Source organism: Bos indicus, chromosome 4, assembly GCF_029378745.1.
Source record: "Bos indicus isolate NIAB-ARS_2022 breed Sahiwal x Tharparkar chromosome 4, NIAB-ARS_B.indTharparkar_mat_pri_1.0, whole genome shotgun sequence".
NCBI lineage: Eukaryota > Metazoa > Chordata > Mammalia > Artiodactyla > Bovidae > Bos > Bos indicus.
In genome coordinates, this window is record NC_091763.1 from 30041084 (window position 1) to 30113172 (window position 72089).

Consider the following 72089-nt stretch of genomic DNA (forward strand, 5'->3'; position numbering starts at 1 on the left):
AGAAAAGGAATAGCCCTTGAACATGAAAAAAATGCACAACCTCACTCAAAATAAAAGTGAATTAAAATAACACCAGTTCAGTTCAGTTGCTCAGTCATGTCCAACTCTTTGCGACTCCATGAATCGCAGCACGCCAGGCCTCCCTGTCCATCACCAACTCCCGGAGTTCACTCAGACTCACATCCATCGAGTCAGTGATGCCATCCAGCTATCTCATCCTCTGTCGTCCCCTTCTCCTCCTGCCCCCAATCCCTCCCAGCATCAGTCTTTTCCAATGAGTCAATTCTTCGTATGAGGTGGCCAAAGTACTGGAGTTTCAGCTTTAGCATCATTCCTTCCAAAGAAATCCTAGGGCTGATCTCCTTTAGAATGGACTGGTTGGATCTCCTTGCAGTCCAAGGGAACGCTCCAGAGTTCTCCAACACCACACTTCAAAAACATCAGTTCTTCAGCGCTCAGCTTTCTTCACAGTCCAACTCTCACATCCATACATGACCACTGGAAAAACCATAGCCTTGACTAGACGGACCTTTGTTGGCAAAGTAATGTCTCTGCTTTTGAATATTCTATCTAGGTTGGTCATAACTTTCCTTCCAAGGAGTAAGCATCTTTTAATTTCATGGCTGCAGTCACCATCTGCAGTGATTTTGGAGCCCAAAAAGATAAAGTCTGACACTGTTTCCACTGTTTCCCCATCTATTTCCCATGAAGTGATGGGATCAGATGCCATGATCTTCATTTTCTGAATGTTGAGCTTTAAGCCAACTTGTTCACTCTCCACTTTCACTTTCATCAAGAGGCTTTTGAGTTCCTCTTCACTTTCTGCCATAAGGGTGGTGTCATCTGCATATCTGAGGTTATTGATATTTCTCCCAGCAATCTTGATTCCAGCTTGTGCTTCTTCCAGCCCAGCGTTTCTCATGATGTACTCTGCATAGAAGTTAAAGAAGCAGGGTGACAATATACAGCCTTGATGTACTCCTTTTCCTATTTGGAACCAGTCTGTTGTTCCATGTCCAGTTCTAACTGTTGCTTCCTGACCTGCATACAAATTTCTCAAGAGGCAGGTCAGGTGGTCTGGTATTCCCATCTCTTTCAGAATTTTCCACAGTGTATTGTGATCCACACAGTCAAAGGCTTTGGCATACTCAATAAAGCAGAAATAGATGTTTTTCTGGAACTCTATTGCTTTATTCATGATCCAGTGGATGTTGGCAATTTGATCTCTGGTTCCTCTGCCTTTTCTAAAACCAGCTCGATCATCAGGAAGTTCATGGTTCACGTATTGCTGAAGCCTGGCTTGGAGAATTTTGAGCATTACTTTACTAGCATGTGAGATGATCACAATTTATAAGAGTATGTAATCAAAATTCCAAACTTCCAAAATGCAGAAATTTATTAACATTTTGTTTTCAAGCCTGTGGGGAAATGGGTCATTTTACATATTGCTGATAGCAGTATGAAGTGATGCATCATCTGTGAAAAAAAGTTTGGCACTATCTTTCAAAATAACAAATCATATGTGCTTTGACCTAGCTATCCACCTTCTGGGAATTTTTCGTATAGATAAACTTACACATATGTAAAGTCACATATATTCAAGATTATGTCCTGCAACATTGATTTTCGTGGCAAAAGACTGACTCAATTAAAATGTTCACCAGTAGGGGACTGGTTAAATTAATCATGGTATATCTATGCCTTGGAATAATATGCAATGAAGTTGGCTCAGAATCTGCTGTAATACAGGAGACCTGCGTTCAAACCCTGGGTTGGGAAGATCCCTTGGAGAGGAGAATGGCTACCCACTCCAATATTCTTGCCTGGAGAATTCCACAGACAGAGGAGCCTGATGGGCTGCCATTCATGGGGCACAGCCCGTGGGGTCGCAAAGAGTCAGATATGACTAAGCAACTGACACTTTCACTTAAAAAAAAAAAAAAAATTTAGGCAAACTTTCTGTGTATCGGTATGGATAGAGTTCTAAAATATATGAAGTGAAAAATAAGCAAAGTGTGTAACAGTGTGTATATGAACAGTGTGTATAAACCTTTGTTCTAGGAGAAAGAATATAAATATATATTCTATCTTGCATAATATTTTTATATAAAGAATTATGTAAGAATTATACAACTGAATTATGCAAATAATAAAAACTGTACTCTGTGGAAAGTTTTAGGAAGTGACAAATGGAGACAGTGATAGAAGCAAGTGCCTTCACTGTATATATTTTAATATTTGTTGATTTTTAAATTATAAAGATATATTAATAATTTTTTAAAAAGAATTTGCCTCTACCTCATTCAGCATTTCAGTACTTCAGTTATTAGCTATTAATTCATTGCAGGCATTCGGGTTTTATGTTTGCTTCTTTTTCTCCTCTGCCAGCGGTTGATTTTGTAAGCTATGGTCCTAGAGTAAAATCACTAAGGGAGTCTCTGCCCATAGCATTTTCCACGCATTGCAATAAGGGAAGAATTGGAAATCACAGGAGGAATAGTATTTTTGATGTGTTCTCTGCCCTGTGGTCAAAGCTTTGATACTTGCTGTGTGTGGAGGAAAAGTTCCAGGACATTAAAACGATTGTGTTCTTATTCAAGGTCAACATGCTTTTGCTTTTAAAATGAGCTAAATATTCCTAGAAGACACACAGAGAAAAAATGCTGGAAGTAAGTTTAAAAAGAGAATGAGATACTTAACGAAATGAGAAGGGAGAATGAAATGCCAAAATTAACCCCCACGTGCAGATAGAGGAAAGTCCAAAGAAACTAGCTACCCAAAGGATAATAGGGGAAGGGAAAGAGGAAACTCATCAGCAGGGAAATACAAATGAAAAGAGGCTGTTAACACTGATTTATCTAGAGGTCATGACTGAGAAATACCCGACAGATCCCTCAGGGGTAGACCTGAACCATTCGGCTGTGATATTGAGATGCCCTCATTTTATAGTCAAGGAAGACAAGCCCTTAGACTGTGAAGAGAACAATCTAGTATCACACCAAACCATGTCTGAGACTTCAGCCTAGCATTTTTGTTTTGCTTTGTTCTTCACTTGCCTGTTTATTTTGTGTCTCTTGCTAATTTTCCATTTTATTTCATTTGGAGGCCCTCATTTTAACATGCATAATCACTGTATATGTTTTCAGATAATAGGAGGAAAGTGAGGAGGAGGCTAGGAGGAGAGAGATTAAATCTTGCAAATGAATGTAAAGTGATAACAGCAAGTAGTGGACATGCATATGAAATCAATAAACAAAAAATATCATTTGTGCTAAAAGTGGGCCCAGAAAAGCTTGCTCTGGAAACAAAGGGCAAAAGGTGCATGACCATGGCTCTGTGTCTTTCTTCTTCCAAGGTTTTTTGTAAAAATGATGGTAAAGCATTTAAAAAAGTCATCCTTTCTTAATGCCTATAAATCAAACAGGAATGAATTGCCCCTCAGGGTTTTTTTGCTGTAGAATATATACTCTGCTACAGGTATCTTACAAAAATTCTTCCAAAATATTCCTCAACAAATTCTTAAGGCAGAGTTTTACCTCCAAATTTCTGTTTAATCAGTTTATTATTCATGTATGTTTTCCTCTATAGTAGGCCAAGAAGTGTTTAAAATTTTGTTCCAGAAATAGGAGGATGTCACACAAATATGAACTCTTAGCTCCTGACAGGAAAGTAGTATTTTTCTATTCCAGTTCCTTGGCCTACATCACACAAAAGTTCACATCAGAGATGTTCAGTCTTTAAATGTGATTTAGCAATAATATTGAGTCCTTAATAACACTGATTGATTCCAGATTGTTGTAATATAGACCATTCTGTTTATTTTTGGCTTAAGTCTCAGAAGAAACCAAACAAACAGAAAAGATGCTACTTAATTTGCCATTCAAGAAAATATTTAATGTTTTATATTTTCATTCTAAACTAAATAAATTTCAAATACCCTGAAGAATCATGGGTACTTAAGAGTGATCACTTTTAGGGCTCTAAGGTGGAATTTTTTCCTGTTCCTTCCCTGGAATAAGATCAAGCTCTAAAGAGAGACTAAAAACAAAACCTGCAATCTTTTGGAAATGTAGAAAATCAGATAAATACAATTGCAATTGAAGTTCTCATTTTATACTCATATTCTAATGTAAAATTTAGTCCTTTCCAAGTTTGTACCGTCTACTAATTTTTTTTTCTAAGCTTAAGAGGACATTGATTCTGATACTGCAGACTGATCCTCCACTAACACTCTTTCTAAGGGAAACTGTAATAAAGGTTGTAGAGTTTCATTGTCTCTGATGACATTATAAAATTACCCTTTGTTCAAATCAACAGAAAAACACATAAAAACTGGGACTGCCCTTCTGTTGATCTTATCGGTTCCATTTTTTCTGCTTCCTAAGATAACAGTGGCTAACTGTTGAAATTAAGTGAAGAGTTAGATACTATATACAAATTACATACTTATTGAACCTTAGAACTCTTTTATACTTTCAACAATTAAAAAATTTTTTTTTAAATATGAGCCAGTCTGTTTCAGGAGCAGTCTAGTCCGTAGCTGCTTCTCTGTTCAGCATGTTCTCTTCTACCCATAACCTTCATCCACAGCCCTAACTACTTTCTACCTCCCATTCCGAGTGCAACACTTGTGACAAGCCTCTAAAATTCATGATAGTGTTTATTTATGAGTAGGGCTTCAGTTCTAAAATTTCTGAGTTGAAGAATAATGCCAGAGAATGCTACATGCTATTAGATATTATGCTATAATGCTATAAGATATACCAGGATTTCCAAAGGTCTAATTGCTATCATGCCATTAATTCAAGGAAATTTATAATGATAGTTGCCATTTAGTGCACCTACTATAAGTCAAGCATTCACAAGACATCTAATCTTCGAAAAATCCTGTGAAGTTATATCCTTTTCTGTGTTACATATGGGGCAAATAAAGATCATTTCTTCAAAATGATGATGATGATGATCATCATCATCATCTGGTAAATATCAGAGTTATGATTTGAGCTTGCATTCATTGTTGTTCAGTCACTAACTCCTGTCCAGTTCTTTGCAACCCTATGGACTGCAGCATGCCAGGCTTCTCTGTCCTTCACTATCTCCCAGAGTTTTCTCAAACTCATATCCATTGAATTGGTAATGCCATCCATCCATCTTATCCTCTGTTGCCCTTTCTTCTCCTGCCCTTAATCTTTCCCAGCATCAGAGTCTTTTCAAACAGATCGGCTCGTTGCATCAGGTGGCTGAAGTATTGGAGCTTCAGCTATATCATCAGTCCTTCCAGTGAATATTCAGGGTTGATTTCATTTAGGATTGACTGGTTTGATCTCCTTGCAGTCCAAGGACTCTTAAGAGTCTTCTCCAACACCGCAATTTGAAAGCATCAATTCTTCGGCGCTCAACCTTCCTTATGGTCCAACTCTCCTATCTGTGCATGACTACTGGAAAAACCATCGCTTTGGGTCTATTGACCTTTGTTGGCAAAGCGTTGTCTCTGGTTTTTAATATACTGTCTAGGTTTATCATAGGTTTTCTTCCAAGGAGCAAGTGTCTTTTTATTTCATGGCTGCAGTCACCATCCACAGTGATTTTGGAGCCAAAGAAAATAAAATCTGCCACTGTTTCCACTTTGCATTTACCAGAGTTCAAGCTGCTGCTATTTCTACTCTTCAATTAGCTGTGGTCTAAAGCTTAAGGCTCATTTGATTCTAAAGGGACCTTTTTGGTCCTATGGTTCTACTTCAGGTCAACATGGGAGTTTCATTATTGAGTACTTTCAAAAAAAGATGAAACCATACGAGATACACCTTAGTGTCATCTTGCTTTATCTCATCTTATTAAAATAATTAATATTAGGAATAGAAGATTGAATAGAAACCATAGTATTATATTGGCTGGAATGTCATACTTCTCACTGATTATATGTAAATTGAAGTTTGCTCGTCCATCTACCTTTCCATCCATCCATCCATTTAATTAATTAAGAACTATTATGGATCAGTTGCTATTCTAGTCATTGACCAGAGCTTTTTTTGCTCTCTAAAATTATATTGTAGACCAGCAAGTCCAATAGAAATTTCCATGGAATAAAAATCTTCTGTATTTGTGCTTTTGAAACAACTGAGGAATGAAGTTTGATTTAATTGTATTTTTTTAATTTTGTGAAGTTTTATTTAATTTAAATTAACTTAAATAGCCAAAAGTGGCTAGTGGTATTGTATTGATTGTCACAGTTCTAGCAGATTTGAGGAGGTGGGTAGACAGAAAATAAATAAGCAGATTATTTTTTTACTTGGATGAATGAGTTCTATGGAAAATAAGCAGGGTGATATGGTAGAGGTTAGAGGAGTGGCGAGATTAATTAGGGTTGTCAGGAAAGTTTTCTTTGAATAAATTCCTTTTAAACTGATTCCTGAGTGAGGATAAGGAGCCAGACATGCCAAGAATAGAATGACATTCTAACTGAAAGAAGCAAGTAAAAATGGCTTGCAGAGAGAAAGATTTTGGTGTGTTCAAATTTCAGTAAGCAGATCAATGTTAGTTAGGTCATGGTGAACAAAGAGCAAGCAATGTGCAATGACATTGGTAGGCCAGGTAATGTGGAGCTTTGTAGACTGTAGTAAAGAGTATGGATTTTATTCTAAGTGAAATCTAAATTTATAGATAATATTTAAAACATCAGATTATCCTATAAAATATTTATGTGCAAAGTTGAATTATTTAAAGATGAAATAGGTGATATTTTGGAGATTTATTTTTAAGAGCTTTTTTTGTACAGTTTAATTAAAAAAGAGTCCCATGTTAAAGAACTGATAGTAGTTATGAAATTGTCTTAAAGATTCAAATAATCATGTCCTTTAGATATTAGAATCACGAATAGCAAACAATCTACTTACATAGATGTCCAAAAGGAGAGTAATATTTAGAATCAAGGCATTTAATTTTTAATCTTTGGTGAAGTTAATTTTTAATATCTCTCAGGGCTAAATTGCACAGTTATGAAACACAAATATGAAAACTCTTTTTAAACGTTTGGTCTATAGCCAATTTCCCGTGGATAAGTCATCACATCAGGAAAAGATAATACAAAAATTATGTGCTCAAGTCACAGCAGAGACTTCTAGACAACCTTACCAGTCCTGAAAGTAGTTCTTTACCTAACTTGATTTTAAAGATATTATTCTTGAATTTAGCCAGAGATCTGAGCTATCGATGCCACTAATTCAATATAGTACCTTTAAGGAGTCACAGATGCACTTGGGCCAGCACATGGAGAAAGGGTCAACAGTACACTAGTCACCATAGAAACTATATTATTTCAGATAAAGCATTTTTTTCCCCAGATAAAGCATAATTCATGATACTGAGTTCAACCAATACCAATGTTGGTTGAAAAGAATGTACCCAAACTGTGTCATAAAATGGTTGGAAAAACTGGTAAAAATGTTACTAAAATAAGCAAATTGCTAAATTAAGTAGACAATACACATTACCCTAAAAACTGTCTACATTGTGGGATTTTTAAGTCACTGGCTATTTAATGTCTCTTTCAAATACAGACTTTTAAGATTTACAAAGCTATATTTTTAAATGATGTGAACTTTTCAATATTTATAAGGTGTGTCACTTCAGTCAAGTCTGACTCTTTGTGACCCTATGGGCTGTAGCCCACCAGGCTTCTGTCCATGGGATTCTCAAGGCGAGAATACTGGAGTGGGTTGCCATGACCTCCTCTGGGGGATCTTCCTGACCTGGGGATCAGATCAACATCTCTTATGTCTCCTGCATTGGCAAGTGGGTTCTTTACCACTGATGCCACCTGGGAAGCCCATTTTATAGAGTATTAAATATTATTTTGCTATATCATTTTAAAAATAAAAATAAGTTATAAAACTAAACTGTCAAAGAAAATAAAGTTTTAATTCATATTTAGGACTTTTCTTATAATAAAAGGTCAGTTAGTACTTAAGGAGTAAAGAAGGGGGTAGAGAGAGAAAGGAATCCCCGTTTCATTCTTAACCAAATTAATCTGTGCTTATGAAGATGTCAAACCTTCATTTTACCCAATAAAACATTTTTGATGTGGTAATGATGGTCCCCCTAGTGTATTTACATAAAACTAGAATGATAAAAAATTCCAGCTTTGTAACTAAATGTGGACCTATAATTGTTTTAAGTCTTTAAACCAAAAACAAAGCACAGACATGGTTTTTGTCTCAAATTTAGAATAAATTGAAAAAAATACATTGATATTCTTTGTTTCAAATGTATTTTGGAACTTAGTAGACCACATTCAACCTAGTTAAATTATCTGAATGGATTTTGGGGGAAGAGAAAAAAGTCTGTTCATTTTAATATACCTTCAGAAATATTTTACTTCTTGATGATGACAGCAGCTCTTGCTGACAACTATTAATACATTATAAACACCCCATCAGAGTTATATAAAAACATGTCAGTTTTAAAGAGAACATCTTTGACAGCAAATTTTCTGATTGTGAAACAGCTGTGCCTTCAGTACAATGCATTAAGTAGTTTATTCCTTTTAGATAGTTAAATTGTGCATGAAATGTTGCTGGCGCAAGGGCTCCAAATCTGGCCTGATTAGCGAACATCTGTTACATTGGAAAAATTCATGTCTACCCTAATTAGCTGTCAGGCTGATGTACATCAGGCCTGATGGTGAGGGATCCTGTGCTGTTTAAGTCAAACCAGGTTCGTCTCCTCTCCCGTCACCTGCCCTTTCAAATCTCTTCCTCTTGTGTGTTGCTGTAATTAGAGATGGTTGGACATACAATGGAGCAGGCTATGGTCAGTTATAGTCCCATCTGTGCAATATTTTAATTCCCACCAAACTTGGGAGCTGAGACATAAAGTAGTTCAACAGCAGTGAGGCTGTGAGACCTGTTAGGTCTATGACATTCGATAATCTCGGCACGGAGATCTTATTTGAAAGACTCTTAGAATCCTGAAGTCACCATCTGTGGTGACAAAGGGTTATCTGTAGCTTCTGAAGAATTCGTTTCTGTTTTGTTTGTTTTGAATAAGGGTAGCTCTCAGCTGATTTTGCAGATGTGACATATATTGTATGATTAGGTACTAAAAAGGATCAAAGTGTTCTGAAAGTGGGAATTTCATAGCTGAATATTTTGTGGCTATAGACAGATACAGGATGCAATTGAAACCAAAAGATCTGATTTTGTCGGGTTTATTAGTCTAGCATACATAGGGTTTTCCAATATCAATAAAAACTTTCACTGACCTGTAGATGGACACAAATCATAACTTTCTGTTCAAGCTAGCAGTAAACTGGAAAGTGCAGTTCAAAGTGTTCCTGGGCTGGTGAAATCCTCATTTGCTCTGTTACAGCCTTTTATATGAGCTGCATTGCCTGGGGACAAGTTCACATTCAACCTGAAAGATTAAGAATATATAAGATTACAACATCAGATTTTAGAATGTGATTTGACCTATGAAGAATGAAAAATCAGCTTTTTTCTGACTTGGTATCATCCTTTCAAGATAATTCAAGTGCAGGATTATTATTATTCCCAAGCATATGTGAGGTATAATTACAATGTATGCTAAAATTTAGTAATTGGGGATGAGCTTTATAAAATGCTTGATGCATAAAGTTATAAATGGGGGAACTTATTTACCCAGAGAATTCAATATTTTCTAGACGAATTCACACAGGATCACATGTAGAATTCTGAATGTTTCTAGCCAAACTGGAGTTGAATTTTCTGATTGAGGTGGGCTTCCTCCCTCCCTTCCTTTCCTTTTCTTCTTTCTTATGATTTTTCTTTCACCTTGAAATACTTTGCCTATCCATCCAAAGCTTACCTTATAAGGTCTTTAAGTACGGTCTCAAACAACAGCTTTTCTAATAGTATCAACCCTAGTTTAAAGGAAAGAGCAAAATTTAGTGAAATTAGTATACTTTATATTAATACTATGATTTTACTTGCATCATCTGTCTCTTCTCCACAACTGACATTTTGCATTTCTTTTATGGTACTTGCCATTTCTAATATTTTATTTAGATATTTGTATACCAGAATACCTCTTATCTCTTATACTGGACTATAAGCTCCTTAGAGACAGAGGCAATTCATCACTATGTATCCCATAAAGTACAGTTCATATAGGCACTCAATAACTGTTTTTTGAATGAATATAATTAGGCTCAGATTAGAAGTGTTCCAAAGCAGTGATAGGTCTCTGGGTGCAAGTATGCACTAGGACTAAGTTCCATGAACCATGAGGACTTACTGGTATCTCCAGCTACCTCGAGACAGCCACCACAGGTCAGCTGGGAGAAAGGCTTGTTTCAGAGATTTGAGGTGTCTTGTAGGTATGGGATGGCCTTGGAAGCATCTTCCAGCATCCCACTAAAGTGCAGAATGGCCAAACTCCTAATAGAACTACCCTAAAGTGTTCAGAATTGTGATCCCAGGAAGACACTGTAAGTCCTGCTGGTCTTGGACTGGCCCCAGCTTGTTCAGGATGTGAATCTGGGTTGCCATCCTGCTTGGAGGTTCAGAGATGCTCTGGAACAGACTGGGCTTCTTCATGTTTGACTTCTTCTGTCTCCCTGTGCTTTCACGTGGCATTCTCTAGAGTTTTCCACACTGGTGTGTAGGTTTGTCAAGAACCAAGAGTATAGGAAGTATTAGAAGAACAGAAATTTTATGCTCTATTTTGTGGATTTAAAAAAAAATAAAGAATTTACATTTTTATACATGTGGTAAGGTTTTGGAATTGTGTTTATTCTATTTTGAAAACTACTTTGTAATAATAAATCACCAAAAGAGAATTACAATGTGCTTTCACTAACTTGAAAAATACCTTTTGAGTAAGTTATTTTCTTTTTGAAAAAAAAAGACACATTAAAAGATTTTAATTTTACAGCACATTAAATATTTTAATACAAGTTACGTTGTTCATTTGAATATAGTAGGTATTTTCCATTTTTATCCAATGAATACAGTGTCTGCATTTGAAATGCATAGAAAAAAAACCCTGACTAAATAACAGCTGATGATCTTTATTTAAACATCTAGTATATGTTACTTCCCATGCAATATTGTTACTGCTCATAGGCTCTGTAAGATTTATTATTTCTATTTTACAGATGATAGAATTTATACTCAGAGAGATTACACAATTTGCCTGAAGCTACACAGCTAGTAAATAGCAGAGCCAAAATTCAATTCATATCTGACCTCAAAGTAGTTGCATAACTGCCATTTAAGGAAATCTCTTTTCATATTTTAAACATATTTCATATTTATTTTATTTATAAATATTATTACTTGTCTTTTAAAAATACTTGGAAGACTAAGATTATTTATTTGGATAAATGGTATTGTTTCCCAAAAGGAACTATGATTTTTATGCATTTTGCTTGCTTGATGGTGGCAAGTCCAATAGTTTCACAAGAATTTGCATGGTATTTGATTCATGTTTTTATGTTTGATTGGGCAAATCTACTCAATGTATATATGTAGTTCAACCCAAACTAGTAAGGCTTCTGAAACCTCTTTAGGAAATATTATCTTTTAAATCCAAGTTTCTGAGGCCTGGATTCCAGTAAATTCTAATCTTTCTATGAGATAGATCATGAGGATTATAATAGAAGACTTGGAAATAGTTTTGATGATTCTGACACTATCTGCTTTATGGTCATCTGGTTGCTGTGTGTGATTTTTGACTAACTTGATAAATAAAATCAAAGGCTTTTTCTGCAGTTAATAAAGAATGATACAACAGAAATATTTACTATGCACTATGCCAACAACTAAATTAACCAGTAATAATTGTTTTCAGTGGTACCAATCAACAGCTGAGAAAAAAAAAACCCACAGGTCATTACATTTATCAAAATTGACGATAGTTTCTCTCTCCACCCTCCTGTATACCACTCCCTTGATCATGCTGCATTTGACACACATACACACACACACACAGAGGAGAAAATAGCTAATTCTTTTCAATGTTTGTTTCTCTGGAAGCAGTCTTAACAAACTTTTGAGTATTTTGTGTTGGTGAGACTGCAAATGTCTTACTGCTATTCCAAGCCTGTAATTTACTCTGGAGATTGCTGATGTCATCCTTTCATAGAATCATTCCTGTCATGTTGCAGATGGCAACAGAAGGTCACTCCCTTCCTGGTGTGACTTATTTTCCAAGTTTGTCAGAGAAAAGATATCAAATGCATGCATTCCTTCAGAAAATGGTTGCACTCAAGCCACCTAAAACCAGGTAGAGAATCATTACCTCTTTCTTCAAGCTTCACTTTGCAGAATATGTAAACCCTTATAAGAGGATTGGCTAACCTATCAACCTTCAGCTGAGCAGTCATCAGCTTCCAGAACTAGCATGGCCGTCATTGGGCCCCAGCACTCTGGACAGTGCCTTGGCTCCTGGAGACAACCTTCACTGGGCAGTGTGGACAACAGCCCCAGAGACCCTGTCAGCAGAGTATTGCTTGTTGATGTTGCTTAAGATGATCATGGTGAGAGGCAGCTGATAAAACTTTTGGGGAGAGTAACTCTCGACAGAATGAAATGCCTCATTAGTGATGACATGAGGAATCATCAGGGGATCCCAGAGACATGAGTCACCACAGAATGTTAGGTCTCATAGTTAAGGACACATCTGGGTTCTACAGGCCAAGTTTGAATTTCTGTTTAAGAAATGATTTTCTACAGGGTAAAAGTAAAGTATGAGCCCCAATGTGCAGTAAAAGCTGTAGTAGCTATTATCACAATGAATCTTTTCACTAAATCCATAGTAAAAATATTTGCTCTTAACTGTGAGTATATCATGTACATGTGTGTCTGATACTCTTATTTCTTTGCTACTGTGGAAATTTTGGTGTCTAAACCCAAGCAAAGGCAGAAATGTTCATGAGGGGAGAAATCCAACTTTGTTCTTATACCCAAACAATCAGTCATTTCACTCAAAACTAAAAGATGGGCCCTCAGTAGACAGAGCCCTAAAATAATTCTCACAGTCAGCCAGTATAGAGATGAAAATTAAACTTAGATTTTCTGACACTCCACTCTTGTTTTCTCATCACTGGATCCTCCCAGTTCACTGAGAAATCATTAGGTTTACACTATAAGCCAATTCTCAAAGCCTGACAAATTTATAGCTTCTCAAAACATGGAGGCCAAAGCAGAAGTTATCAATTATTTTCAAAGTGTCTAACTTTTAGCTGGGAATACATCGATATAGATATGTGATGGCATCTGGAATTCCAGTCAGTCCTCAAGGGAATATCCACGAATGCCTTTTTGGAGCCTTCTCTAAGATGATAAAATAGGTTCTAGTCAGACACTGTACCTCACATAGTGTAACAGCTTTCGACATAAATCTGGACCATGATTTACATTTGAAAGCAGCAGATCGATATTTGAGGAAGGATTATTTTTTATCAACTTGGCCCTAATTCTCTGAAATATAAAGTTATTTTTTAAATGTCAAGACCAACTATACCCACACTGGCATGGAATGGCTTTGTCGAAAAAGTTGAAAAAAAATTAAACGTAAATTTTGTGTTGACATAATCCAGGTTAAGTCTAGAAAAGAAAAATACTTACTTTTGTAAAATGAGAGGCTATTTTATCACTCAGAGAATGTCACATCAATTGTAAAGCCATCAGCCCCAAGGTTTGGTGGTGATTGCTTCATATTTACTGTTAGTCCGGCAATGGGGATGGTACTTTTACAGTCTTTGGACAGACTAGTGAGTGTGACATTTAAAGTGTTGATTTTTGCAGCACTTATGTTAATTGTTGTAATTTTCCTGATGAACCACCATTCTGGTTTCCTGATGCAGCCAAGATAGTTTTACATTTTCTATGCAGGGCCTCTTTGCCATTTGGTCTGTGTAGTGTCAGCTTCGAGTGCTACTGAAAGCAGACAAAATTGCAAGCAAATTGCATCAGATTGCCAACATTGTGAAAAGGTAAATTGCTTGCAAATCTATTTAAACCACTGCCCTATTTTCATCAGCTTCAGTACTTGGTATTCATGATTGCTTAATTGGCGACCTTTCCTATTGTGTAGTGCTTTATGGTGTAATGGAAAGCGATCTTTACCAAACCAATTACCCTTTTTTTCTCAGCACTACATTATTGCTGTGATTGCAACTGCCAGTCCTTTGTAAATGAACTTTCTGATTTCAATGATGTTTTTAAATGTAAGATAGAAAAAAGTGGCATTCATATTGTGCGATGTTCTATTTTGAAGCCTCTTTGTAGCCACTATTGTCTGGGAAAATGGACTGAAGGGTTACACAGTACCTACAAATATCCATGTAACTATTATTAATATTATTATAATGTCCTCCTTTGTACTGAAGCTCAATTAGGAAAGGATAGGAGAAATATTTTGTCACCCTGTCAAGTGCACAGGAAGTGCATTTGAGGCTTCTTTTTTGACACATACATTATCTCTAGTAATAAGATGAGATTTTTTTTATAAGGAGTGGTGATGAAGATATAAAATCAATTTAAATAAAATTTACATTGCTAGCCTTATGGCTACTCAACATTTAAAAAGGAACCTTAAAATGACTCAAATATTAAAACTTGGAATAAAAGCTTTATTTTATAAGAGAAAGTTATGAGCAAGCTGAGAAGCAGTGAATTTTTAAGATTTCAGGTTTTGAATATAGATGACAAAACACAGCAAAACATGACTATTCTATTAGTTCAGAGCTAAAAATATGTATAATGCAGATAGATAGCCTGAATTGTAACAGAACTAAGAAAGCTTAATTAAATATTCTCTTAAATATTCTATAAAGTTAGCATCCACATGAATTCTCATAAAAATGGGCATAGAATGATACAGAATCCTGTTTATGTATTTTTATGTGATTTAGAAAATTATATCATTACTCATAAGTGTGTGTGCAGAAAGGGAGCTACAAGTAATTTAGTCATTCCCTAATACAGTAAGTGGAAATGGATGCATCATTCTACCCCCTACAGCTAGAAACTCTATTGTAAGAGGGACATTTTGCAAAGATTTCTTTTACTCTCTCCTCTCATTTAATTAGGGAAAAAATGGAGTTCAAACAAGGCTTGCCAATGATAATCAGGTGATTGTTGATTTTAGTACCTTTGATGTAATGTAATGATTTATTTACAGCACAGCATCTTATTCTTTGAAAGCAGAGAAATGTGTTTATTATCTACTGCTTATGAAAGTGTTCATAACAACCAATTTCACTGTGATATTGAGTTCTAATACAGTTATTATTTTGTTTAGGCAATATATATCCTTTTGGAACAATTAGACCTATGATTCAATTTCCTAACTTTAAATGAGTGTCCTATAAATTGGGAGCAGTACACACAAAATCTCTCACCTTGTGGAGGGACTTTATTTAGTAACTCTTGTGGACAGACTTTAAGGTGATTTTATTTTTATTGATAGTGGAGAAACATAGATTAGCACAGACTGCAGTTATTGCTGTTGATGTTATATAAGAGGTTGATTGTGAATGATCACTCTCCTCATTCTTCCTTCTCCACCAGTACTGGATCCTGTGATGGTGAAGTGGATAACAGCAACAGCTAAGAGCCCAGGCTTATGATGTTCCAGACTCTATGCTACGCACTTTAACTGGTTGATCTCATTTCAACCCTCCCGACAATCCTATCAGGAAGGTACTATTACTATTCCCATTTGATAGATGAGGCAACTAAAGCTGAGGTTTAGAGGCCAACACAGGATATGTGAGTCATAAATGATAGATCTAGGATATGAAACTGGGCAGTCTGGCTCCAGAGCCTATGTTCTACTGCTTGAAGAGTTTAGTTTCCCAGCTTTTAACATTTCTTTCTTGAACTAAGGAAGGAAAGCTGGTTGGCTTATATAAATGTTTAAATATTCTAAATATCTGATTTTCTAGAATACCTTAAGTACTTATTGAGGAAATGGAGTGTATCCAGAAGTCATTTAATCTTATGCTCTTTTCTTCTCTTTATACATGGTACAGATTTGGCATTGATACTCATGTTTACATGCAAAACTCTAAGAAACTCAGATGTTCAGATTCAGCTTCTGCGTGCAAAGAATTTTATGAATGCCAATGCTCACAAATGGGTCCTGCAGCTATTTCTCCTTTCCCTCTTTCTTCATCCATTGGAAAGAGAGCCTTGAATACTGTAGAAACAGTAAATATCCAGCCAGTTCATCTTATCACCTCTGTTAAATAATGTACTCTAGAGTTATTGTTGGAGTTTGTTTGTTGATGTTTGGAAACATCTTATTTTAGTCTGAAGCTCTTTCAAAGGAATTGCAGTAAGAATAATTAACAGATTTCCTCCTGTCTGTAACGAGTGCATTTGCTGAAGGCTGGGCGAGGTGTAGTGGAATGAGGTTGGGGAAATATGAGTTGTTGGTTCCCCTTCAAGTGATCTTCAAGCAAATTATAGAAGAACGAAATGTTCTTTGAGATTATACATGAGACATTTGTTCAACTGATTTAAACAAAAAACTAGGTGTTTTCTTGTTTGATGTTCCAATCTTTACTCTGCTATGGATAGCCAGTGGGATATGGATAGCAAATGCTGTCAATCACATAATGATTTGTAACATGGTATTGATATCTTAACATAAGCAAATTTCCACCTAACAGGAAGCTATTGAGGGGACCCTTATGTAGAAATACTTCCTTTCTCCCTCTTCAAGTGAATTTTTAAGGGTTCATCTTAAGTCAGGTGAACAGTAGAAAGAGAAATGGAAAGACTCAGGAGAGAAAGTGGTGTTAAAATCCAGGGAGATGGACCTCAAAACAAATTTAATTTACTACTTCTGCCTTGGTCCCTAATCATACAGGCGTTCTTTCTTTTTAATGTGTACTGGCTAAGAAGATTTTTAAGGAGTGACATTTTGAGATGCCCTCTACTCACACTTAGCTATTTGGGAAGCCATTCCAAAAGCAAAATAAGCAATTACTTTTCTCACACCCAAAAAAACGTGTGTTAACCAGAGTGATGAGTTTTCTAGCAAGGAGAATTTTCAGTCTTGGAGGCATGGGTGGAAGAATCCATTCAGTCATTCAGTGAACATTTTTTTAGCACTTTCTATGATCCAGCACTGTGGGGCACAGAGTGAGAGTCACACCTCCTCTCTGGCTTGCTCTGGAGTCGGCTACAAAGAAACTTCTTTTAGAATGCAGTGCAGTTTAGAAGAAATAATTTTCTTTTCATTAAATAAGTTAATTTTAGAACAATCTGTGTTTAAATGGCAGTGAAAAAAAGCAGACAGTTGTGGATCCAAGAACAGAATTTTGCGTTAAATGGAGACTTGCTTTACCTAGTAGCAGTAGTGTTTGTGACTCAGTCCTCTATGACTCTTTGCTACCAGCTGGACTGTAGCCTGCCAGGCGTCTTTGTCCTTGGAATTCCCCAGGCAAGAATATAGAAATGGGTAGCCATTCTCCTCTTAAGAGGGATAGAACCTGGGCCTCATGTATTATGGGCAGATTCTTTACTGTTTGAGCCACCAGGGAAGCCCCCAAATCATCAGATAGAGGTCCATCCATGCATGCATGCTCAGTCACGCCCTGACTCTTTGTGACCGCATAGACTGTAGCCCTCCAGGTTCCTCTGTCCATGGGATTTTTCAGGCAAAAACACTGGAGTGGGGTGCAATTTCCTCTTCCAGGAGATCTTCCTGATCCATGAATCAAATCCTGGTCCCTTGTATCTCCTGCACTTCAGGTGGATTCTTTACCTGCTGAGCCATGCTTTACCTAGGACACTTCATTATTAAAAGTGTACCAATACATTTAACCTATTCAGTTTCATATGCAGATATTTATTTTTTACTTATCATTTTAATCAATATATGGGAAATTTCATGATAATGATTTGTTTAAGAATACAGTTAACTTGACTTTGACTCCTAAACTGGATTTTGATGTTCAATGATTATATAATCTAAAATTTCAACTCCATGTTTTAAAGTATTTGTAATTTAGATTAATATTTCAAAAATAAAAGATTGAGACTTTCTTACTCATGACACCCTTCTAAAATAAAGCCCTGAATCCTTTAATTATTTTAGGATGAAATTATCTTATTTTGGTTTGTTTCCAAATGTGAGATCAATTTTTCATGGCAGTCTTTCTAAGTAATATCATCATGAAGTGTTGAGTCTTCACAGACTTGCTGAGATTTTTAAAAAATATCTATTTTAGAACTATCTTACCAACTTAGAGCATTTTAATGAGCAACTTACTATTTGAACAGTGCCTTTTGAAATGAACTCTATAGCCAAGAATGCTGATCACTGCTGTCTCTGGAACCCTGAGCACCACATAACTCATGGGTCTGGCTACCATGAGATTGAGCATGAAATTTCACATCAAAGACCTCCATGCCTGAGGAGCAGAGATGCAAGGGGGTGGTGTGGCCAGGGCAGAATAGAATGCACAAAGCAGATGGAATTTTTCTTGGTTTGTTCAGAGACTAGATGGAGTTTCTGCAGACCAGGAACCTTTGCAGTTGCTGCTTACCCTGGAAATAACAAGCTACTGTGGTTACAGCTGCAATAATAGGAGCATGATCCCTGAAAGACCAAGGAATACCTTGTAATAAGCAGGCTGTACTTCAAGGCGAGGCTGGTTTCCTGGGCATACAATCTGTGCAATCACACAGGACTCTGTGCTTAAAAGGGCTCCATGTTCGGCTTAATGTTCTGCAGTTACTGTTCCTAAGTTCTTAGTAATTTTTTAACAAGAAGCTCCTTATTTTCATTATGTAGCTGGTCCTAACAGGAGGTTTATTTTAAATTAAGAACATCTCATTCTAAGAAAGCCACTGACAACATCCACAATGGAGTAAGGTCTACAAATTATCACAGAGGAGCTGTTAAAGAAATGAGGACTGGTTAATGGGCAAAAATATAATGTGATCAAGGATAATGCTTTATGACTATCTTGATCTAGTAGAACTAGAAATGGTTACCTAGGGAAGGAATGAGAACTCTATGGCTCTATTATTGGACTCTTCATCTTAGAATAATAGTAAAAGAATTTCTGTGTATCAATGGTGTTTGTACTTTTTGATCATGCCCTATAGTAAGAAATACATTTTATTAATGATCTTATATTTATGTATGTGTATATATGCACATATACATATGTACTTATATGTATTTTTTGTGTGTATATGTGTATTTTGCACATTTATACACAAGTTTCATGAAATAACTCTCAGCTTTATCCCACATGGTATGCATTCTGATACTTTCTATTTTTTTCTCTTTCATTAAAAAATTTATTGGTTCTTATCTGCTAAATCAAAAGAAGGCAATGACAACCCACTCCAGTACTCTTGCCTGGAAAATTCCATGCAGGGACAGAGGAGCCTGGTAGGTTGCAAGTCCATAGGGTCGCAAAGAATCAGACATGACTGAGCGACTTCACTTTCACTTTTCACTTTCATGCATTGGAGAAGGAAATGGCAACCCACTCCAGTGTTCTTGCCTGGAGAATCCCAGGGACGGGGGAGCCTGGTGGGCTGCAGTCAATGGGGTTGCACAGAGTCAAACACGACTGAAGCAACTTAGCAGCAGCAGTAGCATCCACTAAATCAATTTGTTGTCAACTAATGGATCACAGTCCACAGTTTGAGAGACTGTTATATAACATGGGCTTCCCAGGTGGCACTAGTGGTAAAGAACTTGCCTGCCAATGCAGGAGAGGTAAGACACGCAGGTTCGATTCCTGGGTCGGGAAGATCCCCTGGAAGAGGGCATGGCAACTCACTCCAGTATTCTTGCCTGGAGAATCCCATGGACGGAGGAGCCTAGCAGGCTAAGTCCATGGATTACAAAGAGTTGGACATGACTGAAGTGACTTAGCATGCACGTACGCACCTTATATAGCATGAGGGGTTGCATTAGATAATTCTCTACATTTTTCTAGCTCTAAGATGATAATTTTCAAAAGTTAAAAATTGCAAGTTAGGACTTCCCTAGTGGTCCAGTGGTTAAGAATCTACCTGCCAATAAAGGGGACACGGATTCAACTCCTGGTCCTGGAATATTCCATGTGCCACCGGGCAACTAAGCTCATGTACCATAACTACTGAGCCCAAGTGCCCTAGAGCCTGTGCTCCACAGCAAAGGAAGCCACCACAATGAGAAGCCCGTGCACTGCAATTAAAGAGTAACCTTTCCCCCATCCCCTGCTCATCGCAACTAGAGAAAAGCCTGCACAGCAATGAAGGCTCAGCATAGCCGAAAATAAATACATTGGATTATGTTTTAAAAAATTGCAAGTTACCCCACTGGTGGCTGAATATATGCCTAAACAATTCAGTGGCAAAGTATAAAGAGCCCTTGATTAATTCTTGGAAGACCTGGTTCAAACTAGCTATTTAAGGTATTTTAACACTTTAAATAAATCTATTTGTTAGTCTTCTCAATTGCCTTATTAGGAAAATATATTTTTTTTTAATTCAGAGAATTTCTTCCTTTTAATAACAAATAACAGAATGCTTAATCTTCCAAATTAAATCTTTAGAGTGTATAAAATGGTTTAGGAACTGCTTTGATGGAATCTGAGGACTGGTCAGGTCTTTTACATATCCTGCTCACCACTCTCCATCCCTCCTCCCAACTTCCATCTGTAGACCCTGTAGGACTCCAGTGAACACAGTTTGAAAACCACTCTATCAAAGTGAATCTTACACTTTGATCTGGGAACTTCTGGTGTGCAGTAGTGATTGGGAATGACACCAAACATTCAATATCTTTCTTTGTTTTTCTCTCAGTTCAATGTTTTAATCTCAGAAAATGAAAACACACCAGAATGAGGCTGTTTCTGTCCAGTTCCCTGCTTTATCTTCACCATCTAGCAGAGTACCTAGTACACAGTAGGTGCTCAATACATATTTACTGGACAAATAAGTCACTTTTTATTTTTTTTTAATTTTTTTTCTTTTTAAATTTTATTTTATTTTAAACTTTACAATATTGTATTAGTTTTGCCAAATATTGAAATTAATCCACCACAGGTATACATGTGTTCCCCATCCTGAACCCTCCTCCCTCCTCCCTCCCCATACTATACCTCTGGGCCGTCCCAGTGCACCAGCCCCAAGCATCCAGTATAGTGCATCGAACCTGGACTGGCAATTCGTTTCATACATGATATTATACATGTTTCAATGCCATTCTCCCAAATCTTCCGACCCTCTCCCTCTCCAACAGAGTCCATAAGACTGTTCTATACATCAGTGTCTCTTGCTGTCTCGTACACAGGGTTATTGTTACCATCTTTCTAAATTCCATATATGTGCATTAGTATACTGTATTGGTGTTTTTCTTTCGGCTTACTTCACTCTGTATAATAGGCTCCAGTTTCATCCATCTCATTAGAACTGATTCAAATGTATTCTTTTTAATGGCTGAGTAATACTCCATTGTGTATATGTGCCACAGCTTTCTTATCCATTCATCTGCTGATGGACATCTAGGTTGCTTCCATGTCCTGGCTATTATAAACAGTGCTGCGATGAACATTGGGGTACACGTGTCTCTTTCGCTTCTGGTTTCCTCAGTGTGTATGCCCAGCAGTGGGATTGCTGGATCATAAGGCAGTTCTATTTCCAGTTTTTTAAGGAATCTCCACACTGTTCTCCATAGTGGCTGTACTAGTTTGCATTCCCAACAGTGTAAGAGGGTTCCCTTTTCTCCACACCCTCTCCAGCATTTATTGCTTATAGACTTTTGGATCGCAGCCATTCTGACTGGCGTGAAATGGTACCTCATAGTGGTTTTGATTTGCATTTCTCTGATAATGAGTGATGTTGAGCATCTTCTCATGTGTTTGTTAGCCATCTGTATGTCTTCTTTGGAGAAATGTCTATTTAGTTCTTTGGCCCATTTTTTGATTGGGTCATTTATTTTTCTGGAGTTGAGCTGTAGGAGTTGCTTGTATATTTTTGAGATTAGTTGTTTGTCCGTTGCTTCATTTGCTATTATTTTCTCCCATTCTGAAGGCTGCCTTTTCACCTTGCTAATAGTTTCCTTTGTTGTGCAGAAGCTTTTAAGTTTAATTAGGTCCCATTTGTTTATTTTTGATTTTATTTCCAGTATTCTGGGAGGTGGGTCATAGAGGATCCTGCTGTGATGTATGTCAGAGGGTGTTTTGCCTATGTTCTCCTCTAGGAGTTTTATAGTTTCTGGTCTTACGTTTAGATCTTTAACCCATTTTGAGTTTATTTTTGTCTAAGGTGTTAGAAAGTGTTCTAATTTCATTCTTTTACAAGTGGTTGACCAGATTTCCCAGCGCCACTTGTTAAAGACATTGTCTTTAATCCATTGTATATTCTTGCCTCCTTTGTCAAAGATAAGGTGTCCATATGTGCGTGGATTTATCTCTGGGCTTTCTATTTTATTCCATTGATCTATATTTCTGTCTTTGTGCCAGTACCATACTGTCTTGATAACTGTGGCTTTGTAGTAGATCCTGAAGTCAGATAGATTGATTCCTCCAGTTCCATTATTCTTTCTTAAGATAGCTTTGGCTATTCGAGGTTTTTTGTATTTCCATACAAATTGTGAAATTATTTGTTCTAGCTCTGTGAAGAATACCGTTGGTAGCTTGATAGGAATTGCATTGAATCTATAAATTGCTTTGGGTAGTATACTCATTTTCACCATATTGATTCTTTTGCTCCATGAACATGGTATATTTCTCCATCTATTAGTGTCCTCTTTGATTTCTTTCACCAGTGTTTTATAGTTTTCTATATATAGGTCTTTAGTTTCTTTAGGCAGATATATTCCTAAGTATTTTATTCTTTCTGTTGCAATGGTGAATGGAATTGTTTCCTTAATTTCTTTTTCTATTTTCTCATTATTAGTGTATAAGAATGCAAGGGATTTCTGTGTGTTGATTTTATATCCTGCAACTTTACTATAATCATTGATTAGTTCTAGTAATTTTCTGGTGGAGTCTTTAGGGTTTTCTATGTAGAGGATCATGTCATCTGCAAATAGTGAGAGTTTTACTTCTTCTTTTCCAATTTGGATTCCTTTTATTTCTTTTTCTGCTCTGATTGCTGTGGCCAAAACTTCCAAAACTATGTTGAATAGTAATGGTGAAAGTGGGCACCCTTGTCTTGTTCCTGACTTTAGAGGAAATGCTTTCAATTTTTCACCATTGAGAATAATGTTTGCTGTGGGTTTGTCATATATAGCTTTTATTATGTTGAGGTATGTTCCTTCTATTCCTGCTTTCTGGAGAGTTCTTATCATAAATGGATGTTGAATTTTGTCAAAGGCTTTCTCTGCATCTATTGAGGTAATCATATGGTTTTTATTTTTCAATTTGTTAATGTGGTATATAACATTGATTGATTTGTGGATATTGAAGAATCCTTGCATCCCTGGGATAAAGCCCACTTGGTCATGGTGTATGATCTTTTTAATGTGTTGTTGGATTCTGATTGCTAGAATTTTGTTAAGGATTTTTGCATTTATGTTCATCAGTGATATTGGCCTGTAGTTTTCTTTTTTTGTGGGATCTTTGTCAGGTTTTGGTATAAGGGTGATGGTGGCCTCATAGAATGAGTTTGGAAGTTTACCTTCCTCTGCTATTTTCTGGAAGAGTTTGAGCAGGATAGGTGTTAGCTCTTCTCTAAATTTTTGGTAGCATTCAGCTGTGAAGCCGTCTGGACCTGGGCTTTTGTTTGTTGGAAGATTTTTGATTACAGTTTCAATTTCCATGCTTGTGATGGGTCTGTTAAGATTTTCTATTTCTTCCTGGTCCAGTTTTGGAAAGTTGTACTTTTCTAAGAATTTGTCCATTTCTTCCACGTTGTCCATTTTATTGGCATATAATTGTTGATAGTAGTCTCTTATGATCCTTTGTATTTCTGTGTTGTCTGTTGTGATCTCTCCATTTTCATTTCTAATTTTATTGATTTGATTTTTCTCCCTTTGTTTCTTGATGAGTCTGGCTAATGGTTTGTCAATTTTATTTATCCTTTCAAAGAACCAGCTTTTGGCTTTGTTGATTTTTGCTATGGTCTCTTTTGTTTCTTTTGCATTTATTTCTGCCCTAATTTTTAAGATTTCTTTCCTTCTACTAACCCTGGGGTTCTTCATTTCTTCCTTTTCTAGTTGTTTTAGATGTAGAGTTAGGTTATTTATTTGACTTTTTTCTTGTTTCTTGAGGTATGCCTGTATTGCTATGAACTTTCCCCTTAGGACTGCTTTTACCGTGTCCCACAGGTTTTGGGTTGTTGTGTTTTCATTTTCATTCGTTTCTATGCAAATTTTGATTTCTTTTGTGATTTGTTGGTTATTCAGCAGCGTGTTGTTCAGCCTCCATATGTTGGAATTTTTAATAGTTTTTCTCCTGTAATTGAGATCTAATCTTACTGCATTGTGGTCAGAAAAGACACTTGGAATGATTTCTATCTTTTTGAATTTACCAAGGCTAGATTTATGGCCCAGGATGTGATCTATCCTGGAGAAGGTTCCATGTGCGCTTGAGAAAATGGTGTAATTCATTGTTTTGGGATGAAATGTCCTATAGATATCCATTAGGTCTAACTGGTCTATTGTATTGTTTAAAGTTTGTGTTTTCCTTGTTAATTTTCTGTTTAGTTGATCTATCCATAGGTGTGAGTGGGGTATTAAAGTCTCCCACTATTATTGTGTTATTGTTAATTTCTCCTGTCATACTTGTTAGCATTTGTCTTACATATTGCAGCACTCCCGTGTTGGGTGCATATATATTTATAATTGTTATATCTTCTTCTTGGATTGATCCTTTGATCGTTAGGTAGTGACCATCTTTGTCTCTTTTCACAGCCTTTGTTTTAAAGTCTATTTTATCTGATATGAGTATTGCTACTCCTGCTTTCTTTTGGTCCCTATTTGCATGGAAAATCTTTTTCCAGCCCTTCACTTTCAGTCTGTATGTGTCCCCTGTTTTGAGGTGGGTCTCTTGTAGACAACATATGTAGGGGTCTTGTTTTTGTATCCATTCAGCCAGTGTTTGTCTTTTGTTTGGGGCATTCAACCCATTTACATTTAAGGTAATTACTGATAAGTATGATCCCGATGCCATTTACTTTATTGTTTTGGGTTCAAATTTATACACCGTTTTTGTGTTTCCTGTCTAGAGAATATCCTTTAGTATTTGTTGGAGAGCTGGTTTGGTGGTGTAGAATTCTCTCAGCTTTTGCTTGTCTGAAAAGCTTTTGATTTCTCCTTCATATTTGAATGAGATCCTTGCTGGGTACAATAATCTGGGCTGTAGGTTATTTTCTTTCATCATTTTAAGTATATCTTGCCATTCCCTCCTGGCTTGAAGAGTTTCTATTGAAAGATCAGCTGTTATCCTTATGGGAATTCCCTTGTGTGTTATTTGTTGTTTTCCCCTTGCTGCTTTTAATATTTGTTCTTTGTGTTTGATCTTTGTTAATTTGATTAGTATGCGTCTTGGGGTGTTTCGCCTTGGGTTTATCCTGTTTGGGACTCTCTGGGTTTCTTGGACTTGGGTGATTATTTCCTTCCCCATTTTAGGGAAGTTTTCAACTATTATCTCCTCAAGTATTTTCTCATGGTCTTTCTTTTTGTCTTCTTCTTCTGGGACCCCTATGATTCGTATGTTGTAGCGTTTAATATTGTCCTGGAGGTCTCTGAGATTGTCCTCATTTCTTTTAATTCCTTTTTCTTTTATTCTCTCTGAGTCATTTATTTCTACCATTCTATCTTCTAATTCCCTAATCTTATCTTCTGCCTCTGTTATTCTACTATTTGTTGCCTCCAGCATGTTTTTAATTTCATTTTTTGTATTATTCATTATATATTGACTTTTTTATTTCTTCTAGGTCCTTGTTAAACCTTTCTTGCATCTTCTCAATCCTTGTCTCCAGGCTATTTATCTGTGATTCCATTTTGATTTCAAGATTTTGGATTAATTTCACTATCATTATTTGGAATTCTTTATCAGGTAGATTCCCTATCTCTTTCTCTTTTGTTTGGTTTGGTGGGCATTTATCCTGTTCCTTTATCTGCTGGGTATTCCTCTGTCTCTTCATCTAGTTTAAATTGCTGAATTTGAGGTGTCCTTTCTGTATTCTGGCAGTTTGTGGAGTTCTCTTTATTGTGGTGTTTCCTCGCTGTGTGTGGGTTTGTACAGGTGGCTTGTCAAGGTTTCTTGGTTAGGGAAGCTTTTATTGGTGTTCTGGTGGGTGGAGCTGGATTTCTTCTCTCTGGAGTGCAATGAAGTGTCCAGTAATGAGTTATGAGATGTCTGTGGTTTTGGGGTGACTTTGGGCAGCCCCTATCTTGGAGCTCAGGGCTGTGTTCCTTTGTTGCTGGAGAATTTGCTTGGTATGTCTTGCTCTGGAACTTGTTGGCCCTTGTGTGGTGCTTGGTTTCCGTGTAGGTATGGAGGCGTTTGATGAGCTCCTGTCAATTAATGTTCCTTGGAGTCAGGAGTTCCCTGGAGTCAGGGTTTGGACTTAAGCCTCCTGCTTCCAGTTATTGGTCTTATTTTTACAGTAGTTTCAAAACTTCTCCTTCTATACAGCACCATTGATAAAACATCTACATTAAAGATGAAAAGTTTCTCTACCATGAGGGTCACCCAGAGAGGTTTACAGCGTTACATGGAGAAGAGAAGAGGGAGGAGGGAGTTAGAGGTGACCCGAATGATATGAGGTGGAATCAATAGAGGAGAGAGTGGGCTAGCCAGTAATCACTTCCTTATGTGCACTCCACAACTGGACCGCTCAGAGATATTCACAGAGTTATACAGAGAAGAGAAAACGGAGGAAGGAGACAGAGGTGGCCAGGAGGATAAAAGGGGGGAATGAAAAGGAGGGAGGCAGATCCAGCCAGTAATCTGTTCCCTAAGTGTTCTCCACCGTCTGAAACACACAGAAATTCACAGAGTTGGGTAGAGTAGAGAGGGGTTAGGGACGAGACACAGGCGACCTGGTGGAGAAAAAGGAGAGTCCAAAGGGAGAGAGAGCAGTCTAGCCAGTAATCTCGCTCCCTAGTGAAAAATGGGTACTGAAGATTGGGTTCTTAAAGGTACAAAATTGGTAACAAATACATAAAAGCAAAAATTAAAAATCTAGAGTAGAGTTCAGAATTTCAAAAATACGATGTTAAAGAAAAGAAGAAGGAAAAGAAAGAGAGAAAAAACGAACAAACAAAAACAAACAAGATCGTGAAAATTATAAAGAAAATATAGGTACAAAATTGATAACTAATACCAAAAAGCAAAAGTTAAAAATCTAGAGTAGAGTTTGGAATTTCAAAAATACAATGTTAAAAAAAAAAGAAGAGGAAAAAGAAAGAGAGAAAAACAAACAAACAAACAAAAACAAGCAAAGTGGCAAAAATTATAAAGAAAATACAGGTACAAAATTGATATCAAATACCAAAAAGCAAAAATTAAAAATCTAGAGTAGAGTTTGGAATTTCAGATATACAATGTTATATAAAAGAAGAAGAGAAAGAAACAGAGAAAAAAAAAAAGTCACAGAAATTATAAAAAAAACTATAGGTACAAAATTGATAACAAACACCAAAAAGCTAAAATTAAAAATCTAGAATAGAGTTTGGAATTTCAAAAATACAATGTTAAAGAAAATAAGAAAAAAAAAAGAAAAAAACCAAGGTCAAAAAAATTTTTTTAAATATATATATGAAGTTTGCTTTAAAAAAAAAAATAGGGTCTTTTTTTTTCTTTTTGCAAAGTAATAGGTTATAAAAGTGAAAATTAAAGGAATAATAGAGGACTTAAAATTTTTTTTAAAAATTAAAAAAAAGAGAAAGAATGATCGTAAAAACAGTAAAACTATATCTAGGACTTTCTCTGGTTTTGTTGAGTATTGTGGGTTCAGTTCATTTTTGGCTAGTTCCTTGGTCCGACTTATATTTCTCAAGATATATAGGCCCCTTCCTATGTAGTCGGTAGTAACCACAGGGTTTTAATCCATTGCCTGTAGCTTCCCTCTGTTATAGCTTCTTCTGTTTGCTGGTCTCTTCAGTGTCTGGTTTCCACCCTGACACAAAGGGGATGATGGAGGACATTTTTTTTTTTTTTTTTTAGGCTCACTTGTTCAGTTGTGCTGTGGGGAGGGAGGGAGGGATGCTGCAAACAAATAACACTGGCGTGCGCTTGCAGTGCCTCAGCCACACTGGGTCTGCCCCCGCTCTCGGCGCGTGTAGCCTCCCTGCCCACACTGCTCAGGCTCTAGGTTGCTCCACCGGGAACCATCTGAGGCCGGCCCTGGGCTGCCTTCACCTCCCAGGTCCAAGCCACTCAGGTTCAGGCACTCGGGTAGTCCTCAGAGGCGCAGACTCAATTGGGCCTGCGTTTTGTGCCCTTCCCAGGTCTGGGCAGCTCAGGTGATGAGGTGTTTGGCGAGCGCGATTGCTGCGACTTATCGCCTCCCCACCTCTTGGTTATCTCGGCGTACAACCGGTGCACCTTCTCAGGCAGATGTTGACCATCCAGACCCCCAATAAGTTTTAGTTAGCAAAGAAGCCTGTTTACAGTTTTATAGATAATGTCTCTCTGGGGCTGCGATTGCCCCCTTCCGGCTCTGGCTGCCTGTCACCGGAGGGGGATGGTCTGCAGCCGGCTATCTCTGTTCAGTCCTTTGTTCTGTGCGCGGGCCTGGTGGTGTCTTAGGTTAGGGCTGGCTTTTCGCGTGGCAGATATCCCACAGTCTGGTTTACTAGCCCAAATTATTTCGTTCAGATAGCGCTCAGGTTATTCAGGCCAGATCCTTACTCTAAGCAATGCAGCCCGCGCTGTGCCTCCCTGCCCAGCCCCCGCTTGCTAGTGGCGTGTGCAGGCGTCTGCACTGCTTCTCCGCTGGGGGAGTTACCGTAGGGCTTGCAATCTGCGGGTTTTAATTGTTTATTTATTTTTCCTCCCTGTTATGTTGCCCTCCGTGCTTCCAAAGCTCGGCTCAGATTCGGCAGTGAGAAGGTGTCCTGGTGTTTGGAAACTTCTCTCTTTTTAAGACTCCCTTTCTGGGACGAAACTCCATCCCTCCATCTTTTGTCTCTTTTTTTGTCTTTTATATTTTTTCCTACCTCCTTTCAAAGACTTGGGTTGCTTTTCTGGGTGCCTGATGTCCTCTGCCGGCATTCAGAAGTTGTTTTGTGGAATTTACTTGGCCTTTAAATGTTTTTTTGATGAATTTGTGGGGGAGAAAGTGTTCTCCCCTTCCTACTCCTCCACCATCTTAGCTCCTCCTCCAAATAGGTCACTTTTTAAAATGTATCAAAATAAAAAATGTTTGGCGGGAGATGTTTATGAAAATTCTCAAATTATTGACAGATTCAGATTTTTAAACTAAGGTTCATGTCTTATCGGGTTGATTTTAGTAATGCATATTTTTGTAGTGAAATTGAACATTGATATCTCTATCTTACAGATAAGAATACCAGGCTGTTATGAAATTCATAAAGTAACCTAACTATTTGCAGGCAGGAATTACGATCCATAGCTACTGAATTTCTGTTCTGTTTATTGGTGAGCTCTGGAAAGAATCCCCATGAGGACATCCTAGCATTCAGTGGATGAATTGGGTGCATCTTGGTTCATGACTTTGTAGAGCCCCTTTAAACACTGGTATTTTGTTGACTGGTATAATTGATAAAAAGGAAGTTGTACCATGCCAGTCACTTGCCTTTATGGGCTTACCCATTTCATTCTTGAATATGACAGCCTTACTGTTAGTAGCAATTTGTTTCATAAAATTGTGAAATGATTGAAAGCAGATGGGAAAGAAATAAGGTCACATGGATTTTTTTCCCCTTAATGGAATTACTACTCAGAAAAAAAAAGTGGTGCTTTGGTTGGGTAAGTTCTTATACCAAGTGAGCTCTTCAAAATGTTATGTCCCATTTGTATCACTAACTCTATTTTTGAGATGACAAGAGATGAATGAAATATAAAGCTTATGGTTACACAGGGTACTCATCTTCATGCACAACTTCAGCATTAATGTAACCTTTAAAATGTAACCTTTAAAAAGTGCAGTAGTTATCAGCAGCATGACCCATATCACACTGGAACTGCTTGTCAAGCCTTGCTCATTTGATGCATGAAAGTTCTATATTTTCCTTCATAGGCATATGTTAAGTACCTTTATGTTGGCCCAAGCAGCATGCCAATGTAGAATTTCCTTAACTGTAGATTCTAAGTCAGGGGTATAACTGTTGGCATCTGTCTATTTAGGTGGCTCAGAATACACAGATGCTTTGAAATAGTTGCTTACTTAAAATGAAATCAGAGCATTCCCTCAATTAACGTGCACATCTTTAAACTAAGTCTGAGCATTCTTACTCTCCTTTAAGACAATTTAGCATTGTTACAGACATACTTAGAACATACTTAAATTTGGATGGATGTTTTATTTGACTTAATGCATACACTATATAAAAGCCAGTTAACTACTTGTCACATGACAATGTTCTCCATCACAGGCCTCAAAATAAAAATTGCTCTGGGTACCAAAATGTATCAGAATAGCTAAATGCTTTCAGTGAGAAGGGCCAGATGAAAGGCCATTTTCCCTATTGGTTAAAGTAGCTTACCTTTGAATAACATGAAGTTGCCAAATTTCAACCATTTTTGAGCTACAGAAGTGGCAGTTTTATATAGTTTAATCTATATTTCTAGACACTTGTTGCTTACTCTGCTGTTATGATCTCCCAAGAAAGTTAGAGTTTCCCTGAGTGTTAAGAAAACAGGGACCCCAAAAGTTTTTAGTGGATTTCACACTGCCTTCACAAGAAGATAAAATACTTTAATAGATACTTGGTGGGTCTGTTTCTCAGACCTTCAGTTCTGAAAAAAAAAAAGAAAGGGTCCCCTGAAAAGATTACCAACAATTTATTTCACCAAATATCTTTACTTTCTAGAAGAGTATACTTAAGAAATAAGATTATGGGCAAAACTTAGTCTATAGTGCTAATAGTTTATAATACCAAAAATTTGAATATAATCTAAAAGACGAGTATAAGGAGTTCAGTTAAATATAGTCCTTCCATAATAAAAAGTGAAAGTATTTATTAAATGGAAAATAAGTTAGTAAACAAGTATTTACCTAAAAGATGTATATTACTGTGTCACTGAAGACATAATTAGATATATACAAACACAGATGTATTTAACATACATAAACATGATGCATAAAAAGACCAGAATCACATACAACGTTGTCAGTGATTATTTCTGCATATAAGGTTAAGATTTATGGATGATTTTGAAACCTAATCTTTATTTATCTATATTTTCTACCATAAATATATATTAATTGTAATAATAAGGAAAAAATATAGTAACACCAAGAATATTTAGTTTATTGTTTCACTCATTTAAAAAAATATCTGATTTATAAATTAAGGCAATTCCTGAGTATTTGCATCATGGGGGATGTTTGAAGTTCAGGAGAGTCTGAATCACTGAGATAACACATGACAAGAGGGGCAGAGAGACGGAAAGCAAACCCCTGGGAAGGGACTTATAGCAAATTGGTCAGTTCAGTTCAGTCGCTCAGTCATGTCTAGCTCTTTGTGACCCCATGGATGGCAGTACACCACGCCACCCCTGTTCATCACCAACTCCCAGAGTTTACTCAAACTTATGTCCATTGAGTTGGTGATGCCATCCAACCTTCTCATCCTCTATCATCCCCTTCTCCTCCTGCCTTCAATTTTTCCCATCATCAGGGTCTTATCAATTGAGTCAGTTCTTTGTATCAGGTGGCCAAAGTATTAGAGTTTCAGCTTCAACATCAGTCCTTCTAATGTATATTCAGGGCTAATTTCCTTTAGGATGGACTGGTTGGCTCTCCTTGCAATTCAAGGGACTTTCAAGAGTCTTCTCCAGCACCACAGTTCAAAAGCATCAATTCTTTGGTGCTCAGCTTCCTTTAATAGTCCAATTCTCACATCCATACATGACTACTGAAAAAACCATAGCTTTGACTAGACGGACCTTTGTTGGCAAAGTAATGTCTTTGCTTTTTAATATGCTGTCTAGGTTGGTCATAACTTTTCTTCCAAGGAGCAAACCGTCTTTTAATTTCACTGCAGTCACCATCTGCAGTGATTTTGGAGCCCAGAAAAATAAAGTCTTTCACTGTTTCCATTTTTTCCCCATCTATTTGCCATGAAGTGATGGGATCATATGCCATGATCTTAGTTTTCTGAATGTTGAGTTTTAAACCAACTTTTTCACTCTCCTCTTTCACTTTCATCAAGAGGCTTTTTAGTTCCTCTTCACTTTCTGCCATAAGGATGGTGTCATCTGCATATCTGAGGTTATTGATATTTCTCCCGGTAATCTTGATTCCAGCTTGTGCTTCATCCAGTCCAGTGTTTCTCATGATGGATTCTGCATATAAGTTAAATAAGCAGGGTGACAATATACAGCCTTGACATACTCCTTTTCCTATTTGGAACCAGTCTGTTGATCCATGTTCAGTTCTAATTGTTGCTTCATGCCATGTACTTTAAAAATCTACCCATTTGAGTTGTTTGCCTTATACTGGTGAATAGTAATTAAGTTGCTGAAGAAGGCAAACAAAGTTAATTGGTAAACAGAAAACATTTTTCCTGGGAAGAAATTAAGCGTGGTTATTTGAACTTAGTTTAGGAGATATTTCAGAAGCATTATTTCTTCTTCTGTCTCTTGCCACAGAAAGAATGCTTTCAATGGTCAAAAGGCACAGTTAAATATTAGAACTTCACTCTGAAAAGACAGTATATGGAACAAATAGATAAAACAATGATATTGTGAGTCAGATGAGTGTAATAAGACAAACGAATGGGAATAGGATTTTTATAGGAAGGATAGTGAACATACAAAAACCTCTCAGGATAAAAGTAGGCTCCAGGGTCTGATTCACCCTGAGAACATATGCAGTCTTCAGTATACATTTATGGACTGAGTTTTTTTAAAGAATGAATGAATTAATAATACTTTATCTCATCATCATCTTATGGACCAGTTCTTTATAATTTATGTACAGTAGCATTGAGATAAATTTAACTAGGTATGATTACATGCTGCATAACAGAACATTATTAAATTTTATGATAGGGTCAAGTTATTTTCACTTTAGTATGATAATTATTCAGTTCAGTAGTTCCTTTTCTTACAGAACTTAATAATGTTTGATTCAGAAGTTTAAAAATGAGACACACACACACATATATATATGTATATACACTATAGAGTACATAAATATATCAGAAAGAATGAAAAAGCCATAAAGTCACAATGAAAGGGAAACTGTCAAGCATTCATTATTTTGGAGTATTCACTAATGTAATAAACTACTATGTAATTTCCATTAATATGAATTTTTTTCTAACAAAGGAAATGCAGCTTAATATTTGTTAAGGCTAGGGAAGAGAGAAAGAATAACTCCTTTACCATTTGGCTGGGCAAATGAAAATATTTGGGTATTCCTTTTACAAAAGTGAAAAGTTTAGAGGTAAATTAAGTACTTGCCTTCAGTTGTCTGTGTATTTGTGGTTTGTCCAATACAACTGTTTCATAAATATACAATGCATTTGGTATCCACAAAAGCCTACCTAAAATATGGTTGAGGTGGCAGTGGTTGTTGTTCACTCGCTAAGTTGTGTCTGACTCTTTGCAACCCCGTAGACTGCAACATGCCAGGCTCCTCTGTCCTCCACTATCTCCCAGAGTTTGCTCAAATATACATCCGTGAAGTTGGTGATGCTATCCAACCATCTTATTCTCTGCCACCCCCTTCTCCTTTTGCCTGCAACCTTTCCCAGCATCAGAGTCTTTTCCAATGAGTTGGTTCTTCACATCAGATGGTCAAAGTATTGAAGCTTCAGCTTCAGCATCAGACCTTCTGAAGAATATTTAGGGTTGATTTCCTTTAGGATTCACTGGTTTGATCTCCCTGCTGTTCAAGGGACTCTCAAGAGTTTTTTCCAGCACCACAATTCAAAAGCATCAGTTCTTCAGCACTCAGCTTCTTTACCATCTAGCCCTCAGATACGTTCATGACTTTTGAAAAAACCATAGCTTTGACTATCCAGATCTTTGTTGGCAGATTGATGTCTCTGCTTTTTAATACACTGTCTAGGTTTGACATAGCTTTCCTTCCAAGGGGCAAACGTCTTTTAATTTCATGACTGCAGTCATCACTAGCAATGATTTTGGAGCCTAAGAAAATAAAATCTGTTACTGTTTCCACTTCTTTCCTTTCTATTTGGCATGAAGTGATGGGACCAGATGTCTTGATCTTAGTTTTTTGAATCTTGAGTTTTAAGCCAGCTTTTTCACTCTCCTCTTTCACCCTCATCAAGAGGCTCTAATTCCTCTCCACTTTCTGCATATCTGAGGTTGTCAATATTGTCAATATTTCTCCCAGCAATCTTAATTCCAGCTTGTGATTTATCCAGTCCGTCATTTTACATGATGCATTCTGCATGTAAGTTAAATAAACAGGGTGACAATATACAGCCTTGATGTATTCCTTACCCAATTTGGAAGCAGTCTATTATTCCATATCTGATTCTAACTGTTGCTTCTTGACCTCCATACATATTTCTCAGGAGATAGATAAGGTGGTCTGGTACTCCCATCTCTTTAAAAATGTTCCACAGTTTGTTGTGGTCCACACAGTCAAAGGCTTTAGCATAGTCAATAAATCAGAAGTAGTTTTTTTTTTTCTGGAATTCTCTTGCTTTATGTATGACCCAACAAATGTTGACAATTTGATCGCTGGTTCCTCTGCATTTTCTAAACCCAGCTTGTACAACTGAAGTTCTTGGTTCATGTACTATTGAAGTCTAGCTCGAAGGACTTTGAGCATAACTTTGCTAGCATGTGAAATGAGCACAACTGTATGGTAGTCTGAACATTATTTGTTACTGCCCTTCTTTGAAATTGGAATGAAAACTGACCTTTTCCAGTCCTGTGGCCACTGCTGAGTTTTCCAATTTTGCTGGCATACTGAGTACACCTTTTCATACTGTTCATGGGATCCTCAGTCCTGAATATTCACTGAAAAGACTGATGCTGAAGCTGAAATTCCAGTACTTTGGCCACCTGATGTGAAGAACTGACTCATCGGAAAAGACCCTGATGGTGGGAAAGGTTGAAGGCAGGAGAAGGGGACAACAGAAGATGAGATGGTTGGATGGCATCACCAACTTGATGGGAAAGCTCCAAGAGTTGAGTTTGAGCAACCTCTGGGAGTTGGCGATAGACAGGAAGGCCTGGCGTGCTTCAGTCCATGGAGTCACAAAGAGTTGGACACAACTAAGTTGACTTAACTGAACTGAACTTAACTGAGTGCACCACTTTAACAGCATCATTTTAGGATTTGAAAAAGCTCACCTGGAATTCCACCACCTCGACTAGCTTTGTTTGTAGTAATGCTTCCTAATACCCACTTGACTTCATGCCCCAGGATGTCGGACTCTCTGTGAGTGACCACACTATCGTAGTCATATGGATCATTAAGACCTTTTTTGTACAGTCCTTATGTGTATTGCCACTTCTTCTTAATCTCCTCTGCTTCTGTTAACTCCTTACCATTTCTGTTCTTTATCGTACCCATCCTTGAATGAAATATTGCCTTGATGTCTCCAATTTTCTTGAAGAGCTCTCTAGTTTTTCCCATTATATTGTTTTCCTCTGTTTCTTTGCCTTATTTATTTAAGGAGGCCTTCTTATCTCTCCTTGTTATTCCCTAGAACTCTTCATTCAGTTGGGTGTATCTTTCCTTTTCTCCCTTGCCTTTCACTTCTCTTTCCTCAGCTCTTTGTAAAGCCTCCTCAGACAATAACTTTGCCTTCTTGCATTTCTTTTTATTTGGCAGTGGTAATAATCTGCAAAAATCAGTCATTTTCCTCAGGTGCATCCATGTTGCATCATGAGTCAGAATTTAATTCCCTTTTAGGTCTGGGTAAGACTCTTGAGAGTCCCTTGGACTGCAAGGAGATCCAACCAGTCCATTCTGAAGGAGATCAGCCCTGGGATTTCTTTGGAAGGAATGATGCTAAAGCTGAAACTCCAGTACTTTGGCCACCTCATGCAAAGAGTTGACTCACTGGAAAAGACTCTGATGCTGGGAGGGATTGGGGGCAGGAGGAGAAGGGGACAACAGAGGATGAGATGGCTGGATGGCATCACTTGACTCGATGGACGTGAGTCTGAGTAAACTCCAGGAGTTGGTGATGAACAGGGAGGTCTGGCGTGCTGTGATTCATGGGGTCGCAAAGAGTCGGACACGACTGAGCGACTGAACTGAACTGAATGTTCCACTGTATGCCTATACCATGTTTTGCTTACCTACCATCCACTGATGGATGCTTGGTTGCTTCCATATTTTAAGTACTGCAAATAATACTGCTTTGAGCATAGGTATACAAATATCTGTTCGAGTTCCTGCTTTCAGTTGTTTTGGGTGTATACTCAGAAATGAAATTGCTGTATCATGTGGTAATTCTATTTTTCAATTTTTTGAGGAACCACTATAATATTTTCTATAGCGGCTGTACCACTTTACATTTTCACAAACAATTCAATTTCTCTGATCTTTGCCAACATTTGTTATTGTCTGTTTTATTTATTTATTTTTTTGATAGTTACCGGCCTAATGGGCACTAGGTGGAATATCATTATAATATCTCTTTATGCTAAGTGTACATAAACCAGTCATAGAAAGATAAATATGAGGTCAGTTCAGTTCAATTGCTCCGTCATGTCCAGCTCTTTGCAACCCCATGAACCACAGCATGCCAGGCCTCCTTGTCCATCACCAACTCCCAGAGAGCACCCAAACCCATGTGCATTGAGTCGGTGATGCCATCCAACCATCTCATCCTCTGTCATCCCCTTCTCCTCCTGCCCTCAATCTTTCCCAGCATCAGGGTCTTTTCAAATGAGTCAACTCTTCCCATGAGGTGGCCAAAATATTGGAGCTTCAGCTTCAACATCAGTCCTTCCAATAAATACCCAGGACTGATCTCTTTTAGGATGGACTGGTTGGATATCATTGCAGTCCAAGGGACTCTCAAGAGTCTTCTCCAACACCACAGTTCAAAAGCATCAATTCTTCGGCGCTCAGCCTTCTTCACAGTCCAACTCTCACATGCATACATGACCACAGGAAAAACCATAGCCTTGACTAGACAGACCTTTGTTGGCAAAGTAATGTCTCTGCTTTTGAATAGGCTATCTAGGTTGGTCATAACCTTCCTTCCAAGGAGTAAGCGTCTTTTAATTTCATGGTTGCAGTCACCATCTGTAGTGATTTTGGAGCCCAGAAAAATAAAGTCTGACACTGTTTCCATTGTTTCCCAATCTATTTCCCATGAAGTAGTGGGACCGGATGCCATGATCTTCGTTTTCTAAATGTTGAGCTTTAAGCCAACTTGTTCACTCTCCACTTTCACTTTCATCAAGAGGCTTTTGAGTTCCTCTTCACTTTCTGCCATAAGGGTGGTGTCATCTGCATATCTGAGGTTATTGCTATTTCTCCCGGCAATCTTGATTCCAGCTTGTGTTTCTTCCAGTCCAGCGTTTCTCATGATGTACTCTGCATGTAAGTTAAATAAACAGGGTGACAATATACAGCCTTGACGAACTCCTTTTCCTATTTGGAACCAGTCTGTTGTTCCATGTCCAGTTCTGTTGCTTCCTGACCTGCATACAAATTTCTCAAGAGGCAGATCAGGTGGTCTGGTATTCCCATCTCTTTCAGAATTTTCCACAGTTTATTGTGATCCACACAGTCAAAGGCTTTGGCATAGTCAATAAAGCAGAAATAGATGTCTTTCTGGAACTCCCTTGCTTTTTCCATGATCCAGCGGATGTTGGCAATTTGATCTCTGGTTCCTCTGCCTTTTCTAAAACCAGCTTGAACACCAGGAAGTTCACAGTTCATGTATTGCTGAAGCCTGGCTTGGAGAATTTTGAGCATTACTTTACTAGCGTGTGAGATGAGTGCAATTGTGCGGTAGTTTGAGCATTCTTTGGCATTGCCTTTCTTTGGGATTGGAATGAAAACTGACCTTTTCCAGTCCTGTGGCCACTGCTGAGTTTTCCAAATTTGCTGGCATATTGAGTGCAGCACTTTCACAGCATCATCTTTCAGGATTTGGAATAGTTCAACTGGAATTTCATCACCTCCACTAGCTTTGCTCATAGTGATACTTTCTAAGGCCCACTTGACTTCACATTCCAGGATGTCTGGCTCTAGGTGAGTGATCACACCATCGTGATTATCTGGGTCGTGAAGATCTTTTTTGCACAGTTCTTCTGTGTATTTTGCCACCTCTTCTTAATATCTTCTGCTTATGTTAGGTCCATACCATTTCTGTCCTTTATCGAGCTCATCTTTGCATGAAATGTTCCTTTGGTATCTCTGATTTTCTTGAAGAGATCCCTAGTCTTTCCCATTCTGTTATTTTCCTCTATTTCTTTGCATTGATCGCTGAGGAAGGCTTTCTTATCTCTTCTTGCTATTCTTTGGAACTCTGCATTCAGATGTTTCTATCTTTCCTTTTCTCCTTTGCTTTTCACTTCTCTTCTTTTCACAACTATTTGTAAGGCCTCCCCAGACAGCCATTTTGCTTTTTTGCATTTCTTTTCCATGGGGATGGTCTTGATCCCTGTCTCCTGTACAATGTCACGAACCTCGTTCCATAGTTCATCAGGCATTCTATCTATCAGATCTAGGCCATTAAATCTATTTCTCACTTCCACTGTATAATCATAAGGGATTTGATTTAGGTCATACCTGAATGGTCTTGTGGTTTTCCCTACTTTCTTCAATTTAAGTCTGAATTTAGCAATAAGGAGTTCATGTCCTGAGCCACAGTCAGCTCCTGGTCTTGTTTTTGCTGACTGTATAGACCTTCTCCATCTTTGGCTGCAAAGAATATAATCAATCTGATTTCAGTGTTGACCATCTGGTGATGTCTATGTATAGAGTCTTCTCTTGTGTTGTTGGAAGAGGGAGTTATGACCAGTGCATTTTCTTGGCAAAACTCTATTAGTCTTTGCCCTGCTTCATTCCGTATTCCAAGGCCAAATTTGCCTGTTACTCCAGGTGTTTCTTGACTTCCTACTTTTGCATTCCAGTCCCCTATAAAGAAAAGGACATCTTTTTGGGTGTTAGTTCTAAAAGGTCTTGTAGGTCTTCATAGAACCATTCAACTTCAGCTTCTTCAGTGTTACTGGTTGGGGCATAGACTTGGATTACTGTGATATTGAATGGTTTGCCTTGGAAATGAAGAGATCATTCTGTCGTTTTTGAGATTGCATCCAAGTACTGCTTTTCGGACTCTTGTTGACCATGATGGCCACTCCATTTCTTCTGAGGGATTCCTGCCTGCAGTAGTAGATATAATGGTCATCTGAGTTAAATTCACCCATTCCAGTCCATTTCAGTTCGCTGATTCCTAGAATGTCAACATTCACTCTTGCCATCTCTTGTTTGACCACTTCCAATTTGCCTTGATTCATGGACCTGACAATCCAGGTTCCAATGCAATATCTTTACAGCATTGGACCCTTGCTTCTATCACCAGTCACATCCACAGCTGGGTATTGTTTTTGCTTTGGCTCCATCCCTTCATTCTTTCTGGAGTTATTTCTCCACTGATCTCCAGTAGCATATTGGGCACCTACTGACCTGGGGAGTTTCTCTTTCAGTATCCTATCATTTTGCCTTTTCGTACTGTTCATGGGGTTCTCAAGGCAAGAATACTGAAGTGGTTTGCCATTCCCTTCTCCAGTGGACCACATTCTGTCAAATCTCTCCACCATGACCCGCCCATCTTGGGTTGCCCCACGGGCATGGCTTAGTTTCATTGAGTTAGACAAGGCTGTGGTCCTAGTGTGATTAGATTGACTAGTTTCCTGTGAGTATGGTTTCAGTGTGTTTGCCCTCTGATGCCCTCTTGCAACACCTACCGTCTTACTTGGGTTTCTCTTACCTTGGGCGTGGGGTATCTCTTCACGGCTGCTCCAGCAAAGTGCAGCCATTGCTCCTTACCTTGGACGAGGGGTATCTCCTCACCGCCGCCCTTCCTGACCTTCAATGTGGGATAACTCCTCTAGGCCCTCCTGTGCCTGCACAGCCAGGGCTCCATGGACGTGGGGTTGGTCCACACCGCCCCTGGCCTCGGTCGTGTGATTGCTCCTCCCTGCTGCCACCCTTAGCCTTGGGCTTAGGGGCCTGCGGTAGCTCCTCCCGCCTGTCGCCCCTGGCCTCGGGCTTGGGGCGTGGGGTAGCTCCTCCTGGCCGCGGCCCCTGACCTCAGATACGGGGTAGCTCCACTCCTTGCCACCCCTGACCTCTGACGCTGCGTATCTCCTCTCTGCCACCCCCCCTGACCTCTGACATGGGGTAGCTCCTCTCAGCCGTTTCCTGCGCCGTCGCAGTCTGGTACTCTCAGCCACTGCCCCTGACCTCGGACGTGGGGTAACTCCTCTTGGCCGCCGCCCTTCGGGCATGGGGTCCTCCCGGCTTTTGCCCCTGACCTGGGGTGGCTCCTCTCAGGCGCGCCCGTCGCAGCCACCTGCGCTATGGTGCGGTGTGCCCGTCGCAGCTGCGACAGAAATATAATGGTGATTGCCTGGGAATGGGGAAAATGGATAATTATTATTTAATAAGTATGGAGTTTTAGTCTTACAAGACGAAAAGTGGTAAGTGGATAGATGGTGGTAATGGTAGTACAATATAATGTATATGTATATATTAGATTTATATAACAATATAAATACACTTAACACTACTGAAATAAGCACTTAAAATGGTTTAAGATAGTAAATTTTATGTTACATGTTTTTTTTTTACCATAATTATCAACGAATGAATGAATGAATGAGTTAACATGCCTGAGAGTAACATCATAACAAGAGTACTGGTTACCTGGCCATCACTTTGGAATGATAATGTGAAATAATGGTGTTTGATTATTCAGAACTGAACCTTGAAGAAGGGAGACTGAATCTCCAGGTCTCACAAATCTAAAGATAGTATGCTGCTGCTAAGTCACTTCATTTGTGTCCGACTCTGCGACCCCATAGACAGCAGCCCACCAGGCTCCCCCATCCCTGGGATTCTCCAGGAAAGAACACTGGAGTGGGTTACCATTTCCTTTTCCAATGCATGAAAGTGAAAAGTGAAAGTGAAGTCGCTCAGTCGTATCCAACTCTTAGTGACCCCATGGACTGCAGCCTACCAGGCTCCTCCGTCCATGGGATATTCCAGGCAAGAGTACTGGAGTGGGGTGCCATTGCCTTCTCCAAGAAAGATAGTATATGCTCATCATATTATTGTGCCATCCATTTTATAACCATTAGTTTTAGTCCACATGATAATAGACTTTGATATATTCTTATACATTTGACATACATTCAGTGTACTGTTGGCAATCTTAAGCTTGGTCCTTGATATTTCATCTTATTGTCAACTGGTAAGTCAAAGTCCAGTTTAAACCATACTGATGTGGGAGAATCATCTCTCCTCCCTTTCAGAGGTAATCCACTTTGACTCTATCTATATCTTGTTTTTTAGGACATTTCCTCTCTGTAGAGTCTCCTGTCCTCTGCAGCAGCATCGTCGCTGGTTTTTCTGACATGGATGTGGAGGGAGGCATGGAATAGCACAGTGTGTGCCTAACAGTTTTTAATTACCCTACGGTTTTCTTGGGGTCTCAGCCAGGACTCAGCCATCTCATGTTCTAGATCCATGACATTTTATAACACCTTCAATGTGTATTTAAATTGATTTGAATCATGTAGAGCAATATTTAGTTCAATATATTTAGGTCTACCTGGAAGAACCCAGTTAGTTACCAAAATACCCATCTTAAGAATAAAATAATTTGGAACAGTTTGGGAGACCGCCCAGAAATCACTGATCAACTTATTTGACCATATTATAATATTTAGATCTAGATCTTTTTTCTATTATGCTAATTTTGAAATACCTCTTTAAATTTAACAGAGAGAGCTGGCAATTTAGATGCTACTCTAAGCACTTAATATGTTAACTAATTTGATTCTCAAAGCCTTGGGATATCCCTGGTGGTTCAGACGGTAAAGAATCTGCCTGCAATGCAGAAGACCTGGAGTCAGTCCTTGGGTTGGGAAGATCCCCTGGAGAAGGTAATGATAACCCACTCCAGTATTCTTGCCTGTAGAATCCCACGGACAGAGGAGCCTTGTGGGCTACAGTCCATAGCGTTGCAAAGAATCAGACAGGACCAAGTGACTAACACACACATGCAACCTAAAGGGTACGTGCCATTATTACTGACATCTTACACTAGACAGCACATGACACAGCAAAGCTAAGCAACTTACCCAAAGTCAAACCACAGATAAGAGATGGATATAAGTGTTGAATCAAATCATTCTGATTCCAGAGTCTGGACACTCAACCACTATACTCCCTCACCTTTCTCAGAGATCAGGGGTCTGTAGCCTTTATCATTGGCACCCCACTCCAGTACTCTTGCCTGGAAAATCCCATGGATGGAGGAGCCTGGTAGGCTACAATCCATGGGGTCGCTGAGGGTTGGACACGACTGAGCGATTTCACGTTCAATTTTCACTTTCATGCATTGGAGAAGGAAATGGCAACCCACTCCAATGTTCTTGCCTGGAGAATCCCAGGGATGGGGGAGCCTGGTGGGCTGCCGTCTGTGGGGTCGCACAGAGTCAGACACAACTGAAGTGACAGCAGTAGCAGCAGCAACCTTTATCTAGAACAAGTACAACAAAATTACTCACAGGGATAAAATGGGTATTTATAGAATTTGAGGAGAAGAAATTAATCTGCCCAGATAGAGAAAGCATTTGGGGGTCATATAAATATAGCAAACCTACCTGGAGATAAGGGTTTGAAATCCCTTGCCCAAATTATCTCAGCCATGTCCTTGGTGCCTCTTCAGTGAGTTGCCTAATGGAGCCATCCAGTTTTTACACTTTTGCCAGAGTTTCTATTCCAGGAAACATTCATGATAAGCTCCTGCTAAACAGGTTCATGTGTATGTGTGCACATGTGTGCAAATGCACACACACACACACACACAGGTGCCCCATTGTCTCTGTTCCTCGAGAGCTAAGAACTGACCTAACCTAACCTCCATAATATATGCACCTCTGCCATCGTGCTTTATGTTGGTCTACCTGAGTACTTCCTGTTGTAGGATGTTAGCGCGCAAGCATGCACACACAGACACACACACCTCCATACCTCTTTTTACATGCTGCTCCCACTGACAAGGACATCCTTCTTCCCCAGAGTCCCAGGTCACTGTGCAAAATTTCTGCTCATTTTTAAAGGTCCAAATGAAATGGTGGTTATTTTCTGGAAAGCCTCTTTCTTCTCCAGGAAGGTGTTTGATCCATCTAAAAAATGTTTCTGTAGCACTGCACACTTTTATGAAAGACTTATTACAATGTGTTAAGATAATTGTTGACATGTCTCTTTCTCCCACTTACATTCAACTTAGGAAATGGTCATAACTTCATCTGTATCCTCAGCGTCCATCAGAGCTTGACACAGAGACATTTCTCAGTAAATAGTTAGATTTGCCAATACTGGATATGATTTTATGGATATTTATTATCTCCTGGAAAAATAAAATATCAGAGTCCATGTGTGGGTGTTTTATAACAAGAACAAAACAAAATAAAACCCCTGTCCTTAAAAAGTCTTGATCCTTAATGCAGTGGTATTTTCTTTTATAGGAAGTTAGAGAAGTCCTTTGTGAATTTACCTCCTTACCCATTTGAGTATTTCGAAGATTGATATATTCTACAGTGCAGGTTTTATAAAAAAAATATAACTTTAAGAATCAAACTCTAGGAATTGTGGCATTCCTTCATATAGAAGACAATGTCTATATTGCTTTCCACATGCATTTTAAAGTTAGTTGTTCTTCTTTTGTGATATGGTTATATCAGTGATTTCAGAGAGGTCTCTCAAACTGCGGCAAATCACTTAAAGATGGCCATTCTGATACTTAAATGTTTTCATTTCCTTCCAGGTAGCAACACAGAGTAACATCATCTTATACTGTTGGTCAATTAGTTGTAAGGAAATGTATCACTGAACCTGTTCCATTGTCTTTTATTCAGTGCCTGCATTTACTGGAGGTTTTAGATGCCAGGCGCCTTAGAAGGAAGCAAGGCCTTTCGTCCACCCAGCAAGGGTTTTCCCTGGAGTTGAGCTGTTGGCAGATGCAGCCCCATTCCAAACAGATCAATACACAAAATGCTTTATCCCCAAGCAATTGTTTTTATGTTTTTCCTCTGTCCCTGTTGAGCAAACGCCTCCCAGAATAATTCCACTGGCACACAGTGAGCCAGAACCTCTTGGGCTTGGAAGGGGAAGCTCCATAGACTTTCACTCCAGTGTGTCAAGTCAGGGCACAGTGCAGCCCCAGTTACGAGATAAGTGGTGGTGTGGAAACAAGTCAGCTTAGCCAACAACTGCCTGAGCCACCACAGTCAGTGTCTTTTCTGTAATTATTGCATTTAATACAGCTAGTTACTTGCACAAAAGAGCTTCCGGATACAGCAATTTCCACTGGGGGTTGTTTAGGAATGTACAGGCCCATCATTTAGCCCTGATATTGTTGGGTTGTCAGAATTGATCATAGCTCTTGACGGAACACCTCTAGTTTTTTTTTTTTATGGAGTGCCTCAGAGTGACATTTCACATTGTTTAAGTAGGAGTGATCTGTTAGTTTATATTTTATCTAAAACTGCAGATCAGATGACCTCCCTCAGAGCCTAAGTACATGAATCCTTTGCACATGTTATAATTAATAGTGGAGCCCAGAGAGAAATTCATAACAAGGGGCCGAAGAGCTGGGCAGAGCAACTTGTCAAAAAGAAGGAAATTCCACTACAGATTAGCTTATTTTTAAGCATGTCAAGCTCTACATACAAACATGATCTATTGCTTCCTTGTAATGTCTGTTTGGGCCCACATGCTCGGGGCTGTGTCAGAGACTGCTGTAAATTTTGTCTGAGTCAGGGCAATTCTGATTGATCTCTGAGTGTAAAATCGATAAGAAGACACTGTCATTTTCTTAAAGGATGAGCTAGAAAAGGAAAATAAATTAAGACTCCACTGAATGTCTATCTCCAGTGCTCATTAATTCAGTGTGGTCTGTACTTTGTTAATGTTATGGCCACAGCTTTAATCTTCCAGGTGCTCTTCCTGTGGATACTTGCCAGAGGCCCTTTCTTATGTTACGTATATTTCATCTGAATTGGGCTGAGGTGGAGGGATAAAATGGCTGCCCTCTTTTCTCTCTTAGCTCTTGCTTAATCCATTTTATTATTTTGGAGAAATACATCATCATGAATACTGATTAACTTTAAAATGGACGGATCCATTCTCTCTCTCCTCTCAATCTCTCTCTCCTTGTTCCTCTCTCTGCCCCACTCCTCTTCATCAGGCGATAGATTCATTTGTCTTAAATAGTTTGGGCAAATAACTACCAAGCATTTTGCCTTACATAATAAACTCTATGAAGATTAATTTTCTTCTGCCTATTTCTCTTTCTTTCTCCCTCCCCTTACCTTTTCCCTCCCCCACCCTATGCCTCTATGTTTCTCCCTTTCCTTCTCTATCTTCCCCTCCCCTCTTTCTCACCTAAGGCTTTTTTCTGCACTTTAATTTTTTTTGCAGATTTCTTCAGCCTTAAAACCTCTTGCACATCAAGATTTTTTCCATTCTGTTTCAAGACATAGTAGCTCTTCTAGTAGTCTAATAAAACACACACCTACACACGTACACACAGAGTTTAAAGGTTTCTTGGTTGTTTGTTTTATTTGCCACCATAGAGTCCCAAACATGTCCTGGATCTTCAGATTTTGCATTTTGCTCCTCAGGAAGAAAAGGAAAGGGAAGGCAAGGCAGATAGGATATCCTCTCCTCCTTGTTTGTATTCTGCAATAAATATCAATATCATAGCACTTTATGTTTCCCTCTGCCGTAGAATCTGAACCTTTAGTTTTGTCTGTAGCTCTGTCTTTAGCTTCTGTGAATGGAGATAGTGAATCAAGTGTTTTTCAGACATTGCTTATTTCTGACATATTCTGAATCCCTTGCACATGAGTTATACATTGTGATCACATCTCCAATAATTGTTCATGGAAACTCATGAATAGGAGACGGTTCCAGAAGCTTTTTATTTGTTTGTGAAAACGTATATTGACTACATAGAGTTTTTTTTTAGGTTTCTCAAAAATGCAGGGACTTAAAAAAGGAGGAAGTGGTTAAAAAACCTAGATCCATTTGCTTCAAAAGGCATTAAATTCATATTCATGAAGGGTGTTTGCTTTCTTTAACAAAGCACAGCACATGCCAATTAATTATTTCTCAGGAAAAGGTCACTTAGGGGACTAACTCTGTATCTCCCGTCTTCCCAATTGAGTGTGCTAAATGAATAGATTTGCAAATTTAATCTACAAGTGACACATACTTGGCCTTGAAATTGTTTGTCTTATTCATCTTCTTTTAAACATTAGTCTTTATTTATTTAAAGACCATGCTATAGTGAGATAACATCTTGAAATTTGTGAACAATATATAATTATTTTAGGACTAAATTTAAAGGGAAACCATATACTACAGTAATACATGTACTATGTACACCCCCCACCACCACCTATATGATGCTGTTGTAATTCTTTACCAAAGAGACTGCTTTCTGAGAGCTGATGGACATCTGAAAATGACTAAAAGTGGTCACCTGTATTTTTAAATTTTCCTTTTGTTTCTTAAACCTGAATATTTAAGACTTTTTTTGAAGGAAATAAATTTGATAAGACAGTTAAATGGCTATTTTGTATGCATATGGAAGCTCACATTTGCCGAGGGGCACTGATGCTCATGTGTTCATTCACTCCTGCCTACTGTGTGCCAGGCACTCTGTCACAGGTGTTAGGAAACAGAGGGAATGAGTGGGAAACTCTTTACCTACATGTTAGAGATGACACATACCTCCCAGGGTAACTGAGGAGTCCATGAAAAAAATGTGTCTAAAACAAGTAGAATATAGTAGAGTTTTAGTAATAATAGTTCCTCTTCCCTGCATTTACTGGTTGATGGTGGCCTGAGGCAAATCATTTATTGAAGAACTTTAGTTCTCTCATCTATGAAAATGAGATAATACATCTTTCCATGCAGAATTTCTGTGAATTTGAGAGATAATGTATTTTTGTGACAGCACTTCATACATATCATGCACTCAAATAAAATGTATTAGTACTCTTACTTTTTTATTACATCTAAAATGTCCATAGAACATCCAGGTGGAAATGTCTGGTAAGATGTTGAAAATGAAAGGGTGAGGCAATTCCAAAATTTTAAAATTTTAATTACATAAAGCAAATATTAGAACAAATTGTTATATCCTTTTCAGCCCAAATTCATATGTCAAATCTCTTTGCTGTTGTTCAGCCACTCAGTCATGTCCAACTCTTTACAACCCCATGGACTGCAACATGCCAGGCCACCTTGTTCTTCACCACCTCCCAGAGTTTGCTCAAACTCATGTCCATTGAGTCAGTGATGCCATTCAACCATCTCATCCTCTGTTGTCCCCTTCTCCTCCTGCCTTCAATCTTTCCCAGCATCAGGGTCTTTTCCAATAAATTGGCTCTTTGTATCAGATTTCCAAAGTATTGGAGCTTCAGCTTCAGCATCAGTCCTCCCAATAAATATTCTGAGTTGATTTCCTTTAGGATTGACTGGTTTGATATCCTTGCAGTCCAAGGGACTCTCAAGAGTCTTCTCCAACACTACAGTTCAAAAGCATCAATACTTCAGCGCTCAGCCTTCTTTATGGTCCAGCTCTCACATCCATACCTGACTACTGGAAAAACCATAGCTTTAACTAGATGGACCTTTGTTGGCAAAGTAATGTCTCTGCTTTTTAATATGCTGTCTAGGTTTGTCATAGCTCTTCTTCTTAAGAGCAAGCATCTTTTAATTTCATAGCTGCAGTCAACATCTGTAGTGATTTTGGAGCCCAAGAAAGTAAAGTAAACACTGTTTCCATTGTTTCCCCATCTATTTCCCATGAAGTGATGGGATTGGATGCCATGATCTTCATTTTTTGAATGTTGAGTTTAATGCCAACTTTTTCACTCTCCTCTTTCACTTTCATCAAGAGGCTCTTGAGTTCCTCTTCGCTCTCTGCCATTAGGGTAGTGTCATCTGCATATCTGAGATTGTTGACATTTCTCCCAGCAATCTTGATTCCAGTTTGTGCTTCATTCAGCCCGGCATTTCGAAACCATGATGTACTCTGCATATGTTAAACAAGCAGGGTGACAATATACAGCCTTAACATACTCCTATCCTGATTTTGAACAAGTCTTTTGTTCCAAGTCAAACCTCTAATATGATGGTATTAAGTGGTGGGGCCTTGGTGAGTTAATTATGTTTTGGGAGTCATACCCCTATGATGAGAGCTGGCCCTCTCAGTGTCATGTAAGGGTATAAAGAGAAGCTGACCATCTGCAGATGACACTGATTCTGATAGTATCTTGATCTTGGACTCACCAGACACTAGATCTACTGTTACCTTAATCTTGGACTTCTCAGTTTCTAGAAAGATAAATACTGTTGTTTAAGCTATCTAGTCTATATTATCTTGTTATAGCAACCCAAATTGAATAAGGCACGTATTATATTCACAAGCAGTTATGAGTAGAGACTATTTTCAGCCTGCTACTGATATTTCTGCATTTACAGCTTCTGTATTAACTTGAATTTAATAGTTGAATTAACCCTAAGTAGGCAGTCAGGACTTTTAGAATATCCACACATACATTGTGGAAATCAATTTACATGAAGTGTAAATGATGGTCTACTTCATGCCACAGCCAGCATCAGAGATTTCAAACCAGCCAGAAAACTCAAAGAAGTGAGGGGTATGAACAGTCTGTTTATTTAAACTTAGTATCTGTGCCAGATAAATTTTCTTAATGTCACTTAACAAGCTTGTGAAAGGATTAATATTCTCAGTATTAATCTAAAATTTAAATGTATATTCACTTTGACTCAGAAATAGTTCTTTTGGGAATTTAATCAGAAAAGATAATTCAACAAGTGTGCCCAGTTATATAAACTTAGTTATTCACTGTAGTCTTGCTTATGAAAAAAAATCTAATTGTTTCCACATAAGCAATTCAAAATAGATTGTAATTTATAAATGTCATTGAATCATGCATATGTTTAAAATGTTTATGTTGCTGTATAACTAGTGACTCGATGGACGTGAGTCTGAGTGAACTGCGGGAGTTGGTGATGGACAGGGAGGCCTGGCGTGCTGTGATTCATGGGGTCGCAAAGAGTCGGACACGACTGAGCGACTGCTCTGATCTGATCTGATCTGATAACTAGTGATGTCTAGGACATATTGTCGAGATCATCTTGAAGGATGGTCACTAATATGCAAACAATCATTATCTCTTATGGTTGGAATTTGTAGCGATAGCTTCTGTGATTTCTCTGTATTGCTTGAATTTTCACAGTGATTGCATATAAATTTTATAAACAGAAAAAAGTTATTGTTTTTGAAAAAAAGTTGTTCCTCTATCTTGTTGGGTAAAGAGTTTTAATCTATTAATAGATCAGTGAAAATGTGAAGAGAATGTTCTTTGGGGTGAAGAGGACACCATACTTCCAGAATCCTCTCTTTCAGGTTCTAACCCACAATCTTGTATGTTTTTTCTATACATTTAAGCCACAACAGCACTCTCCCCTGAAAGGCAAAGTTGGGAAACCGCAGTACTCTTCAATCCTATACTCTTTTTTGCTTACTCATTTCCTATTCTTTCTCTCCTGGCTTCCTTGCCTCCTGATCTGGGAGTTTCATTTCATACTATGTCATTACCTTCATGGTCTTGACATGATTATTAGTTAGTTGGACTTGAATTGTCACACTGGTGACCTTACCTAGACCATGATCAAGAAAAGGGGAAGAGAGGGATGCACACATTTTTAGTGAAATACTGGAATAATACATATATGAATTCAGAGCTTCTTTTATAGATGTTTTCCCCTTACTTAGTTCAGATCCCATTAATAAAGTAACACAGATTGGGTGGTTTAAACAATAAAACTTGATTTATCACAGTTCTGGAGACTGTAAGTCCAAAATCAAGGTGCCAGTGGGGTTGGTATCTGGTGAGATCTCTCTCCTCAGGTTTCAGAAGGCTACCTTTTCCCTCTGTCCTCACATGGCCTGTCCTTAGTGCATGCACATAGGAACCAAATGTCCTGGTGTCTCTTTTTATAAGGGCATTAATCCCCTTATGAGGGATTGAGACCTCATCTAAAGCTAATTACCTGCAAAGGCCACATCTCCAAGTACCACCACATTGCGGGTTAGGGCTTCAACATAGGAATTTGGCAGACAAGGATGGGGTGGAGGACACAAGTCTGTTAAAGCAGCTTCTTAAACCTGGAAAAGGAAGACTCTAAGTCTAGTAGATTGTCTAAGGACCTGCAGGCTTTGAGGAACATTCAAAATGATAGGGTTTTTTTTGATGAAGTCTGTAGGGATGTGGAGAGGCTATCTATGAAATACAATCAGTTCCCATTATTTGCAGTTATCATGTTCTGTAAAGTCACCAGGAACACTGAATTCATAAACGTTGAACCTTTGCTCCTGGAGGAAATGCAGGATTCATTTCCTGCAAGCCTCTGGTCCCAACATTTTTGTCAATCTACCAATATATAACCTTGTTTAATGTGTTTCTGTTTAAAGACACCTTGTTTAATATATATTATTGATTTGTTAGCATTGAATTCACAGCCAATAGTACTATAACTCATGTCTGAATGAAGAATATCGAATGCATATATTTTCTCTTTAAGGCACATCACAGCCTTCTTGTGTTTAGGAACACTATACAGCATGTCAGCACTACACTTAGGGACCATTTTAAACAGTGAAATCTCTAATGAAAATTCAAAAAATGGACACTAAATAGATTGCATATAGGACACTCATTAAGAGTAGGAGAGCTGAAACAAGAATACAGAGTTGTTGTTTTGGTCATACTCACTGGGGTATGTGCACTAGGCGAAAGCAAAAATATTTTGCTTTTCTGCACACGTGCGCGCGCGCACACACACACACACACACACACACATATCTGTAAATGACCATAGAAGCAGTGAGGAGCATTGATTTGGGGGTTAAAATTAAATTTTAGAGAGTAAGAATATTCTCAAATATAGATCCATGGATGGTGAGGATCAGCTATAATTGTATAACATTCTTACTGGAACCTATGGTCTAAATAATTGTTCTCAGTGTAGCCACAGCAGTAAGAATATACCTACAATGGTGTCCTTCCTTCCAATGTGGATTTCATATGAAAAATTTGATATTTACTTATAAAGCAGCAAAATCATCAGGAGTACAAATTTTTCCTTTGTGTTGATTGTACATCTCTCTTGAGGCTTCCCAGGTGGCTCAGTGGTAAAGAATCTGCCTGCCAATGCAGGAGATGCAGGTTCAATCCCTGGGTCAGGAAGTTACCCTGGAGAAGGCAGTGGCAACCCATACCAATATTCTTGCCTGAAAAATCCCATGGACAGAGAAGCCTAGTGGGCTACAGTCCATGGGGTCACAAAGAGTCGGACATGACTGAGCGACTAGGCACACACTTCTTGCATCTCTCTAAGCATCCTTCTCCTCTATCCTACCCTCATGTTTCAGGTTTGCATCACATTCCACTGCCATAGCTCTGTACTCATTTGACTGCATTTTGAAATTAATCTTATAGCTCAGTTCTGGAAAAGTTTTTTTATAAATATATGAAGTAGGAGACTTTAGAGGGAAAACTTACCTTATGTTAGAAATTCAGTAAGTTAAATTTGAATTCAACCAACATCTATTGAGTGCCTATCTTGTTTGTATACATTCTGTTATTTAAGCAGGAACTGTTTAATGGTGGGGTGGTTGAATTTCAAAGTTCCTATCAGAAAGATGAGAGTGTCACCTTTATGACACATCTCAAATAGCACTAAGTAAGTAGCATTTACTGGTTCTGTCTACAGTTTCTACTTAACCTATTTCTGTCATACCTCTGCTGAAACAAAATGAAGGGTAGAGTCTTGGTAAAAGTGCATGTGCCCACTGTAGGAACTATAGAACTGCAGGTGAGTGTAGGATATGACAAGGAACATTGCCACACTCACCCACCTTTAGATTAGATCGTGTTCCAGATTTAGGTAGCCAAGGTGACAGGAACTGATCCAAAGTACAGAACTTTAGAGCAGGAGCAGATGTGTTGCTTCTCGATACAGTGTCCTTCAGGCTTCAGAATCTCTAAGGGAAGGAATCAGCTGCCAGGGATGCTATAGACGTAGGGTATACTCCTGCAGAAATGGAGAGGCCAGAGTCCTTCTGCGTCACTGTTCTTTTATACTCATAATTAGATTACTACTTTGAGAGATTTTATACTAACAATATATGGGCTTCCCTTAAAGGAAAGTTCTATATACATCCAACATGCCTTCTTGATTCTTGAATCAAGCTCTACATCATCAAGTAGGCAGAAAGCAATCAGTGTCCAGGAGCCCTTTCACTTTCTGTCATAGGTCAGGTTTCCTGGAAAACAGACTCTGAGACTCTGAGATTTATGAGTCTGGGAAATACTCTCAGGTATAACAACTATGAGGGGCAGAGGCAGCAGGAATGGGAAGGGGAGAAGCTGATCTGTGAGGCAGTTGTAACAGAGGGTCCAGTCTCTCCTCTGGAAGCTCTGGAACTGGGATAGCACTACAGAATTGTTCAACCTTGTGGGGAGCCTAACCTTTTTAACGTTTTATGAGCAGTCATTGGGCTTTCCCTGGGGGAAGGCTACGAACTTGGACTTGTTTGTGCTCTTTAGCTGTGGTAAATTCCTAAAGAGAGGCTGAGCCCAGGAAGCTAGGGTGAGGAGTGTCTGGTGTTGTAAGGGGAATCTGGGTGTGCGCCAGTGTTGACTCCACCTCCCTTACAGGGGTCAGGGCCTATACTGGACTCCTCATAAAAGTCTTGTTTCCTCTTCTTACTCAACAGTAAATATCTTGCCAGGTGTTAACAGAGATAGAAATATTTCCTTTGTTGTATTACAGTCTAGATGGGAATTAGATATACATGCCTGAGAATATTTGGAAGAACAGTAGAAGATGAATATGTGGTATGAACAATGAGTACTTTAGATTTTCAGAGGATAGTGACTTCACAGAGGGCTAGGTTTGGTCTAGGACTTAAAGCCTAATGGTAAAGGGCTTAGCAGATGTTCAGTGAAAGAATATGCAGAGAATGGATCAATGGTTCTCAAGATATGCATCTAAATCACCTAGACTATTGCTTGTTAAAATGCAGATTCCTAGGCCCATCCCCTAGGCTTAGGGGTAAGCCTAGGCTTACCTACCCCTGGGCTTAGGATTCAGCAGGTCTGGGATGGGACCTGAATTTTGGCATTTCTAATGGGTTCCAGGTGATGCTGATGCTGCTGGTCCTGGGATAACACTTTGAGCATCTTCAAGTAAAGCATCATAAAAACAGCGCATTGCTTACAAAGGAAAGCACATAAGATTGATTCAGAGACTGTCTAAAGCAGTCTGGCTGGAATGAAGGAAAAGCAAAGTATGTTAGGATTTTAGATTGGAACCAGATTATCAATGATTCCAAATATCTTATTAAGAGATGTAATTTTTTAGTTCATAGAATGTCATGGAATTAGAGCAGAGGAATAACATGATTAAAAGATTGCTCTTAAGATCATATGTAAGGTCAATAAATACAAGGCATCATGGAAACAAATATCTTTAGAAACAATTTGACATAAACCCAGAAGTGAGGGACTAAAGCCCTGACTTCTTTGTCAACTCTTATTTACTTCTGTCACAAACTGACCTCAATCAAAATGGCAGTTCAAAAACTGCCAGATTCTTTTGTTGAAAATTGGTAGCTAGTGTTATCTCAAAGAAAATATCTTCCCCATACCATTGCTACCAGGTTCATAGTATAAAAAAAAAGCATATATATATATATATATATATATATATATTTTTTTTTTTTTTTTAAGCAGATATTAGTCCAATGCCAAATATATATCCACTTATAATCAAGAAGACACAAAAGCAGTTTAAAAACCTTGTTATCATAAGATGATAAAACCTCTGCTTTCTATCGTTAAACACTAACAAATACCTTGTTTGGAAGATTCACACCAAGATGGAGACAGAAAATTCTTTAGGTGAGAACCACCAGCTCTTTAACTGATTCCTTTGATAGGAAGTGGAGAACAGTTGACAAAGTGGAAGTCTAGTCTTACAGGGCAGCTCAATGCTTAGCTTTGGAGCTGATTGGATTTTTATAACTTGTTCAAATATAACACGTGTCTTCAGTCCCCTCATCTAACCACCGCTACCACCAACAAAAGTTATTTTGAACATTTCTTAAGCTATTTATATAATAAATAAATTTCTTAAGCAGACTTATATCTAAAATGCTTGTACAAATTATAACCATCACTAGCATGCATATTCATGATTAGATTGCTTCAGATGCAAACTAATTGCCCCTAGGTGTGGATTAAAGTTAATTTACAGATATATAATACCTAGTTTATACTGATATGGAGCTTCCCAGGTGGCACTAGTGATAATCAACCTGCCAATGCAGGAGATACAAAAGATGTATGTTCGATCCCTAGATCAGGAAGATCCCCTTGAGTAGGAAATGGCACCCCACTCTGGTATTCTTGCCTGGAAAATTCCATGGGCAGAGGGGCCTGGTGGAAGCAACTTAGCACATAAAAGAGGCTCTAAGAGTTGAGCCATAATAACAATGGCTCACCTTGGGCTTCCCTGGTGACTCAGTGGTAAAGAGTCTGCCTGCAATGCAGGAGATTCAGGAGACTCAAATTTGATTCCTGGATCAGGAAGATCCCTGGACAAAGGCATGAAAACCTCCTCCAGTATTCTTGTGGACAGAGGAGGCAGGTGGTCTACAGTCCATGGGATCGCAAAGAGTCAGATACGACTGAGTGACTAAGCATGCACATGTAAAAACTATAACTATTCTCATTACTTGTATTTTTATAGCTCTCAGATTTTGTCTCTAACCAGTGGAATGCTGGTAAACTATTTCTGGAAGAAGTAAAACAAAGCAAAGCAAAGCAAAACTTGAAACCTGATTTGTAGTCTTTGCCAATTTATGTGGTGTAAATACTCCCAGCATTTTCTGATTTCAAGTTTTAACAACCAGCACACGAAATTCTTGAATACTTAACAGCCATATCTAGCATGCTTAGGCTCTAGCATACAACTATCTCTAGCCCATTTATTTTATGTATTAAACCTGTATTTGCAAAAGACTTGCAGATACCATTGCAGTGGCATTCCCTAAAATACAGAGTATTTTCACTGCCCTGAAAATTCTCTGTGTTCTTCTGTTCATCCCTCCCTTTCCTCTAACCTTTGACAATCAGTGATCTTTTTACTGTCTCCATCATTTTGTCTTTTTCAAAATGTCACATAGTTTGAATTATATATAACCTTTTTGGATTGGCTTGTTTCAATTAATAATATGCATTTGATGTTCCTCCATGTCTTTTCATGACTTGATAGATCTTTTTTTAATTTTTTTTAGTGTTTACCGTCTGGATGTATTTTTATCCATTAACCTACTGTAGGATATCGTGATTGCTTCTGTGCTGTGCTGTGAATAGCTGCTCAGTCTTGTCTGACTATTTGTGACCCCATGGACTGTAGCCTGCCAGGCACCTCTCTGTCCATGGGGATTCTCCAGGCATGAGTACTGGAGTGAGTTGTCATGCTCTTCTCCAGGGGATCTTGTCAACCCAGGGATTGAATCCAGGTCTCCTGCATTGCAGGTGAATTCTTTACCATCTGAGCTACCAGAGAAGCATCTACATTTTGGCAATTATGGATAAAACTGCTAGTTAGATTAATATTTATCATATTTGTTACTGGTGTTTATTCATTGCCTTTCTTTGTTCCTGTTTTCAGTCTTCCACTCTTTTTATGTCTTGGCAGCTTTAATTGAGCATTTTATGAAGCTCTATTTTTCTCTTCTTTCTTAGTATAATTATACTACTAAAAAAAAATTTTAGTGGTTGCCCTAGAGTTTACATTTATAACTAATCTAAGTCTACTTTCAAATAATACTACACTACATTGAGTATCTTATAGTAATGAAATGTTCCTAACATTTTTGTTATTAATTTCATTTATACATAAGCTCTAATCACCAAGTACATTGTTGCTTTTATTAGTTTCAACAAACTCTTATCTGTTAGATAAATTAATTTTTTAAAGTTTTTTTTGTATTTACTTATTTATTCTCTACTGATCACCCCTTAAAAAAAATAGATCTAAGTTTCAGACCTATATCATTCTCCTTGTTTCTAAAGAGTTTATAAAATTTCTAACAAGGCAGGTTTAATGGTAACAAATTCCTTCAATTTTACTTTGTCTAAGAGAACCTTTTTTCTCCTTCACTTTTGGAGGATAATTCAGCATGATATAGAATTCTTGGTTGATGGGTTTTTACCCCTCTTAACACTTTAAATATTTCACTTTACTCTCTTTTTGCTTGCATATTTTCTGAGAAGTTTGATGTAGTTCTCATCTTTGTTTCTCCATAATTAAAGACTACATGTTTTTCCTTCTGGCTATTTTTTAAGATTTTATTTTCTTAATTTAATTTTCTTTTCTTAATTTTCAGTTTGAATATAGTGTCTTATGTGTCTTTTTTAAAAGACACTGCTTCAATTTAGGGATTGGTAGCTGATATTAACTTAGTGAAATTGTCATTTATTATTACTTCAAATATTTCTTCTGTCTCTCTCTCTTTTTAGTCTCCTTTTGGTATTCCTACTTTGCATATGCAACTCTTTTTGTAGTTGTCTCACAGTTATTGGATGTTCTGTTTCATTTTTTCAGTCTTTTTTTCTCTTTGCTTTTTAGTTTTGAAAGTTTCCATCGACATATCCTCAGACTTAGAGATCCTTTCCTCAGCCATGTCCAAACTACTAGTGGGGCCATTAAAGACATTCTTCATTTTTCCTACAGAGTTTTTGATCTCTAGCATTTCCTTTTTTATTTTCTTAGAATTTCCAGCTCTCTGCTTACATTAGCCATATGTACTTGTGTGCTGTCTACTTTATCCATTAGGGCCCTTAGCATATTAATCATAGTTGTTTTAATTCACAGTCTGATACATCTAATACCCTTGCCATATCTGAGTCTAGTTCTAATGCTTGCTCTATCCCAATAAACTATATATATTTTTTGCCTTTTAGTGTACCTTATAATTTTTTTGTTGAAAGCCAAGCATGATATATAATACTAGATAAATGAACTAGATAGGTCTTTAGTGATGTGATGATGAGGTGACAGGAGTGGGAAGGGGAATCATTGTATAAGCCAATGATTAGCTCTCAGTCTCTTCTTGAGTCTGTGCCTCTGGGTTATGAACTTCACGAGTACTCCTCGGTTTCCTTTCCTATTTAAGAAGGACAGGATGGCTAGAGGATGCTAGAATTAGGTATTTGCCTTCCCTAGTAACCCTAGGCTCTGATAACATCCCAGTAGGTTCAGTTCAGTTCAGTCACTCAGTCATGTCTGACTCTTTGAGACCCCAAGGACAGCAGCTCTCCAGGCCTCCCTGTCCATCACCAGCTCCCAGAGTTTACCCAAACTCATGTCCAATGAGCCACTGATGCCATCTAACCATCTCATCCTCTGTCATCCTCTTCTCCTTCTGCCTTCAGTCTTTTCCAGCATCAGGGTCTTTTCAAATGAGTCAGCTCTTCCCATCAGGTGGCCAAAGTATTGGAGTTTCAGCTTCAACATCGGTCCTTCCAATGAATACTCAGGACTGATTTCCTTTTGGATGGACTGGTTGGATCTCCTTGCAGTCCCAGGAACTCTCAAGAGTCTTCTCTAACACGACAATTCAAAAGCATCAATTCTTCAGTGCTCAGCTTTCTTTATAGTCCAACTCTCACATCCATACAAGACTACTGGGAAAACCATAGCCTTGACTAGATGGACCTTTGTTGGCAAAGTAATGTCTCTGCTTTTTAATATGCTGTCTAGGATGGTCATAGCTTTTCTTCCAAAGAGTAAGCATCTTTTAATTTCATGCCTGCAGTCACCATCTGCAGTGATTTTGGAGCCCCCCAAAAATAAAGTCTGCCACTGTTTCCACTGTTTCTCCGTCTATTTCCCATGAAGTAGTGGGACCGGATGCCATGATCTTCTTTTTCTGAATGTTGAGCTTTAAGCCAACTTTTTTCACTCTTCTCTTTCACTTTCATCAAGAGGCTCTTTAGTTCTTCTTCACTTTCTGCCATAAGGGTGGTGTCATCTGCATATCTGAGGTTATTGATATTTCCCCTGGCAATCTTGATTCCAGCTTGTGCCTCATCGAGCCCAACACTTCTCATGATGTACTCTGCATATAAGTTAATAAGCAGGGTGACCAAAAAAAAAAAAAAAAAAAGCAAGTGACAATATACAGCCTTGACATACTCCTTTCCCAGTTTGGATCCAGTCTGTTGTTCCATGTCCAGTTCTAACTGTTGTTTCTTGACCCGCAAACGGATTTCTCAAGAGGCAGGTCAGGTGGTCTGATATTCTCACCTCTTTCAGAATTTCCAGTTTGTTGTGATCCACACAGTCAAAGGCTTTGGCATCGTCAATGAAGCAGAAATAGATGTTTTTCTGGAACTCTCTTTCTTTTTCAATGATGCAGCATATGTTGGCAATTTGATCTCTGGTTCCTGTGCCTTCTCTAAAACCAGCTTGGGCATCTGGAAGTTCACGGTTCACATATTGCTGAAGCCTGGCTTTGAGAATTTTGAGCATTACTTTGCTAGCATGTGAGATGAGTGCAATTGTGTGGTAATTCTTTGGCATTGCCTTTCTTTGGGATTGGAATGAAAATGGACCTTTTCCAGCTGTGTGGCCACTGCTGAGTTTTCCTAATTTGCTGACATATTGAATTGAGTGCAGCACTGTCACAGCATCATGTTTTAAGATTTGAAATAGCTCAAGTGGAACTCCATCACCTCCACTAGCTTTGTTCGTACTGATGCTTCCTAAAGCCCACTTGACTTTACATTCCAGGATGTCTGGCTCTAGGTGAGCGATCACACCATTGTGATTATCTGGGTCATGAAGATCTTTTTTGTGTAGTTCTTCTGTGTATTCTTGCCACCTCTTTTTAATATCTTCTGCTTCTGTTAGGTCTGTACCATTTCTGTCCTTTATTGTGCCCATCTTTGCATGAAATGTTCCCTTGATATCTCTAATTTCCTTTAAGAAATCTCTAGTCTTCCCCATTCTGTTGTTTTCCTTTATTTCTTTGCACTGATCAATGAGGAAGGCTTTCTTCTCTCTCCTTGCTATTCTTTGGAACTCTGCATTCAAATGGGTATATCTTTCTTTTTATCCTTTGCTTTTCGCTTCCCTTCTTTTCCCAGCTATTTTTAAGGCCTCCTCAGACAGCCATTTTACTTTTTTGCATTTCTTTTTCTTGGGTATGGTTTTGATCCCTGTCTCCTGTAAAATGTCATGAACCTCCATCCATATTTCATCAGGACTCTATCAGATCTAGTCCCTTAAATCTATTTCTTGCTTCCATAGTATGAAAAGGTAAAAAGTTAGGACACTGAAAGTTGAACTCCCTAGGTAGTTAGGTGCCCAATATTCTACTGCAGATTAGTGGAGAAATAACTCCAGAAAGAATGAAGAGACAGAGACAAAGCAAAAACAACACCCAGCTGTGGATGTGACTGATGATGGAAACAAGGTCCGATGCTGTAAAGAGCAATATTGCATAGGAACCTGGAATGTTATGTCCATGAAACAAGGCAAATTGGAAGTGGTCAAATAGGAGATGACAATTGTGAACTTCAACATTTTAGAAATCAGCAAACTAAAATGGACTGGAATGAGTGAATTTAACTCAGATGACCATTACATCTACTACTGTGGTCAAGAATCCCTTAGAAGAAATGTAGTAGCCATCATAGTGAACAAAAGAGTTTGAAATGCAGTACTTGGATGCAGTCTCAAAAACAACAGAATGATCTCTTCGTTTCCAAGGCAAACCATCGAATATTGTGGAAATCCAAGTCTATGCCCTGACCATTAATGCTGAAGAAGCTGAAGTTGAATGGTTCTATGAAGACCTATGAGACCTTTTAGAACCAACACCCCAAAAAGATGTCTTTTTCATTATAGGGGACTGGAATGCAAAAGTAGGAAGTCAAGAAAACCTGGAGTAATAGGCAAATTTGGCCTTGGAGTACAGCATGAAGCAGGGCAAAGGCTAATTGAGTTTTGCCAAGAGACTGCACTGGTCATAGCAAACACCCTCTTCCAACAATACAAGAGAAGACCCTACACATGGACATCACCAGATGGTCAACACCAAAATCAGATTGATTATATTCCCTGCAGCCAAAGATGGAGAAGCTCTATACAGTCAGCAAAAACAAGACTGGGAGCTGACTGTGGTTCAGGTCATGAACTCCTAGTAGGTTGGTCTCTGATAAAAGTTTCTCACGAGGGCAGAAATTACTGAGAAAAGCATTTCAAAATGGTTAGTTTTACCCTTACCTCTGCTGGAAGCATGAGAGGATTTTTCTTTACCATTTCCTCTGAGAACCTGCTATAGCTCCTGGAGGTAAAAGGTACAAAAGTGTATGGGCCTGCCCTGTAACTGGACCCGCCTGGAGTTTTTAACTGTCAGACTTATTCCTACTGTATGCTATGCTATGCTGTGACACTTCAGTCATGTCTGATTCTTTGTAACCCCAAGAACTGTAGCCCAGCAGGCTCCTCTGCCCATGGGATTCTCCAGGCAAGAATACTGGAGTGGGTTTCCATTTCCTTCCTCCAGCAATTCATCAGTTACAGTTCAGGATTTCCTTCCCTAGCACTGGCTCTTATAGTGTTTGCTACTTAAAGGTTTTACTGCCTGTATCCTTCTGTCTGTCTGTCTCTTCAGTGTTTGGGACAGGACTCTTCCCTGTGACCTCAGTTCTGTGATAGAGCTAAGAAGAATTTTTCAGTTTTTTAACTTAAAAAAAAATACACATTTTTATAAACAATTTTTAATGTATATAAATATGAAACTCAAACCAAAATATCATTAAAAAATATTTCTCCCTGGATAAAGACCTGTGAAAACATCTTTTTCTGAGAAATTTTTTTCACAGGTAAATCAGATCAGATCAGATCAGATCAGTCGCTCAGTCATGTCCAATTCTTTGCAACCCCATGAATCGCAGCACGCCAGGCCTCCCTGTCCATCACCAACTCCCGGAGTACACTGAGACTCAGGTCCATCGAGTCAGTGATGCCATCAAGCCATCTCATCCTCTGTCATCCCCTTCTCCTCCTGCCCCCAATCCCTCCCAGCATCAGTGTCTTTTCCAATGAGTCAACTCTTCGCATGAGGTGGCCAAAGTACTGGAGGTTCAGCTTCAGCATCATTCCTTCCAAAGAAATCCTAGGGCTGATCTCCTTCAGAATGGACTGATTGGATCTCCTTGCAGTCCAAGGGACTCTCAAGAGTCTTCTCCAACACCATAGTTCAAAAGCATCAATTCTTTGGCGCTCAGCCTTCTTCACAGTCCAATCCTCACATGCATACATGACCACAGGAAAAACCATAGCCTTGACTAGACGACCCTTTGTTGGCAAAGTAATGTCTCTGCTTTTGAATATGCTATCTAGGTTGGTCATAACTTTCCTTCCAAGGAGTAAACGTCTTTTAATTTCATGGCTGCAGTCACCATCTGTAGTGATTTTGGAGCCCAGAAAAATAAAGTCTGACACTGTTGCCACTGTTTGCACTGTTGCCCCATCTATTTGCCATGAAGTGGTGGGACCGGATGCCATGATCTTCGTTTTCTGAATGTTGAGCTTTAAGCCAACTTTTTCACTCTCCACTTTCACTTTCATCAAGAGGCTTTTGAGTTCCTCTTCACTTTCTGCCATAAGGGTGATGTCATCTGCATATCTGAGGTTATTGATATTTCTCCCGGCAATCTTGATTCTAGCTTGTGTTTTTTCCATTCCAGCATTTCTCATGATGTACTCTGCATATAAGTTAAATAAACAGGGTGACAATATACAGCCTTGACGAACTCCTTTTCCTATGTGGAACCAGTCTGTTGTTCCATGTCCAGTTCTAACTGTTTCTTCCTGACTTGCATATAAATTTCTCAAGAGGCAGATCAGGTGGTCTGGTATTCCCATCTCTTTCAGAATTTTCCACAGTTTATTGTGATCCACACAGTCAAAGGCTTTGGCATAGTCAATAAAGCAGAAATAGATGTTTTTCTGGAACTCTCTTGCTTTTTCTATGATCCAGAGGATGTTGGCAATTTGATCTCTGGCTCCTCTACTTTTTGTAAAACTAGCTTGAACATAAGGAAGTTCACTGTTCACATATTGCTGAAGCCTAGCTTGGAGAGTTTTGAGCATTACTTTACTAGCGTGTGAGACGAGTGCAATTATGCGGTAGTTTGAGCATTCTTTGGCATTGCCTTTCTTTGGGATTGGAATGAAAACTGACCTTTTCCAGTCCTGTGGCCACTGCTGAGTTTTCCAAATTTGCTGGCATATTGAGTGCAGCACTTTCACAGCATCATCTTTTAGAATTTGGAATAGCTCAACTGGTAAATAGTTATGTTCACATCAGTGATTCCTACTAGCAGACATTATCTCTGGGCCATAGATATATTCTGAGCTTTTAGAATAATAAATGTATCAGCTTGAGCTGTCACACAGGAGACTGCAGTTTGAGTGGTTTAAACAACAGAAATTAATTTTTTCACAATTTAGAGGCTGGAAATCCAAGATCAAGGTGCCAGGAAGGTTAGTTTCTGATGATACTTTCTTCCTGGCTTTGTCCTCATATGTCCTTTCCTTTGTGTGTGGGTGGTGTCTGTCCCTCTTCTTATAAGGATGTAGTCCTGTTGGATTAGGGACCACTCTTCTGACTCTTTTACCATTAACTATCTCTTTAAAAATCCTTTATCTCCAATACAGTCACATTGAGAGTTAGGGCTTCAGTATATGAATTTGGTGGTGAGGGGCGGGGGATGGGGAATACAATTTATTCCTTAATTGACATTTGTTGAGAAAGGATGCTAGAATGGTTCTGAGTATATGGAGTCATGGTTCTGGTTTCCAATGTTAGAAACATAGATGTTTATATATGTGTGTGCATGTGTGCATGTGTGTGTGTGTTTCCTCTAAGTTTTCAAATGGTGTTCTGTGCTTCAGTTATATTGTTTTTGAATTTTTTTAATTGACTGCAAAATAACTTGTAGATTTGTTTCTCATACTGTGGTTTGTGGGTCATATGTATCAAAATAAATTAGTGGCATTATGTTAAATGTAGATTCCTGAGTTTCACCTTAGAATTATCAATTCAGAGTAAGTGAACAACTTGGCCTGGGTTCATGTTCTCCAGTCCAGGGTTATATTCCCCAGCCGTTAAAGGGAAAGGCCAATCCCTTTTGGAATATGAACTTGAGTGCTGTGATATTCCTGTGTGTATAGTATCATTAAATATATCCCCAATAGCAATGCCTGGGGAGTATTGTTGTTTCTGCTTCAGAATAATATGTTTAGAATTCTGTCACAGAGAACCTAGCACTGGATCTAAATACTCATATTTTTGGAGAAGGCAATGGCACCCCACTCCAGTACTCTTGTCTGGAAAATCCCATGGACGGAGGAGCCTGGTAGGCTGCAGTCCATGGGGTCGCGAAGAGTTGGACACGAGTGAGCGACTTCACTTTCACTTTTCACTGTCATGCATTGGAGAAGGAAATGGCAACCCACTCCAGTGTTCTTGCCTGGAGAATCCCAGGGATGGGGGAGCCTAGTGGGCTGCTGTCAATGGGTTCGCACAGAGTCGGACACGACTGAAGTGACTTAGCTGCAGCAGCAGCAGCTCATGTTTTGAAAATCTATTTTTGCATTCATCAAGTGAATGGTCTGGTATTCCCATCTGAGGCAGAAGCGTCATGTTTCCATAAATCTCACTTAAGAATAACTTGCCCCTGGTTCTTACTAGACACCCAACATCCTCTCAGGCGAACATGTCATCTGATAGGAAATGGCAGAATACAATACACATTCAATTGTAACAACAAGAAAATTTGCACTTTTATCGAAACTTGTTGGTGAATATTGCATATGTTGGCCAGGATGCCTGTTGGGCTTGAGGAGAGGGATTATGTGGGAGAATAGAGTAAATGTGGTTTAAAAATGGCAACCGAGAGGAGCTAAGATGGCGGAGGAGTAGGATGGGGAGAACACTTTCTCCCCCACAAATTCATCAAAAGAACATTTAAACGCCAAGTTAATTCCACAAAACAACTTCTGAAAGCCGGCAGAGGACATCAGGCACCGAGAAAAGCAACCCAAGTCTTCGAAAGGAGAGAGAAGAAATACAGCTCCACCCAGCAGAACACCGACACAAGCTTCCCTAACCAAGAAACCTTGACAAGCCACCTGTATAAAACCACACAGAGCGGGGAAACGCCACAATAAAGAGAACTCCACAAACTGCCAGAATACAGAAAGGACACCCCAAACTCAGCAATTTAAACAAGGTGAAGAGACAGAGGAATACCCAGCAGATAACAGAACAGGATAAAAGCCCACCAAACCAAACTAAAGAGGAAGAGATAGGGAATCTACCCGATAAAGAATTCCGAATAACGATAGTGAAATTGATCCAAAATCTTGAAATCAAAATGGAATCACAGATAAATAGCTTGGAGACTAAGATCGAGAAGATGCAAGAAAGGTTTAACAAGGACCTAGAAGAAATAAAAGAGAGTCAATATAAAATGAATAATGCAATAAATGAAATTAAAAACACTCTGGAGGCAACAAATAGTAGAATAACAGAGGCAGAAGATAGGATTAGGGAATTAGAAGATAGAATGGTAGAAATAAATGAATCAGAGAGGATAAAAGAAAAACAAATTAAAAGAAATGAGGACAATCTCAGAGACCTCCAGGACAATATTAAACGCTACAACATTCGAATCATAGGGCTCCCAGAAGAAGAAGACAAAAAGAAAGACCATGAGAAAATACTTGAGGAGATAATAGTTGAAAACTTCCCTAAAATGGGGAAGGAAATAATCACCCAAGTCCAAGAAACCCAGAGAGTCCCAAACAGGATAAACCCAAGGCGAAACACCCCAAGACACATATTAATCAAATTAACAAAGATCAAACACAAAGAACAAATATTAAAAGCAGCAAGGGGCAAACAACAAATAACACACAAGGGAATTCCCATAAGGATAACAGCTGATCTTTCAATAGAAACTCTTCAAGCCAGGAGGGAATGGCAAGACATACTTAAAGTGATGAAAGAAAATAACCTACAGCCCAGATTATTGTACCCAGCAAGGATCTCATTCAAATATGAAGGAGAAATCAAAAGCTTCTCAGACAAGCAAAAGTTGAGAGAATTCAGCACCACCAAACCAGCTCTCCAACGAATACTAAAGGATATTCTCTAGACAGGAAACACAAAAACAGTGTATAAACTCGAACCCAAAACAATAAAGTAAATGGCAATGGGATCATACTTATCAGTAATTACCTTAAACGTAAATGGGTTGAATGCCCCAAACAAAAGACAAACACTGGCTGAATGGATACAAAAACAAGACCCCTACATATGTTGTCTACAAGAGACCCACCTCAAAACAGGGGACACATACAGACTGAAAGTGAAGGGCTGGAAAAAGATTTTCCATGCAAATAGGGACCAAAAGAAAGCAGGAGTAGCAATACTTTTATCAGATAAAATAGACTTTAAAACAAAGGCTGTGAAAAGAGACAAAGATGGTCACTACCTAATGATCAAAGGATCAATCCAAGAAGAAGATATAACAATTATAAATATATATGCACCCAACACGGGAGCACAGCAATATGTAAGACAAATGCTAACAAGTATGAAAGGAGAAATTAACAATAACACAATAATAGTGGGAGACTTTAATACCCCACTCACACCTATGGATAGATCAACTAAACAGAAAATTAACAAGGAAACACAAACGTTAAAATGATACAATAGACCAGTTAGACCTAATTGATATCTATAGGACATTTCATCCCAAAACAATGAATTACACCTTTTTCTCAAGCGCACATGGAACCTTCTCCAGGATAGATCACATCCTGGGCCATAAATCTAGCCTTGGTAAATTCAAAAAAATAGAAATCATTCCAAGCATCTTTTCTGACCACAATGCAGTAAGATTAGATCTCAATTACAGGAGAAAAACTATTAAAAATTCCAACATATGGAGGCTGAACAACACCCTGCTGAATAACCAACAAATCACAGTAGAAATCAAAAAAGAAATCAAAATTTGCATAGAAACTAATGAAAATGAAAACACAACAACTCAAAACCTGTGGGACATGGTAAAAGCAGTCCCAAGGGGAAAGTTCATAGCAATACAGGCATACCTAAAGAAACAAGAAAAAAGTCAAATAAATAACCTAAACCCACACCTAAAGCAACTAGAAAAGAAAGAAATGAAGAACCCCAGGGTTAGTAGAAGGAAAGAAATCTTAAAAATTAGGGCAGAAATAAATGCAAAAGAAACAAAAGAGACCATAGCAAAAGTCAACAAAGCCAAAAGCTGGTTCTTTGAAAGGATAAATAAAATTGACAAACCATTAGCCAGACTCATCAAGAAACAAAGGGAGAAAAATCAAATCAATAAAATTAGAAATGAAAATGGAGAGATCACAACAGACAACACAGAAATACACAGGATCATAAGAGACTACTATCAACAATTATATGCCAATAAAATGGACAACGTGGAAGAAATGGACAAATTCTTAAAAAAGTACAACTTTCCAAAACTGGACCAGGAAGAAATAGAAAATCTTAACAGACCCATCACAAGCACGGAAATTGAAACTGTAATCAAAAATCTTCCGGCAAACAAAAGCCCAGGTCCAGACGGCTTCACAGCTGAATTCTACCAAAAATTTAGAGAAGAGCTAACACCTATCCTGCTCAAACTCTTCCAGAAAATAGCAGAGGAAGGTAAACTTCCAAACTCATTCTATGAGGCCACCATCACCCTTATACCAAAACCTGACAAAGATCCCACAAAAAAAGAAAACTACAGGCCAATATCACTGATGAACATAGATACAAAAATCCTTAACAAAATTCTAGCAATCAGAATCCAACAACACATTAAAAAGATCATACACCATGACCAAGTGGGCTTTATCCCAGGGATGCAAGGATTCTTCAATATCCACAAATCAATCAATGTTATACACCACATTAACAAATTGAAAAACAAAAACCATATGATTATCTTAATAGATGCAGAGAAAGCCTTTGACAAAATTCAACATCCATTTATGATAAGAACTCTCCAGAAAGCAGGAATAGAAGGAACATACCTCAACATAATAAAAGCTATATATGACAAACCCACAGCAAACATCCTCAATGGTGAAAAATTGAAAGCATTTCCTCTAAAGTCAGGAACAAGACAAGGGTGCCCACTTTCACCATTACTATTCAACATAGTTTTGGAAGTTTTGGCCACAGCAATCAGAGCAGAAAAAGAAATAAAAGGAATCCAAATTGGAAAAGAAGAAGTAAAACTCTCACTATTTGCAGATGACATGATCCTCTACATAGAAAACCCCAAAGACTCCACCAAAAAATTACTAGAACTAATCAATGATTATAGTAAAGTTGCAGGATATAAAATCAACACACAGAAATCCCTTGCATTCTTATACACTAATAATGAGAAAATAGAAAAAGAAATTAAGGAAACAATTCCATTCACCATTGCAATGGGAAGAATAAAATACTTAGGAATATATCTGCCTAAAGAAACTAAAGACCTATATATAGAAAACTATAAAACACTGGTGAAAGAAATCAAAGAGGACACTAATAGATGGAGAAATATACCATGTTCATGGATCGGAAGAATCAATATAGTGAAAATGAGTATACTACCCAAAGCAATTTATAGATTCAATGCAATCCCTATCAAGCTACCAACGGTATTCTTCACAGAGCTAGAACAAATAATTTCACAATTTGTATGGAAATACAAAAAACCTCGAATAGCCAAAGCTATCTTGAGAAAGAAGAATGGAACTGGAGGAATCAACCTATCTGACTTCAGGCTCTATTACAAAGCCACAGTTATCAAGACAGTATGGTACTGGCACAAAGACAGAAATATTGATCAATGGAACAAAATAGAAAGCCCAGAGATAAATCCACACACCTATGGACACCTTATCTTTGACAAAGGAGGCAAGAATATACAATGGATTAAAGACAATCTCTTTACCAAGTGGTGCTGGGAAAACTTGTCAACCACTTGTAAAAAATGAAACTAGAACACTTTCTAACACCTTAGACAAAAATAAACTCAAAATGGATTAAAGATCTAAACGTAAGACTAGAAACTATAAAACTCCTAGAGGAGAACATAGGCAAAACACTCTCCGACATACATCACAGCAGGATCCTCTATGACCCACCTCCCAGAATATTGGAAATAAAAGCAAAAATAAACAAATGGGACCTAATTAAACTTAAAAGCTTCTGCACAACAAAGGAAACTATTAGCAAGGTGAAAAGGCAGCCTTCAGAATGGGAGAAAATAATAGCAAATGAAGCAATGGACAAACAACTAATCTCAAAAATATACAAGCAACTCCTACAGCTCAACTCCGGAAAAATAAATGATCCAATCAAAAAATGGGCCAAAGAACTAAATAGACATTTCTCCAAAGAAGACATACAGATGGCTTACAAACACATGAAAAGATGCTCAACATCACTCATTATCAGAGAAATGCAAATCAAAACCACTATGAGGTACCATTTCACGCCAGTCAGAATGGCTGCGATCCAAAAGTCTACAAGCAATAAATGCTGGAGAGGGTGTGGAGAAAAGGGAACCCTCTTACACCATTGGTGGGAATGCAAACTAGTACAGCCACTATGGAGAACAGTGTGGAGATTCCTTAAAAAACTGGAAATAGAACTGCCTTATGACCCAGCAATCCCACTGCTGGGCATACACACTGAGGAAACCAGAAGCGAAAGAGACACGTGTACCCCAATATTCATCGCAGCACTGTTTATAATAGCCAGGACATGGAAGCAACCTAGATGCCCATCAGCAGATGAATGGATAAGAAAGCTGTGGTACATATACACAATGGAGTATTACTCAGCCATTAAAAAGAATACATTTGAATCAGTTCTAATGAGATGGATGAAACTGGAATCTATTATACAGAGTGAAGTAAGCCAGAAAGAAAAACACCAATACAGTATACTAACGCATATATATGGAATTTAGAAAGATGGTAACAATAACCCTGTGTACGAGACTGCAAAAGAGACACCGATGTATAGATCAGTCTTATGGACTCTGTGGGAGAGGGAGTGGGTGGGGAGATTTGGGAGAATAGCATTGAAACATGTATAATATCATGTATGAAACGAGTCGCCAGTCCAGGTTCGATGCACGGTACTGGATGCTTGGGGCTGGTGCACTGGGACGACCCAGAGGGAGGGTAGGGGAGGGAGGAGGGAGGAGGGTTCAGGATGGGGAACGCGGGTATACCTGTGGCGGATTCATTTCGATATTTGGCAAAACTAATACAATATTGTAAAGTTTAAAAAAAAAAATGTTAGTAACATTGCAAAAAAAAAAAAAAATGGCAACCGAATGGTTGATACCAAATTCAGACTGAGTATATTCTTGGCAGCCAAAGATGGAGAAGCTGTGTACAGTCAGGAAAAAAAAAAAAAAAAGACTGGGAGCTGACTGTGGCTCAGATCATGAACTTCTTATTGCAAAATTCAGACTTAAATTGAAAGCAGGGAAAATTACTAGGTCACTCAAATATGACTTAAACCAAATCCTTTATGATTATACAGTGAAAGTTACAATTAGACTCAAGGGGTTATATCTGATAGACAGACTGCCTGAAGAACTATGGATGGAAGTTCATAACATTGTATAGGAGGCAGTGACCAAAATCATCTCCAAGAAACAGAAGTGCAAAAAGACAAAATGATTGTCTGAGGAGGCCTTACAAATAGCTGAGAAAATAAGAAAAGCTAAAGGCAAAGGAGAAAAGGAAAGATATATCCATCTGAATGCAGAATTCTAAAGAAGAGTGGGGAAAGGTAAGAAAGTCTTCCCAAGTGAACAATGCAAAGAAATAGAGGAAAACAGTAGAATGGGAGAGACTAAAGATCTCTTCAAGGAAATTAGAGATTCCAAGGAAACATTTCGTGCAAAGATGGGCCAATATGGACAGAAGTGGTGTGGACCTATCAGAAGCAGAAGATATTAAGAAGAGGTGGCAAGAATACACAGAAAGACTATACAAAAAAGACCTTCATGATCCAGATAATCATGATGGTGTGATCACTCACCTAGAGCCAGACATCCTGGAATGTGAAGTCAATGGGCCTCACTACAAGTAAAGCTAGTGGAGGTGAAGGAATTCCAGTTGAGCTATTTCAAATCCTAAAAGATGATGCTGTTAAAGGGCTGTACTCAATATGTCAGCAAATTAGGAAAACTCAGCAGTGGCCACAGGACTGGAAAAGATCAGTTTTCATTCCACTCCCAAAGGAAGGCAGTGGCAAAGAATGCTCAAACTACTGAACAATTGCATTCATTTCCCATACTAGCAGGGTAATGCTGAAAGTCCTTCACACTAGGCTTCAACAATATGTGAACCAAGAACTTCCACATAATTCAAGCTGGAGTTAGAAAACACAGAGGAACCAGAGATCAAATTGTCAACATCTGTTGAATCATAGAAAAAGCAAGAGAATTCCAGAAAAACATCTATTTCTGCTTCACTGACTGTGCTAAAACCTTTAATTGTGTGGATCACAACAAACTATGGAAAATTCTTAAAGAGATGAGAATACCAGACTATCTTACCTGCCTCCTGAGAAACCTGTATGCAGGTCAAGAAGCAACAATTAGAAGCGGACATGAAACAACGGACTCGTTGCAAATTGGGAAAGGAGTATGTCAAGGCTGTATACTGTCACCCTGCTTATTTAAATTATATGCAGAGTACAACATGTGAAATGCCGGGCTGGATGAAGCACAAGCTGGAATCAGGATTGCTGGGAGAAATAATCAATAACCTCAGATATGCAGATGACACCACCCTAATGGCAGAAACTGAAGAGGAACTAAAGAGCCTATTGATGAAGGCAAAAGAGGAGAGTGAAAAAGCTGGCTTAAAATGCAACATTCAAAAAACTAAGATCATGGCATCCAGTCCCATCACTTCATGGCAAATAGAAAAGGGAAACAATGGAAACAGTGACAGACTTTATTATCGTGTGCTCCAAAATCACCGTAGATGGTGACTGTAGCCATGAAATTCAAAGATGCTTGCTCCTTGGAAGAAAAGCTATGACAAACCTAGACAGTGTATTAAAAAACAGAGACATGACTTTGCCAACAATGGTCCATCTAGTCAAAGCTATGGTTTTTCAAGTAGTCATGTATGGATGTGAGAGTTGGACCATAAAGAACGCTGAGCATCAAAGAAATAATGCTTTTGAACTGTGATATTGGAGAAGACTCTTGAGAGTCCCTTGAACTGCAAGATCAAACCAGTCCATCCTAAAGGAAATCAGTCCTGAATATTCATTGGAAGGACTTATGTTGAAGCTGAAACTCCAATACTTTGGCCACCTGATGTGAAGAGCCAACTCATTGGAAAAGACCCTGATGCTGGGAAAGATTGAAGGCAGGAGAAGGGGATGACAGAGGATGAGCTGCTTGGATGGCATCACCAACTCAATGGACATGAGCTTGAGCAAACTCTGAGAGATGGTGATGGACAGGG